This window comes from Galeopterus variegatus, unplaced genomic scaffold (assembly GCF_000696425.1).
Source record: "Galeopterus variegatus unplaced genomic scaffold, G_variegatus-3.0.2 Scaffold5866, whole genome shotgun sequence".
Classification (NCBI taxonomy): Eukaryota; Metazoa; Chordata; class Mammalia; order Dermoptera; family Cynocephalidae; genus Galeopterus; species Galeopterus variegatus.
Window position 1 is genome coordinate 1 of NW_007731977.1, and position 70218 is coordinate 70218.

Consider the following 70218-nt stretch of genomic DNA (forward strand, 5'->3'; position numbering starts at 1 on the left):
CGACACCACTGGATGAAGTTGGAGACATTGTCCCTGGCCTGGAAGGTACCTGGCTGGGCGGTCCCATTGCAGGAAACCCCAGCCTGGGGCATGGGAATCCTTTGGGCTCGGGTAGGCGCCTCAGCCAGGAAGGCCAGAGCAGCCTCTGTGATAGAATTGGCATGCTGGCACAGCACCAGGCCTGTCTCCAGCACCTGCAGGAAGTTGGCTGCGTCAATGTCCAGCCCGTAGAGATCCCGAAGCCACTCGGCCAGGTCTTCCTTCATGGCCTCCAGGTACTGCTCGCTGGACTTGAAGGGCCGGATGCTGCGCACAGGAGGCCCCAGGGTCCCAGGCCTCCTCCTGGATGCCCCAGGCTGGGACATGGCTGGATCCTCAGCAGGGGAAGAGGTGGGCACCTCCTCTCTCCCACTGCTGCCTCTTCACACCTGCCACCTGCAGGGCCTCGGGGTTCTCCCGGATTCAGGAGTTCCCCTTCTACCCTCCAAGACCCCAGGACTTCCGGCTCTGCTACTTGTCGCTGGCATCAGCTGCCAAGCTGGGCCTGGTCCCTGTCCCCCCACATTCCTCAGTCTCTGCCAGAACCTTCCCTGTCTGGTGGCCCTGCAGCGACCTCACTCCACTGCCCAGTCCGTTCAGAGTTCAGCACCTCCCAGGACACTCTTCTCTTCCACCGGGGCTGGACAGGTCAAGCAACCGCCTCCCACCCTCCACCAGCCGCTGCGGGGAGCCTGGCATGGCGTCGGCCTCCCCACTCTGCTTTCCTCTCCTCTCNGTCGGGCGGGGGCAGGGCCAGCTCCTGCCGCAGCTCCTCGTCGATTTCCTCCTCCAGCTGCACCAGGGTGGGCGCTGCAACGCCGAAGCGCCAGGCTCGGCGGCCCAGCTCCAGCAAACACAGCACCACGTTCTTCACGTTCTTGCGCAGCACCAAGTCTTCCGTCTCAAACATCAGCACCTCTGGCGTGGGGGGCGGGGGGAGAGGGGACACAGGCAGCGTCAGCCCCCTGCTGATGGGGGGAAGGGAGGGCAGGTGGGAAAGTCTGGGGACCATCCCGGCTAGGGGGTGGCAGACATGGGGGTGGTTTGGGGGTCTCAGGTTCTTGGGATCAATTCAGCCCCCTAGGAGTGGTGTGGGCAGAACTGCTCAGATGCTGGGTACATACAAGGTGGCCCATCTCACAGGAGAGGCTGAGGGTGGGAAGAGGTGATGCAGCAAAACAAAGGATCCTGGAGTCTGGCTGTAGGCCCTGGTGAGAGAAGGGTTAACTGCACCTCGCCCCTCTCCCTCCTCAGCTAGCCAGGGTGGGGCCAGGAGCAGGAAGCAGCTGCAGGAAGCAGCTGGCCCTAACTTCCCACCCAAGCCTCTCACCTCCAATATCCACCAGGCATCTCAGACTCAACCCCCAGCCCAGCTACAGCCGCTAAGGTTGGAGTCGTTACTCTCCCACCTACCAGCTGGGTAATCTTGGGCTAGTCCCTGAGCCTCAGTTTCCTCTTCTGTAAAATGGGGATGTAGTCTATTTTATGGGGTTGCTGCGAGGATTGCATAAGCTAATAGTCGTTAAGCATTTGCAGACAAAGTCTGGCACATGGTCAGTGCTCCAAGAAACACTAGCTTGTATTCACTCTCCGATCCTGCTCCTCACTGCCTTGTCATCACAGCCCAGGCCTGACCCTTCCCCGATCTCACCCAAACCACCTTTGCCCTGGAAGATGGAGCAACACCCATTCTCATCCCACTTCTGGGTCCAAGGCCAACGAGATGAAGGATCCTGACATGTCACTCCCCTGAGTCCTACAAGCCCCAGCATGACTGGGTTCCTCCCAGGCTCCTCCCCCACACCCGCCCACCATGCCCTTTCCCCCAGCTTTTCCCAGTCATCCAGACATAGCACTTTGCTGTGCCTTTGCCCCTGCCATCCCCCTGCTAAGAATTCCCTTTCCCCCAAATTTCTATTTATTCCTCAAGACTCATCCCGAATCTCTTTTCTGAGCCCCCACTTTTACCTCATCAGGTCACTGTTTCCTCCTTGGCTCCCGGGCACCCATACCTCTACTCTGAGCATTTGTCACCATGGGCTGTAATTTACATATCTGCTCATCATTCTCTCCTGCTAGCCCATAAATTCCTTGGGGACAGGGTCTCATTCCTCTTGGTCCCTGGCACCCAGCATGGTGCTCAACACAGAAGAGGTGTTCGGTATATGTTTGTTGAATGCATTAATGAATTAACACATTTATTTATTGAGGGTTTACTATGGGATGGGGAAACTGAGGCATGAGAAGAGAGCTGACTCAAGGCCAATCTGGAAGGAGGACTCAGGCTCCTGACCCCCAGATCCAGCCTGGACCTCAGATATGAGACAGATACCCCACAAGATAAGGGTCTAGGATGGGGGTGGGGTCCAGGGTGTTTACCTTGGATGCCCATCTCCTTGCGACACCACTGGATGAAGTTGGAGACATTGTCCCTGGCCTGGAAGGTACCTGGCTGGGCGGTCCCATTGCAGGAAACCCCAGCCTGGGGCATGGGAGTCCTTTGGGCTCGGGTAGGCGCCTCAGCCAGAAAGGACAGAGCAGCCTCTGTGATAGAATTGGCATGCTGGCACAGCACCAGGCCTGTCTCCAGCACCTGCAGGAAGTTGGCCGCGTCAATGTCCAGCCCGTAGAGATCCCGAAGCCACTCGGCCAGGTCTTCCTTCATGGCCTCCAGGTACTGCTCGCTGGACTTGAAGGGCCGGATGCTGCGCACAGGAGGCCCCAGGGTCCCAGGCCTCCTCCTGGATGCCCCAGGCTGGGACATGGCTGGATCCTCAGCAGGGGAAGAGGTGGGCACCTCCTCTCTCCCACTGCTGCCTCTTCACACCTGCCACCTGCAGGGCCTCAGGGTTCTCCCGGATTCAGGAGTTCCCCTTCTACCCTCCAAGACCCCAGGACTTCCGGCTCTGCTACTTGTCGCTGGCATCAGCTGCCAAGCTGGGCCTGGTCCCTGCCCCCCCACATTCCTCAGTTTCTGCCAGAACCTTCCCTGTCTGGTGGCCCTGCAGCGACCTCACTCCACGGCCCAGTCCGTTCAGAGTTCAGCACCTCCCAGGACACTCTTCTCTTCCACCGGGCTGGACAGGTCAAACAGCCGCCTCCCACCCTCCACCAGCCGCTGCCGGGAGCCTGGCATGGCGTTGGCCTCCCCACTCTGCTTTTCTCTCCTCTCCTTGGAGACAGCGGCTGCTACAAACACTCCTTGTTAACCCTCCCTGACAGGCAAGGCCTGCCCTGCTGAGCCCGCCCCGGAGCCCGGGCAGCAGAGGGAAGAGGCTGGGGCTGGCTTCTCTCACTGGACTGACCAGGTCGGGGCTTCTGGGGAATGGGGGAAGAAGCAGGGGCAGGGGTGCCATGCTCCTCAGTGTTCAGTGAGCACTGGAGGACGGGGATGAAGGAGACATAGCAGTGGAGGCCACAACATGGGTTCAGCCCTAGATCCCTATGTGACTCTCCTATACTACCCCAGCCTCTCTGTGCCTTAGTTTCTTAACTGTAAAATGGGAATTGTAATGTCTACCTGTCTGGGGTGTTGTGAAGAATAAAGGGATAACATGTGAAAGTAGCAGATCATTAGAACACACACACACACACACACACACACACACACACAGAACTGAGCAGGTCCCAGTTCTCAGTGGCTGTCTCGGGAACCCTGTCTATGTGCCACGATCCCCATTTTCTCTGGAGAACCTGCTCCATCCTTCACTCTAACCATGTGATTCTTCTAAAGCAGGCTGTCGATCAAACGACTTCACCCCCATGGCTACAGAAATTCATTCCACAAACAGTTCTTGAGCACCTACTATGTGTCAGGCACTATCGTAGATCTGAGGATACAGAAATAAACAAAAAACACCAGGTCTCTGACTTCATGGAGGCTACTCACCTGTTACTGGGTGTTGGATGACTGATAATGAATCTAGTAAATCAGATGGTGATAAATTCCATGGAGAAAAATTTAAGAGTAAAGGAGATGAGGGTGCGTGTGTTATTTTACATAAGGTGATCAGGGAAGGCCTCACTGATAAGGTGATACTTGAGTGGAGATGTGAAAGAATTGACGAAGTGAGCCCTGCAGTATCTGGGGGAAGAGTAGAGAGGAAACAGCCCGTGCAAGGAGCATGCTTGGCATAGTCTAAAAATAGCAAAGAGAGGTAGGATAAGAGGCAAAGAAGAAATGGGGTCCCAGATCATGCAGGGCCTGGTAGGTGACGCTAAAGACTTTGGCTTTTTCTCTGAGTGAAATGAAAAATGCACTGGAGTGTTTCAAGCAGAGGAGGGACGTGCTCTAATTCAGGCTGCTGCATAGAGAAAGACTGCAGGGGCAAGGGTGGGATTGGGGAGGGCAGTTAGGCTATTGCAGTCATCCAGGGAACAGCAATGGTGGCTTAGACCAGGTGGCGCTAATGGAGGAGAGACAGTGACCACAGTCCATATAACTCTTAAAGAGTTAATAGGCCCTGAACTGATCAGCAAAAAAAAAAAAGAGTTAATAGAATAGTTCAAAACAGGATTTCTCAGCCTTGGCACTATTATTTTGGGCCAGATAATTCTTTGTTGTGGGGGGCTGTCCTATGCATTGTAGGGTGTTTAACAGCATCCCTGGCCTCTGCTCACCAAATGCCAGTAGCAACCCCCCTCTCCTATTAGGACAACCAAAAATGTCTCCAGGCATTGCCAAATGTCCTCTGGGGGACAAACCTCCCCCACCCGCAAAGACTGAGAGCCACTGATCTAGGAGGTGAGTATGTGACTCAAGCTAGTCCAAACAGAGCCCTTCCCTGGGTTTTCTGAATTGGAGCTATAGGGACAGGTTCTTTCCCCAGATGGTTAGGATTTTAAGAATGTGGATCTGCAGCCACGTTCCCGCCACACAGAGAAAGCCCTTCTGCAACAGGCAAGAAAGAAGCTGGCACACAAAGAGCACAGAGATGGAAGGTGAGAGGCGCCTGAGGATGCTGGGACCCTTGTTTTGCTGTCTTTGGGCCAGCCGTGTGTCTGCCTCTGTTAGTTAGGGCCAGGCTAAGCTGCTGTATATAACAGAGACCTCCTTAAACAGTGGCTCACACAAGAGAAAGGTGTATTTCTCTGTCTCAGAGGTAGACAGATGATCCGAAGTAGGCAGATGGGGTCCTGGGTTCAATCCCTGTACCAACCAGCTGCCAAAAGAAAGTTTTTGGCCCTGCCCATGAGGTTGTCCAGGGACCCAGGTTCTTTCCATCATGTTGCTCCGTAGGCTGTGGTTGTTACCTATGTGGTCTATGCTGGCTTTCTAGACTTTTTCTCTTTTCCCAGATTACAGGAAAGGGTGACAGAGAGAGCAGGATCAACCAGTTTTCTTTTTAAGGATGCAATGTGCAAGTTACATACATTAACTCCGCTCACAGCTGTTTGGCCAGAGTTTAGTCATTTGACCACATCTAGCTTCAGGAGAAGCTGAAACAGGCGGACTTCAGCTGGTGGTCATGCGCCCCGAGACTGCACAGTGATAATTCTTTTACCAAAAGGAAGAAGGGTAGAATGGAGACAGGGGAACAATCAATAGTTCCAACCATACTGCCCTTCTCAGACTTTGCTTTATAGTTTCTGTAAAGAGCCAGATAGTAAATATTTTAGGCTTTTGAGGACCACTTACTGTCTGTGTCACATGTTATTCTTTGTTTTGTTTTCTTTTTTACAATGCTTTTATAATATACGAACCATTCTTAGCCTAAGGGTCATATAAAAACAGGCTGTGTGCAGATTTGGGCTTTTGCCAACCCTTGGATAACATGGATCGAAATTCCTTTTCTATCTTTTTTCAGTTGAGCACATCTTTATTTTTTGACCACTCTGGATAGGAAAAGAATTTAAATATGCATGTTAAATGGAATAGAACTGTGATAGGCATCCAGTTAATTCTGAAGGTGAGTTGGGCGAAGATGCATCCCATTTGGAAGATTTAATGAAATAAATAAGATTTGAGCTGGGATTTAAAAAATGAAATAAAAAAAATTAAAATTAAAAAATGAAAAATTGTGTGTTCACACTTTTACTGGGTCAGAGAACATCTTAATTAATGGAAAGACACAGATGGAGCAGTGACAGAGAAAGGGTCCACCCACCCTTTTATTCTAAAGCTAGTTTGAGTTGGTTTGCTGTCAGTTACAGCCAAAATGAATTTGGAAGAAAAAAATACAGTGAAAAAGGTTCAGTTCTTCTCCCCTCCAGCCTGTACAGGTCCTGCCTGTAACCTATAAAGGACATAGACGTTATGGCATAGATTCTGAGCCCTCATGCTTGTCTGGGGAGTCCCCCACCTGGAAGGAGTCTGGTTCTGCCTTTGGAAGCACAACAAGCCCCATCCCTGTTGTCTAGAACATGGACAGGTGACCTGGGTTCATCCAATGAGGCCCACCCACTTGAGGCCATGACAGGGGGCCAATGGGACCCAGAAGCAGTGAAGAATTCATTCTGGGGGCAGCCAGGGTGACATACACGCCTGGTTTCCAGAACCATGGAACAGGGGACAGGAGTTTAATGTCTAATGTTTAATTCATGCTCTGTGGTAGAATTTCAGCTATGGTGCTGGGTCCCCAGATTACTCTCACCCTGCCTGTTTGGGGAGCCTAGTTCTTTAAACTTCTTGGCAATTCTGTGTGCTATCCAATATCCTTTCCTTTTCTATTCAATATAGTCAGGATTGTTTTCTCTTGCTGACAACTAAAACCTCCACTGACATACACACACATCCTTTAGGGCCCAGGAAACTGAACTTGCTCCTGAGCCCTTTACTGGTCCTCCACCCAGGGTCCACATGAGCCTCTTCCTTTCTTCTCTCCTGCTGTCGAATGTATTAGTCTGTTTCCTGTTGCTTATAACAGAATACCTGAAACTGGGTAATTTATAAAGAAATAGAATTTATTTCTTACAGTCTGGAGGCTGGGAAGTCCAAAGTCCTGGGAACACATCTGGTGGGAGCCTTTTTCTTGATGGTGACTCTACAGCGATACAGAGTGTCACATGGCAAATGGCTGAGCAAGAGTGAGCTAACCTCCTCACTTGCTCTCCTTTTAAAGCCATCACAACCACGCCCATGACCACCCATTAAACCATCAATGGATTAATCCATTCACAAGGATAGAGCCCTCACAATCCAATCACCTCTCAAGGGCTTCACCTTTCAATTACCATAACAGGATTTTCCACCCACTTAACACTATCACAGTGGAGATTAAGTTTCCAATACATGAATTTTGGGGGCCACATTTAGCCCATAGCAGTAACTTTAGTACTGGGGGTTTGGAGCTGGGGTTTGGGGAGGGGAACATAAAGCTGCTTGTTTCTTCTTCCAGCTAGACCAGTTGGGGCACATGAAGTGAGGAACTGAGAATCAGGGTATAGCAAGCAAGATCTTTAACTTTCCCAGCCTCAGTTTTCTTGTGTCCTCATCCATAAAATGGGTACAATAACTGTAGTCTTGATACCTCTAGAAGAAAATAGAAAGAACATAATAAAAAGTGCTTTGCAAATTATAAAAAAAAAAAAGACAGCCAGGTTAATATAGGAGCAACTTAGAACTGACTGTTGCATGCAAATAGTACAGTGGAAAAGAGTGTGCTTTAGAGTCAGACAAGGTAAGACAGACCTGGATTTGAAATGTGACTTTACTCCTTAGAAAGTGAGACTTTGGGTAAGTCACATCTCTTTTCTAAGTTTCAGTTTGCTTCACTGTAAAGTGGGGGTAATCATCCCACAGGGCTGCTACAAGGAATCAGGATAAAATTCATGCTCAGTGCCTTTATACATAGTCAGTGCTGGTATTAGTCTGCTTCTGTTGCTTTTGACAGAATACCTGAAACTGGGTAATTTACAAGAACATGAAATTTATTTCTTACAGTTCAGAGGCTGGGAAGTCCAAAGTCCAGGGAACACATCTGGTGAGGACCTTCCTCTCCACGGCAATGCAAGGAATCACATGGTGAGAATGGGCAAAGCAAGAATGAGGTAACGTTCTCACTCAGTCTTCTTGTAAAACCATCAGAACCACACTCCCGTGACGACCCGTTAAACTATCAATAGATTGATCCATTCATGAAGGTATAGTCCTCACAACCCAGTCACCTTTTAAAGGCCCCACCTTTCAAATACCATAATTGGATTTCTTACCCTCTTAACAGTGTTGCAGTGGGGGTCAAGTTTCTAGATATGAACTTTAGGGGAGACACATTTGACCTATAGAAGTGCTTTTGAAAGATATTGTTGGTCCTATACCTGTATCAGTTATCTATCACTGCATAATAAATTACTCCAAAGCGTAGCAGCTTAAAACAGTAAACAGGTAGTAAATATGTAGTTTTCTCAGTTTCTGTGGGTCAGGAATTCAGCAGCAGTTTAAGTGGGTGGTTCTTGTTTGTAGTCTTCCATGACGGGGCAGTAAAATATCAGCCAGGTCTCCATTCATCTGAAGGCTTCGCTGGGGTTTTCAGGATGGAGCACTCACACGGCTGGCAAGTTGGTCTGTCTGTTAGCAGGAGGCCTCAGTTCCTCACCTCATGGGCTTCTCTGTACAGTCGATTGAATATCCTCATGACATGGCAGCTTTCTCCAGAGTGAGTGATCCAAGAGAGAGCAAAAGACAGAAGCCACAATGTCCTTTATTACTTAGTCTCAAAAGTCACACGCCATCATGTCCACAATATCCTATGTGGATATTGCTATGGTTTGAATGTGTTCCCCCAAATTCACATATTGGAAACTTAATCCCAATGCAATAGTATTGGGAGGTGGGACATAACAAGAGGTGATTGGGTCATGAGGGTAGAGTCTTCGTTAATGGATTAATGTTATTATCGAGGGAGCAGGTTAGTTATCAAGAGAGAGGGTTGTTATAAAGCAAGTCCGGCCCCTGGCGCCTCTGTCTCATGCTAGCTTTCACATTCTGCCATGGCATCACCCTCACCAGGTGCTGGTGCCACGCTCTTGGACTTTCCAGTTTGCAGAACCATGAGCCAAATCAATGTCTATTTTTTATAAATTACCAGTCTGTAGTATTCTGTTATAGCAGCACAAAACAGACTAAGACAGTTACCCAGGCCAACCTTAGTTCAAGTGGTAGGGGACTACACAAGAGCAAGAAAACCAGAAACAAGGATTATTGGGAGACATCTTGAAGGAGGCTGGCTACCCAAATACAGAAGAGCCATTTCTTTTTCTTTCTTGCTAATAGAACCCTATTTGTATTCAGGTGTCAGGTAAAGCTTCCTCAAAATTAGGGGACGTGGGCCCAGCCCCAGAGGGAGAACCATGATAGGTCCAAATCAATCATGGTAAAGTTAAAAATCAAAGTTTTTGCCAATGCTCCAAGATACCATATATGCAGCAAGCCAGAAAAGGAGTAAGACCATATGCAGAATTTATTTAGGAAGTATTCAAAAACAGGTCATTTGACTCTCAGACCTCCCACCTAGAGTATACAAAGAGTTGGGCTGTTGCAGTTGAGGAGAGGACTAGTAAAGAAGATTTATTTAGAGAACATTATAGCTGTGTTATGTGTCTTGTGGTAGGCTGAATCATGGCTTCCAAAGAGAGCCACTTCCTATCCCCAGACCTGTGAATGTTGCCTTATATGGCAAAAGGGATTTTGCGGATGTGATTAGGTTAAGGATCTTGAGGTGGGGAGATTATCTAGATTGTCTGGATGGGCCGTAAATGTAATCACAAGTGTGAGGCAGGGGGAGACTTGACTACAGAAGCAGGAGATGTGGCAACCAAAGCAGAGATTGGAGTGATGGAGCCAGAAGCCAGGAATGCGAAGTCTCTAGAAGTTGGAAGAGCAAGAAATAGATTCTCTTCTGGAGTCTCCAGAAAGAACCAGCCCTGCTAACACCTTGATTTTGGCCCCAAACACTCATTCTGGATTTCGGACCTGCAGAACTGCAAAAGAATCACTTTGTGTTGTTTTAGGCCACTAAGTTTGTGGTAATTTTTTACAGCAGCAATAGAAAATCAAGACATGTCATTTTCTTCCACTCCTAATCTGCACACCCTTCAACAAGGGGTGAAGCAAAAAGACGGACTTCAATGGGACCAACCAAAGAACTTGACACGTATTCCCTGAGATTAGGGGAACTCAATGGACCGAGGTCTGACGTGGAAAATTGGAAATGTGAAATATGCGCTGGTTAGCTGTTCCGTGCCAGGAAAAAAGGAGAATGGGTACACTGAAATCAGCAGGTCCTCCCGTAGTCTGAACAAAGAATTCACGAGTGTTTTCTGTGGGCCACTCGTTAGAGAGAGAATAGAGAGAGGCTGTCTGAGATCTTGTTCAGTGGGCCTCCTGGAAGGTAAACAGGCCTCAGTAGAGAGGAAGTGGGAAGTGGACCATCCGATTCCTAGGGACTGTGGAGGGAACAAGTGATCCCCAGAATTCAGAGTATCCTGGATTCAAGGAACTACCTGGATTGGGACAGGGAAGGACAGAGACCAGTGGTTGGCCAGCTGAGGAGGAAGGAGAGGAAGGGAAAGAGAGAGGAAGGACCACGTCGTCTGCCCCCTCCACATCATCCTATTTGCAGGAGAAGATGTAGCATATTATCAACTTTCAGTGATCACAAGGTTTTCTATTTCCTAAGAGTTATCAGAACAAGTCACTCAAGTGCCTGAGTTGTCCTCCAAAGAAAAGCAAAGAAATGTTCTCTTCCCTCCAGCATGTTTAAAAGGACTGTAGGAGGCAAAAATGAAATTGTTTTATAACTATACTCCGGGAGTCCTATTTGATCAGAGATACCAACTACAACTAGTCTAGGCCAGTCTTGGCAACCCCATTCCTTTTTGCCATGAGTTGGCTTAGAAATGGACTTGTGCCCTAGTTCTGGCCAATACGATTCAAAGGAAAGTCTGCTGGAGAGTTCCTGAGAAGTCTCTGCTGTGTGTCCCTTTTCTTCCTGCTTTGGTCATGGTCACTTGAGGCCATGATGCTTGGAGCTGCAGCCATTTTGCAACCAAGAGGAGACAAGGAAGGCAGAGAGGAAACATGAGAATAGCCAGGGCCCTTCAGAACCTCGTCGAGACACTGAACCAGTCCTGGAGTCCCCGACCTTCAGTCTTATTAAGTGAACTAATACATTTTATAAAGTTTGAGGCATTGTTAGTTGGGCATTCCGATGATGACCAGCCCATCCTAATTGGCATATGCTCAAAGTTTAAAAGGCCCCATTGCCTTTCACTACACAAATGTAAGATGTTGTAACATTCCCAATTGAATGGCATACTACTTTATTGGATAGATTTTTTATCTTTATTGCTTAACTAAAATTAATATTGCATCTCTGTGTTATGCCTCACCATTAGAAGTTAATCAGCTATTTATACTCTTAGTTTAAAAATTAAAAGTTTAGTATTAAAAAATTGTAGCTGTAGTTTTGATAACTGACCTCATCTTGTTCTCTAGGTATGATTTCTATGAATGGCAGAAAATAATTCTTGAGCTTGCCAATAAAATATCGCTAAATCTCTCCTGATTTTAAACAGTCTCTTTTGGGTAGCGATCCAGTCAATTCTGAAGTTGCACTCATTATCAGTGTGGTTTCTGTCAAGGGGTCTCCCAAGGTGATGTCCAAGTGCAGGAGACATGTACAGGTTCCCAGTGCTAGTGGGATTACCTGCTTGCTCTCATGTTTTCACTGAAGACTATATTACTACTCTGTGAGATCAATTTCCAATGTGCTTTTATTTATTTATTTATTTATTATTTATTTATTTATTTATTTTTGTCCTTTTTTGAGACCGGCCGCACCGCGCTCAGCCAGGGAGTGCTGTGAGCGCACCGGCCATCCCTATATAGGATCCGAACCCATGGCGGGAGCACTGCTGCGCTCCCAGTGCCACACTCTCCCGAGTGCGCCATGGGCTCGGCCCCCAATGTGCTTTTATGCTGATGTTTTCTGTTATGACAACCCAACTTTTTATGAAGGTCTCATAAAACCCAAAATAGCCCTGAGAAGAGGAAATGCCTGCCTTAAGGATGGCAAAGGGCTGCTGGAGTTGGGGAGGCAGGACAAGATGAATGACTGGGCCAAGGGGGCATCCCGTTTTGGTGTCTCAGTGGCATGCTTCCTAAAAGCCACAGCACAGCCTCATCAGTTTGGATGTGCCTGCCAGGGGTATTAAATCTTAGGGAGTAACTCAAGGAGATTGTTCATGGTGCCAGTGTTCGAGGTAGCCCCCAAAAGTGGCCTCCTGAATTGTTCCTGCTATGTGATTTTGGCTGTGTTCACAGTCAACAGCCTTTCTTGGTTCTTGTTCAATTCTTAAGCCTTCTGGCCATTATGTGAGCTCTCATTATGCTTTCTCTTTAAATTAGCAGGAGTGAGCTTTTGAATTTTGCAAACAAGAGCCATGATGGCTATAAGCTCTTTCAGTAAATTTATTGAGAGACAATTTCCATGGGTCTTTTGTGTTTCTGCATGTATTGCTAGCAGAGGCACTGACTTTTCAAGAATGTTTACATAGCAAATAACCTTGGAACATAGAGATCATGTCCCCTTCTGGAGCAAAGAGCAGGTTTGCTTACTGCCTGTTAGAAAAGATTTGGATTCCCTAAGCTCAGCGTTCCTCTTGTAATGCAGTTCACTGCATATACAAGTAGCCATCTGTGTCACTCATGGGACACTGAAGCAAGGGGAGCTGACACAAATATGCTGGTGCTGCTGAGTAATAAAGTCCTTTGTCTCTGACTCAGGAGTCTCATGTTTTCTGGCATCACCCATGAAACTACAGCATGCTAACTTGGCAGCTTGCAAGTAGGGAAAAATTTCAGATCCTTCACAGTTCTTGACAGGGTTGTTCCCATGTGACTAGAAGATTCCTGGGGGCTGGTTCTGCTCTTTTTCTTCTCCATCCCACCAAACTTCCTCCACCAAACTGGAATATGTCCTCCACCTTCAGACTTGGATAGGAGACCCTATCATTTTTCCCTATCAGCCTGGGATCTCTTTGAGGTCAGCAACCGCATCCCATCAGACTGAGGGCTTCCCAGAGCCTGTGTTCACTGCCCACCTGCACACTCCTGTCTGCCAACATGGCTCACTGTAAGGCCCAGGAAAGGAAGAAATTTTCCTGAAGCTCCATGATTTTATTCCCTCTCCCACCCCCCATTCACATGCACAGACACAATAAATACAATATCCAGGAGCCACACTTGCTTCTTCCCCAAGCCCTGCTTCCTGCTGAACTTGGCACTATTTCCTTCTGCTCCTTGGAGCTAGAGAAATAGGAGGAGTGGGGAAGTAGGAGGAATGAAGAGCCTGCGGTGAGGAAGGACAGGGATAGGACAGAAAGGGGAGGAAAGAATATGATGACACAAATAAACACAATGCTTTGAGTGCTTTCTGTGGGCCAGGTAAAGTCTGGTACCGTACTTCTATCTCTGACTTACAGATGAAGAGACCGAGGGTCAGGGAGATAACATGTTAAGAATAAGATAGCTTTTATATTTATGTAGTAGAGCTGGGACTTGAACCCAGTCTATTGAGGGCCAAAACCACCCAATACTCCCCTTTAATGCCTTCCCACGGTGGAAGGTAGGGGACACCTGGGTTTTGAGTGCTATTACTGATTGAATTGTGTCCTCCCAAAGTTTGATGTGTTGGAGGCTTGGTCCCTACTGTGGCAGTGTTACGACAGTGGGAAATCCTATTGTGCTATTTGAAAGGTGGGGCCTTGGAGAGGTTATTGGATTGTAAGGACTGTACCCTTATGAATGGATTGATCCATTCTTGGAGTAATGGGAGTGGTTCTGGCGACTTTAAGAAGAGAGTGAATGAGGAGGTTAGTGTCTCTCTGTTCCACCATTCTGCCATGAGATACCCCTGTGTCACTGTTGCCACCAACAAGGCCTTCACCAGATATGTTCCCTGGACTTTGGACTTCCCAGCCTCTGAAACTGTAAGCAATAAATTTTTTTCTTACAAATTACCCAGTTCCAGATATTTTGTTATAAGCAGCAGAAATGGACTAATAGAAATGCTTCTGGACACTCTGGGAAAGGCAGTTATTCCTGGGTGGAACCCTATGGGCAGGTGACATTCTAGCCCCACCGCTTGTGATCCAATAGAGGCTCTAGAGACCAGACCAAGTTCTATGGATCCTGGGGGCCCCTTCACATCCTAGTCCCTGATCAGGGGAAGTGAGCAGCACAGTCTTGGGAAGAATGGATAAGTACGGTGAGTGGGGTTGAAGGCAGGGTGGGGCTGGAGGACAGAGCCTCTTGACTCTAGCTTGGATTAACTGACCCATTACTACGGCATCCCCAGAGTACAAGTGCAGCCTTTTCTCAATTGCCAATCCATGTAGCTACAAGCCCTCTCCTTTCTCCTTTCTGAATATTCTTGACATTTGCTCCCTCATCTCACCTGCTCCTGTTCAGACCTTTATCTTCTCTGGCCTGGATCACTGTAGTGACTCCTAAGTGGGTCTCCCTCTGTACTGTCAGAGGGAACATTTAAAACACAGCTCTGAGCAGATCCCTCTAAACACTCAGTGGCTCCCACTGCTGAGGGACTAAGTCCAAACTCCATAGCCCAACACTCAAAGTCCCAGCCTTCCTTTTCAACCCCATTTCCCTTCTCCTGAAATGTCCCCAGCACCCCTTTCTGGCTGGGTACTAGGCCTGGCCGTTCACCACCTGAAGGCTCCTTAGTGTGTTTTCCTAAGTAAAATTGCGATGGACCCTGGTTCTCCACTTACCAAGAACTGGCAGAATCTTTGAAACAATTTATTTTTAGAGGTTTTTAAAGTTCTGGATCAAATTCAGAGGCCCCTCCCTCTAATATCCAAGAAGGTTGTGAAGATTGAGGTGCATGATGAGCCAAGCGAGTTTAGCACGGAGATTACATGCAGTTGGTGCTCGATACTCATGGACAAGAATACAAATTATTATCATTACCCTTTGCACCCAACCTCTTTAAACAGGATGGACGGGGATCCATAGAAAGCTTTCTTAACCTTTCCAGAGCAGACCCCTCCTCCCCCTTCTTTTTACCAGTCTAGCCATCCAGGTGCTGCAGACAGCAGGTCCCACGGTGCTGGTTGCATGTTTGCTGAAGGGGTGGTGGACGGCTCCTGCAGGAACCTAGCTTAGTTTCCCTGTCAGCCCAGGAACTTCCTGCCCGGCGAGGCTACTGCTTGGAGTTGTGGAGTCTGTGTCCTGAACAAAGACACCAGCAAGGGAGGACAGTGGTGGCTGAAGTCCACTGGCAATTGGGGTCAAGCCTGGATGAAGAAGAGGCACCTTTTCCTCAGTGGTTCACCCCAAGGACATAAGAGGCACCCTTTCTAATCATACAGAGCCGCTGTACGCCCACCTGCGGCCCACCCTGCCACTGGTGATGCTGAGGGAGAAAATCCCATTCAAAAAAACAAACTATAAACAACCACCTATTAAAATGACAATCGGTGCAATTAATGTTTATTGACAGGCTAAGGAGAGATAAGGTACCCCCCCACAAGGTGGTGAGGACCCATCATCGTGTCCTCCCGGTTGGCAGTCCTCGTTGCTAGCGTCCGTAGATCGCAGCCTCACAGCAACCCTTGAGATGCGCACTCTTTTTTCCCATTTTACAGCTGAGGAAACGGAGCTAGACAAGAGCGAGGTGACTTGCCCCAATCCTCAGCTAGGAAGTGCGGGCGCCTCCCCGGACATCCTGCACTCTCTGTAACCCCCTCAGGGAGGTCTGCTGGCCCGGCGCATCTCGCGCACACGGCCAGGGTACCCGAGCCCTTCACCGGGGCCAGCGGGACTGCACTGACCTCCTCCCCGCCCGCAGGCGTGAAGACCCCCTTGTGGAAGAAGGAACTAGAGGAGCCCCGGGCCAGGGAGGCGGGGCAGGAGGAAGCAGAGGACGGGTCGGAGGACGAGGAGGAGGAGAGGCCATTGGAGGAGAGCGCGGCCGAGGGCGAGGAGGAGCCCCGGGCGACGGCCGAGGGCGAGGGCCGCGAGCGTCGCTCGGTGTCCTACTGCCCGCTGCGCCAGGAGTGCAGCAGCCAGCAGGTGGCGCTGCTGCGGATCGCCGACGGCGGCTTCTGGAGCTGGCTCAGCCCCTTCGCGCTGCTCGGCGGCCTGGCGGCTCCCGCCGACAGGTGAGCGCGCGCCCCTCGGCGGGGTCCCCAGGGCGGAGGGACGGCGGCGGGCACTGAGCGCTCGGGTCCCCGCCCGCAGGAAGCGGGGTCTCCGGGAGGAGCCGTGCGTGCTGGAGACGCGGCGGAGGCCGCCGCGCCGCGGGGTCTGTGCGCGCTGTGAGATCCTTTTCTGCAAGAAGTGCAGGAGTCTGCACAGCCACCCGGCCTACGTGGCGCACTGCGTTCTGGATCACCCGGATCTGGGTAAGGCGGGGGCCGCCGAAGGCTCCTGAACGCCACACTCCCGCCCCCCGCCAGCCTTTGTGCCCCCCATCCTCGCCTGACCTGAAACTGCCCGCAACCTTCTCCTCTCCCCTGTGCGGAGCCGACTCCAGCACGTGCCACACGGCCGTCATCCGGGGCGCCCCCCTCGGGCGAGAAGGCCCACTGCTAATGCGGGGTGCCCACCTGTCATCGAGCGCTCCCAACCCAGAGCCCAGCAACACCCGGAGCCCCGCTACTTGCGACTCCTCGCCCGCGGCAGCACCCAGTGCCTCCTGCGCACCTGACTCGCGTCCCCTGACAGACACATTCATCTCTTGGGTATTTCAGATCCTCTGGCCAGGTGGGCAGAGGCATCGCCTAGAGAAAATCATCTCCGAGTTCCCTCATCTCTCTGAGAAACCTGCCCCTTTCCTTCCAATCATTCAATAAAGCCTCTAATCAAAGTGTCAGTGTCTCGAGATGGGGGTGAGATGAGGTGGCTCGGGGGGGTGGGGGGGGGTGAAGATGGGCCCTTCCTCCCCTCTCCTGGGGTTCAAGCCAGAGGGAAGAGTGTGGGCAAAGAGGCTTCTTCCTCGCGCCTCCCCAGGACAGGGCGGTACAAGGCACTTGCATCCAAGGGCAGTCAAAGGCCATCCTCCCCACTGCGCAAAGAAGAAAATGAAGGCGTAGGGCCAGGAATGCCCGTGGGGAGCTGAGGGCTGAGCCCTTGCCAGACCATTCTCTCCTCCCCTGGAAGCCCCGGCTTGCTGAGGTCGGTGTGTGTGCAAGATGAGGCACTGGCAGGTGTGGAGGGGCGGGGACGGACTAGAGAACCAGATGCTAAAATAAATGCTGAGACTGGCTGAGGCAGAAGACAGGGAGGCTGGGGAGCTGGTTTTCTCCAGGAATCCCAGCTATTCTTGGCCAGACAGCAGGAGCTTTGGGAATGCTGCGTGTGTGGCCTGGAGAATGGAGCCATTGTGAGCACAAGGCCTCCCCCAACCATCCCCAGTGCCTGCAGCAATGCTGACCCCAGGGAGGCTCCTGACCTCTCTGCTGCATGTCCTCCATCTGGCCTGGGGGGCAGGAGGGGATGCAAGGACATTTTGCTTTTTGAGGAGAGGCAGGCCCCTTTCCCCCATCATGACTATGCACACGCAGCTGGCTGGCCCTGGTTTGGATAGAAGAGCACGGTCCTGGCCCCCCAATATCAGTGCCCACCTGTTCTGCTGGAAGAGATGGAAGAACTGTCACAAGGAAGGCTGTGTCCCACCTCTAGGCCCACTAGGTGGAGGCATCTCTTTATTCCAGCCCCAGACAATAAGCCAGGACCCAGCAGGCCTGCACAGTGTCCCTCCTGCTATGTCCTGTCCCCCCAAAGGGGCTCTGAGGTTGGAGACCCCTGTGCCTTCACCCTTATCCAAGCATCCTGGGGGTGAAGCGTCCTGGGAGTGAGGCCTCTGATTAAATAAGACATAATTTTCCAAGAACTGAGCCAGGGGAAGGGACAGTCTTACAAAATAGTCTCCAACCTCTCCGTTGAGTATTGTATCCTCCCTGGTGGATCGCAGGGCTGTGGCCTTATGGATGAAAGTGCACCGTCAGAAAAAACAAAATCCCCAAGGCTTGGGGAGGAAAGAGGTCCTTGGGGGAAAGGGTCGTGGAATCTGGGATCCTTTCGTGCTTCTCCTTGGATTGATCCCATCCCTACCTCCATGTGGTAGGGACAACACAAAGACAGTGCCACCTTCTTCAGGGAGCAAATTCAGGCAAACTTCCTGGTGGGGGCGCTGCTGCCTGCTCTTCTGCAGGGAGGCTCAGAGGCTTCCAAGACAGGTCCTGCCCCAGGGCAGGGAAAACTGAGGGCACCAACATTTCATTAGGCGGTGAGGTGGTTAGGTGCCTTCAGAACAGGGCGCCCCCTGAATTGGCATGCCAGCAGCCCATCCAGGGCAGCTCAGTGGCCCACTGGCCCGAGGAAGTCACCTGCAGTTTGGCCTGGTCGAGGTGCCAGTAGCGGTCATCTCTGAAGAAGATGATGGAGCCGTCAGGCCTTGGCAGGGCACCGCTGACCTCCTCAGGGACACCACCCCAGTCCTGCAGGCCACGGGGATAGTAGGGTTCTACCTGTAGTCCCCCTTGGGCCAGCATGTAGTAGCGGGCTCCCTTGAAGAGGACGAGGCGGCGTAGAGGAGGGAAGAAAAGGGCCGCATCGGGATGGCGGGGCAGGCCCCCTGCCCGGCACAACTGTGGGGAACCCCACACTGGCTTGGGGCCCTGGAACCTCCAGCATCGACTCCCTAGGAGGCATTGGGAGAGCCAGGGTGAGCTAGATGATCTCACCCACTGGCCCCCCACCCCACCTCTGTCCCCTACACCCCCTACTTCCCCTCAAGTTGAAGCTCACAGTTGTTAGTATTTGTGACAGTCCAAATGAATTAACTACTAGTTATAGTAACTTAAAACGGTCGGGGAGGTAGTAAGAGAGGGACTATTATGGTCTAGACTTCCACCAGGTGTCAGCAGAGAGCAGACAGCACTGAATGAACCTATCATCTATTGGGGAGGGGGCAGGGCCCCTCCCTGGGTGAGGAAAGTAAAACCAGGTAGGCCTACAAGCTTTCTTCACTATCTTTAGTACTAATAATTTTATGAGGGCAGAGATCTTTGTTTTGTTCTGTTCTGTATCCCCAACACCTCCAACTGTGTCTCATGCACAGAAAGCACTCGGTATTTGTTGAATGAATGAATGAATGAATACAATTTACTGAAGCATTACATGTATCTAGTTATATACTGCACACTCTTTGGTCATTTTTCTCTTTTCATCCTCCTTCCCCAGCAAACCTGTTATTATTTCCCCCATTCAAGAAATACAAGCTCCAAAGATTAAGTGACATGCCCAACCTCACCCAGCCAGGATTTCAAGGAAGATCCGACTTTTTCCGTTGTATTACAGGGCTCAAGAGCAGTTCTTGGCTTCCCTCTAGACTCTTCTCTGAAACTCTCCCTGGGACAACCTTGACACCTCCTGCTCCCCACTCCATCACTGAAAAAAATCTCCTGGTAGAGTCTTCCCTGGGGCCACAGGTTCCAGCTAGAATAGAGACTCCACCATGGACTTGCTGAACTAGACACCTCCTCTCTTTTGTCCTCTTTTGACTTTGGGCAGGACACCTCCCCTCTCTAGACCTTAATTTTCCCAGCTGCTCTAGGGCTGGTACCTTTGAAGAAGTAGAAGTCTCCATCCTCCAGTGACACTGCGGCGGCCTCAATGTTGGGGGGCAGCCCGGCCCACCTTTCCTGTAGTGGGTGTGGCTCTGAGACATTGCCATCAGCTGCCACCTCCCAGAAGTGGCTCCCTTTAAAAATGTACAGTCGCTGTTGCCCATCTGCCCAGAGACAAGAGAGAATTGAGGAATGACCATCAGCCTTCTGTTGCTTTCCAGGGAATGTGCTATCCTAGAAAGCAGTGCTGGGGCCCAGAAAGTGACATCCCAAAGTGAAGGCCTCAGAGCACAGCAGCCTCAAAAATAAAGTTGTCCTCTGACTTTCTCCTGCCCTCCTGTCTCTCAGCCTCATTCTCTCGCGAGGCAAGCCATAGAGACCAGAATCCCTCCTCCCCAAGGCGGGCCACAGATATACTCTAATCCTCCTCCCCACCCCCAACCCCAGCCTCTCTGTCTTGGAGCTAACCACAAAGAAATTCTCTGATCTACCTTGTCTGACTGTAGGTCATAAGACCCCCATTCCAGAAAGGGTCCTGCCCCATACCCTGGAGAACTGAATGCTACACAGAGAGGGCAAGAAGCATCTGAACAGACAGGCCTTGCCGACTTTCCCCACTCAGTCTGTTAGCATCAGAGCACACTTTTCTTGTCCAATCATCACATTTCTACACAGCTGTGCCTGCTTCATAGCCCCTAAGCATAAAGAATATGGACAATTTTCCCTCTATCTTTGGGTCTTTATTCTGCAGGCTCGCATGTCATGTATAACTACGATATAATAAAATTTGTTATGCCTTTTCTTCATATTAATCTATGTTTATCAGGTGATTTTTCAAAGAACCTTCAGGGGATTGAAGGGGATGTCTTCTACACCAGCTTCCCAAACTGACAAGCAGAGAATGTGGCATGCAAAGGTGGGCGGGAGGGAGCAGTGTTTTGCTTGGGTGTGGGCTGAATCCTGCAGAATGTATGTGGCTTGGAATTTCTAGATTTTATACTCACCCCTCCCGCCTTGTACTCCCAGCTCTGGAGACCCCAGGAGATGTGGGGGAGGAAGGAAGAAGGAAGCAAGGCATGGGTGGGACCATCTTACCTACAGTGATGGCATCGAAGGAAGAGTGGCAGTATTTGGAACCTCGGGTTTCAGGGCGCCTGCCCTGGGGACTTTGGGGGTCCCAGGCCTCAAAGTCAGTGAACAGCTTTCCTGGGAGCTGGATGGCCATTGAGCCCCCTAGGGGCTTCCCTTTATGGGAAGGAGAGAAGAGGAGAATACACATGGGTTGGGGTATGTTGTGTGCTCACGACCTCCCCTTTGGTTCCTTTCATAATTATATAATATGAGGAGCAGGGAAGCAGAGTGACAGTGGAAGTTAAGAATTGTCCCTGGTTGTTGGTGGTAACCATAATTGCACTAAACCCATGAATTTTCTCTCTTACCCGACAGCCTGGGAAAGAGGGACCTACTGAGACAAAATTGGAGTGGGGGACCAAGCAAGGGTTTGGAAGGAAAAAGGGCAGAGGGTCCTCTTCCCTGAGTCCTGGGCAACACAGGTGGCATGAGGACAGAGTTCAGGGACACAAGGTGTGATAACTACAGCAATTATATATATGTATAAAACATATATAAACAAAAAACCCCAAAGTAGCCATAAAGTTGAAAGATAGTTTAAAAAAAAAACCCCAAACCGGAAGTAGCAATTATAATAATTACATCAATCTCCTTCACTTATGAGAGGAATGAAGCAGAGTCCATCTGCTACTTCCTGTGTGACCTTGGGCAAGTTACCTAACCTCTCTGAGCCCCATTCTCCTGAACAAAAAGATACTTACCTCGTGGGTGTATTGTATGTGAAGTGCCTGTCTATGGTAGACACTCATGAGATAGCAGTGGTTACTATTACACTGTGGAGGTTTTTCAGGCTACAAAGCATGTTTGTCCCCACTAGCACAACAGCCCTGTGAGATTAGCAGGGCCTTAATCATCCCTTTTCACAGAAGGTAAAACGGAGGGGTCTCAGAGGGGACAAGCTTTGCACAAGAGCACCTGCTAATCAGGGATGAACTTGAACTCAGGCCTCCTGGCTCGGCACCACACACCGCTTTAGGACAGGAATCCTGTTTGAGGAGCCGGCGTCCAAGGGCTGGAGACCTGGGGACAGGGGTGGCGCCAGGAGCGGGGCATGGCTGGGGGGCTCACCATACAGGCTCTGCACGGCCAGCACGTCGTCCCAGCTGAGTAGCGCGTCGCGGCCCAGCTTTTTGTAGTAGGGCGCCATGAGCGCGCGCGGCGCCGGCGAGTGGGTGAGGCCGAGCGTGTGGCCGATCTCGTGCGCCAGCACCACGAACAGGTTGCGCCCGCGGCGGCCGCTCAGGGACCAGCGCTCGTCTTGGTCGAAGTGCGCTTCGCCGCGACGGGGCAGGAAGGCGTGCGCCAGGGCGCCCCCTGCAGGCGGCGCAGAGGGTCAGGGGGAGCCGCGGCCCGCGGCGTCCCCACGTCCCCACGTCCCGGCTCAAATGCCACTGGAATAGGTGTGGCTGTTTTCTACTGCATAATTTCCCTCCTAGTTAAGTCTGGCAGAAGCTGAACTGTGGAGAGGCGTGCAGATGACCAGGCCATGAGGCGTGGATACCTAATAGGCAGTGTGGTACAGATAGAGCACGGGGGGAAACTGCCTGGGTTCTAATCCTAGCTTTACCATTTACTAGCTGTGTGACCTTGAACAGGTAGCCTAACCCCTCCGTGTCTTAGCTTCCAGATCAGAAAATGGGAATGATTATAATAAGCTTTTTTTTCCCCAGGGTTGTTTTGAGGAATAAATATGTTTGTGTGTGTACATGTATGTTACGTATGGTATTTAGAACAGTGCCTAGCACATAAGTGCTGCATAAGGATTATTTTCAAAAAGATCTAGGAGTAGGTATAGTGGTTATCCCTAGAGGGGGATATGATGAGACCTTCTGTTCTATTTTTTGAGCTTGGTGCTGGGTGTGTTTGGTGTGTGAAACTTCACCAAACTGCAAACATATGATATGGTGCACATTAATGTGTCTATATATTTTACTTAATAAATACACACATATATGTATATATGCTTGTGTTCTTGCCCTCTCTGTGCCAGGGCACCTCTGTGGGCCTCTATTTCCCTGCTTGTAACAGTAGTGAGCAGAGGGAGTTGGCCTGGATCAGTGATCCCCAAACTTTTAGTATGACAAAGACGGATCTTATCAGACCTGCAGATTCCAGGGCCCCACCCCTCACAATTCACTTTCTGCAGGGGCAGGTGACCCTGACACAGGAGTGAGCAAACTGCTGTGATAATGTGGGCCTAGAAGCTTGTTGAGGATCCTTCCAGCTTTGCCTTCTCAGAGCCCAGGCCAACAGGGACTGACAAAGGTCAGGAGGCTGACATTAAAGGGAGAGCCTCCTGGGGCATGGAGAGTCGGCCATGTGAAGGAATACATGCCTCGTATTCTGAACATACCTCCAGCTGTTTCAAGCACTGTTTGCACTGTTTAGCTCTCACAGGGAGACAGATGGGCAGGTTTCAGAGGGGAGCAGATCAAAACTTAAAAGACAAAGCATCTGTCCCAAATCAGAGAGGTGCTTGGGGAGCACAAGGTCCTGACTCCTAGTACGGTGCTGTCTTAGCTAGCAAACGCTGTCTGGGTATGCATGTAGGTATCATGGGTGAAGTGAGTTACATGCAAGCATGTGTGTGTGCTACATGTTGATTCTTGCAAGGCCTAGATTTCTCCCAGTCCTAACCCGGGTCCCAGCAGCAGAGCCTGGAAATGGACCTTGCCATAGGTGGGCTTGATGGAAAATAGGGTAGTGCAAGGAAGATGGGGGCCCAAGTTCCCAGGCCACACAAGGGCTTAAATCACCACCCTGAAGGGGTCCCATCAGGTTTCCTTTCCCCATTGGGAGAGAGGAAATATGGGCAAATAGCCCATATGTAGGTTCTGAAGGCCAGTGTTGGGCAGAATGGGAGGGGAGCAGTTTAAATGACATCTAGAAGCCTTCAGGTTGGGGACAAATATAACTACCTGTGGCTGTGGGTGTGTAAAGCACTTCCATAGCTGTCAGGGGGTAGAATGCCTCTTGCCCTGTGGTATTTGGGTGGGGGGTATTTGATGGAGAGGGGAAGCAGTGGTGGGGCAGTGGATGTTTTTTAAGGCTCTGGTCTGGAGAACATCCGCTCCTGGAGAACAAGAGAAGTACGGGCCTGTCTAGAGGCAGGAGATGGATGATGGGACCTTAGAAGATGCTCCCAGAATAAATAATATCTTTAGAGTTCATAAAATATGTCCCATACAGAACATTATCTGACCGTCCCTTCAGATGTGGTACATAATAGGGCAGGGACCACTGTTCCCATTTCACAGAGGAGGAGACTGGGGGTCCATTGGAGGGGGATGTGGCTTGGCCATGGCCACAGGGAGAGTGAATGCTCCATTGCCACCCCCAGCCTGCCTGTCCTAGTTGGATTCCCCTCCTGCTATGTGGAAAGAGGCTTTGCATCATCAGCACCTGGGCCATCGAAGGCGTTGCCCAGCCCGTCGTTGTGGTCCCCCTGGAAGAAGGTGAGTCGGATGTCAGCGGGGCCCGTGGCCGGGGCCTCCCAGAACTCCAGTGCCGAGACGTTGCTCCACAACTGGAAGGCGGCACGCACGGCTCCCCGAACTGCAGGCTCGGGCAGGTGCTCAGGCCAGTTCACCAGGCGGTAGGAGAGGTGTTGCTTGTACCATTTGTTGCCTGCCACCCAGAAAGGCATGTCATTCCTGCTGCAGAGCCTGAGTCTGGTCCCCACAGACCCAGAATGATGGGGAGGTAGGCCCTTCCCCAGGGAGCCCAGGAACTGATGGGGAAGACACAGCCCTTGCCCTGGGCAGCCCCCATTTGGCTGGGGAGATACTGCCTCTGCTGAGGGGAGCCCTCAGACTAAGAGGACTGCCCCTGCCATGGACAGTCCCCAGGCTGGGGGCTTAGCCTGGGGAGGTCCCAGTCTGAGGCAGGGGATGCAGCTTCTGCCCAGAAAAAGTCTCAGCCTGAAGGAGTCTGTCTGCACCCCCCAGTCTGGGGTCTTATTCTTCCCCACTGCCTGGGCTGAGGCTGAAAACAGTTCTGTGCCTCTTGCTGCCAGCATATCCCTGCCCCTGCCTGCAGTGTCAGGTGGAGGAGAGGTGGGGCTGTGGAGGCCACAGCTGTGACTGCCCCCGCCACACCGTCCTGCCATCTCCTGGAGGCTTCACCCTGCCCTTTCCAGTGCCTCAGGCCTGTGCTGGCCAGCAATCACAGGAGCCATTTATATGAGGTCCTTTCCTGCCCCTTGCTCTCCTCCTCCCTTCCTCAGGGACTCCAGAGAGCTCTGAGGTGAAAACAAGTAAGAACTAAGGGTGCGTTTTGTCACTGACTGAGAGAACATTTTCCATCTCAGCTTTGCTAAGAGTTTCTCTCCTTTTGCCCCAAACTGCAATTCCTCCCTGAGGGCCAAGACTCTGGCCTCTTGCCCCAGCCCCAGGCCAGCTGAATCTGGGTCCATCTGCAGTTCAGTATGCACCCAGGAACAGGGTGGCTAGAAGGTCCGGATCCCCAGTTTCTTATGGGCTACTTTTGAGGCCTGCAAACTCAAGGGCTGAGACTGTGAGCTCAAGTGGAAGACTTGCAGCTTGGACTCCTGGGCCCAGGGTGGGGGAACTGAAATCCAGGGGAAGGGTCCCACCCAGGGTCACAGAATGAGCAGCTGAGCTAGGCCCTGACCCCTAATCCAGAGCTCTTTCCATTATACCACATAGACAAGCAGACATATTTGCTGAGACTCCAGGCTTCTAACTCTGTCTAAACATCACTATTCTGGGGCAAAGCAGAGCTAAATTCTACAGATGGATAGGAAGGTCTCAGAGCAGAGGGGCTGGACTCCCTTCCCCTCCCTACCCCTGGAAGTGGGGGAGGGGTATGTCCCTTCTCCCGCCCCTGAGCCAAGCTCCATTCAAGGCAATGCTGCCTCCCTGGGCCTGTTTGGCCTGGCAGCCACCCAACCTCTGCCTCCCAGCCAGTGACCAACCCTCTGAGAGGGAAGAAGGAATGATTTTAAAGAAGGGAGGGAGATAAAGAAGGTGGGGGAAGGCCTGGGGTCCAGAGGCGCTGGCTGAGAGTTCATTACGCACCAATAGCACTTCTGCTAGTCACGCTGTAAGTCTTCACTGGGCACCAGACCAGCTGGCGCTGGGCTCTTTCACACCCTGCTGTGGGTGACTGATGCCCCTGACAAACCTTTAATCCTCTAGCAAAGTGTGAGGGAGCTCCTTCTGCCTCTTTGCAGCTGGGGGATGCCCCTCACTCCACAGGCAGGGAAGGTGGGAGGGTGGGCAATTCTCTCATTCCAAGTAGCTTATGAAGGTGTCAGGCGTGACAGGTCTCAGGAGAAAAATCCTCTGCAAAACTTGTGTGTGTGGGTGTGGGTGTGTGTGTATGCGTGCGTGTGTGTTTGAGGAAAGGACAGAGAGGATGAATGAATAGGAACAGGATTTGAGAGAAAATAACTGTTTCCCTTGGGAGGGAGCAGGGTGGGGGGTTGCTGGTGTGCCTGCTCGGAAGGAAGGGGCCAGCAGCCTGAGTCCTGTCCCCGTCTGCCTCCAGATTTGCTCCCTTGAGGAAGGCCAACTGTTTCAGGCCCCATCCCAGATTCCTGGCTGAGCAGGGCTGGTTTTCATGGCAACCCCCGGGCCCCAGTAGCACCCGGCACTGCACCTCTCACACCCTTGCTCCAAAGTCCAAAAAGGAAGAGGGAAGGAAAAGGAGCTGGGGAGGGGGAGGAGAGCTAGCTTTGCCTGGGAAGGACCTTGGAGTCCTGACTCCTAGCAGGCAACTGATACTGTGGAAAGAATGTGGGCTGGAATCCCAGTACTTCCATTTGCAAACTTACATAACAAATTATGGAATCTCTCCAAGCCTCAGTTTCCTTACTTGCAAAGTGGGGTTATAAGACTTCCCTCATGGTAGGATGTGAGGCTGAAATAGACTGCAACTCAAAGCTGCCTGGCAGGCTGCAGGTGCTCAGTAACTACCCACTCCTTTCTGCTGCCTTTTCCACCCCAGGGACACCCCCATGCCCTCCACTTGCACCAGCTCTGTGACGGAAGAGGAAGGATTAAAAATCAGACCTGCAGGTGTAGAAAGGAGCAGATTCCTGGAACAAGGTTGCCAGATTTAGCAAATAATACAGGATGCCCAGTTAAATCTGAATTTCAGATGAACAACAAGTAATTTTAAAAAATAAAAATAAAACAATTATTTGTTGTTCATCTGAGACTCAGATTTAACTCTGCATCCTGTATTTTATCTGGCAACTAAGTGCCGCTATCTTCTATCCAAAAGGGATGCCCCAAATTGCAGAGTGAAAAACGGACTCCATTAGACCTTCCTTAGGGCATGAGAAGTGAGATACAAGCAGAAGGAAGCATCTCTAGAGCTCAGGTTCCAAGTGAACTGCTGAGATTGTTTCTGGTGCTGCCCCACTTTCCACTGTATTCTCACAAGCTCCTGCCACGTGGTAATCAGGGACCATCTCTCCTGAGGGAACAGAGTCTCAGTGAGCAAGGTGACATGGACTGGGTCACAGAGCTGAGACTTGCACCCAGGACCTCTGGGTCCAGGGATGCAGCTCTCTCTGTTCCACCAGCACCTCCTGAGCTCCTGTCTCTCCTTTCTTCTACTTCACTTTTCCCCTCTGCTGCCTAGAAACACAGTGGAATGCAGAACATGTTGACACCAGGGACATCTTGAGCCCAAAGCCTGGCCCCCATCGCCGATTCCTTGCTTTACCAGCTCGGTCAGTCAGTACTGGAGATGCAGAGTGGCTAGATGTGTAGACGCAGCAGAATTAGATTGGCAAACACCTCGAAGCAGCACCTTCAAACAATGGAAGGGACATGCCCACAATTTCCTTACAGATTAGTTAAATGAAAACGAACCGTGGGCCTTCTGTCTTGCTCATAATGACTATTACTGGTAAAAGTAGTTAACACAAATGAAAACTGCAATGGCCCAAAATGCTCACAGTAAAATTAATTATTGACGAAAATCTGACCGAAAAACTCCATCGTATTAGAAATCTCGAAAAATGCAAAAATTGATCAGAGAAAACTAGACTTAGTAAAAGCAATCAAGATGCTAAAATTAGACCTAATAAAACTTGTTTGTGAAAAATTGACAGAAGAATCAAATCTTCATAAATCTTAGATCTGTACCATTTGACCCTGGAATATTGAATTCAGCAAAGAAAAAAAAAAGAGGTAAAGAAACAAAATAAAGCTATAAAAGGAACATCACAAGAGCAGAAAATGTAATGTGTAAAATGTACCATGATAAAATGTTCAGAATAGGCAAATTCATAAAGACAAAAAGTAAATGAGTGGTTGCCAGAGGCTTGGGGGAGGGAGAACAAGGATAACTGCTAATAGGCATGGAATTTGTTTTTGGGGTGATAAAAATGTTCTGGAATTAGATTGTGGTAATAGTTGCACAATTCTGCAAAAACAGTAAAAACCACTGAATTGTACACTTTAAATGGATAAATTATATAGTATATGAATTGTATCTCAGTAAAGCTATTAAAAATGTGCTATGCACAAAATAAAACTGATAGATGGATCACATCTTTGTTGATAATTGTAACAAAGAAGAATTGACTCTGATGACAATAACTTCAGTAAAATGTACATTAAAATGTTGGAAACAATTTAACTGCCCTGTGTAGAAAATTGATCAAGGAATTAAGTGGGCTTGATGGGGTTTGATCTGGAAAATACTCATATGATGACAATTCATCAATTTAGGAATAATTCTGATTTAAATGTCTGTATTCACAATCATGGTCCTCAAGTCAAGAGGTCCTATTTGCCCACCCCTCCTGCCCTAAGGAAGAGAGGTTACTGACAAAGCCCAGTCCCAGGCTGAGCCCTTTTTCTCCAGGGGCTTCAGGATGTTGGGGAATCCTAGCCTAGCTGGATTTTAACAGTGCTCACCTTGCTTTGCGAAGCGTTTTTTCCGCCTCATTTTAGTCCTGCGTCCAGCAAACAGGGCACCGATTCTCTCGGTCCAAGCTGCATGACTGTCAGTATCTGCAACCCCGCAGCGGGGTCGAGTCATCTGGCGCAGGGTGGCACGGTCCAGCAGGCCACTGACGGGCAGCTGGGACACCCACTGGAACTCTCTGTCAGGAGGAATTGAGATACAGGACCGCAAAGGGAGGTAGGTGGTAGGGGTGAGGGCAGGGAGGCCTGCCTTCTTGGGGCTTGGCCAGCCAGCCTTCCAGAAGGAGGAGGGAGACAACTGGAACTTTGCACCCTAACACTCCCAGTCCCCCACATCCCTGCATCCTACCTGATGGCATTGCTGAATTGAGTGGAGGTGGGAGCTTTGGGGACCTGTTCATTGAGGTATCCATACTTCTCCAGGAATGCCTAGGGAAAGAGGAACATCAGATTCTCCTACCACGCAGCATCCTCTCCCCTTCCTTGGTCTCCAAGGGTCCACAGCACACACTTCCTGCCCAATTTCACCTCTTGTTCCAAGAAGGTCTGTAAACCATAGCAGAAGTGTCCTGGGATTAAAGTCAAAAGGACCGGGATTCAATTCCAGGCCACCACTGACTAGGTGGATGATCTCAGGCAAGTCGCTCAATGTCTCTCAACCTTAGCTTCCTTACCTCTAAAACTGGGCTAGCAATACCTGCCCTGCATATCTCCTGGCATTGTTAGAAATGTAGCAGGACATGCTGGATAATACAGTTACCGGCTCTGGAGTTGGGCTGGCCTGGGTTGAATACCAGCTAGCAAGGTACTTCTCTAAACCACAAGTTTCTCAACTGTGAAATGGGCTTAGTAATAGTACTTTCCTACAGTTGTTTTCTTTTTTGTGTGTGATGAGGATTAATCCTCATAGTGTTTCTAAAGCACTTAACACAGCACCTGTTATATAGGAGGGACTCCATACAGAGTAGCTATTATAATATGTGTCATATAGATATACACTATTCATGTGCATCAGATTTGCTCCTGAAACATCTAACCTCTCTAGAAAAATCTTCCCATATCAGGAGATGATCAAGTGCTGTCTCTTCCATGCCTGGATTGGGAATTATCTCTCTAACTCTGGCTTCTTCCTAAACAACTCTCCTCCCCCCAAATTTAGATATATTTAAGGCTCTATGAAAAACATATGTACTTACCCTCAACTTTATAATTGATATAAAAACTTGACACTTTAGGGATGTATTTTTTTTTTCCTTTTTGTCTTTTTTACTGACCGCTAACGGGATCGCAACCCTCGGTGTCGCGCCCGTACCGGGGACCGGCAACGGGATCGCAACCCTCGGTGTTGCGCCCACACCGCGCTCAGCCAGTGAGCGGGAACCGGTCTCCACATGGGATCCGAACCCTCGGCGGGAGCGCCACCACGCTCCCACGCGGCGCACTCTCCAGTGCGCCACCGGACCGGCCCAGGGATGTATTTTTTGAATTAGAAAACTGCACCTTCCTTCTTTCATTCATTCATTTGTTATCATGCACCTGCTAGGTGCAATGGTAAATAAGATATTCTTAAGGAGCTTATCCATGAGTGGATAGAGACAGACAATAAAAACAGAGGTAACATGTAAATAAAGGAGATAAATTGGTGCTATGAAGAAAAGAAACCAAGTGATGTGATCGAGAATAATTTAGATAAACTTTACACCAGTAGGTCAGGGAAAGACTCTCTAAGGAGCTGATATTTGATCCAAGTCCTAAAGAATGAGAAGTAGCCAGCCATGCAACGAGGTAGGAAAGGTTGTTCCAGGGAGAGGGAACAGCAAATGCAAAAGCCCTGAGCTAGGAATGACATTGACATGTTTGAGGGACAGAGGAAGGCTGAGCACCGTGAATGTGAAGAAGCCGGGGTGGGATGAAGTCAGAGAGGCAGGGCTGTCAGCCGCAGTAAGAAGCGCAGGTTTGTTTTTAGTCTTGCCAATGGACTCACTGTGGGAAATGAAAGAAAGACAGGAGTGCAGGATGGCTCCAAAGTTTTTGGCTTGGAAGGTGGTACCATTTACTACATGAGGAAGCCTGAGGGAGGAATGGACGGGGGGCGGGTGGAATAAGATTAATGTGATGATGTAAAAGTGGCACTGGCTGTGTGATCCCAGAGCTCAGAGAAGCAGCCAGAATCTTTCAGCATGTAGACGATGTAAAGCCGTGGCCCTGGATGACGTCTTCTGGGGAAATCAGTACAATTAGAGAACATCTCACGCTCCAGATGCCTTTTACTCCCTGCTTGCCCTCACATGCGTGAAAGCTGCTCTCCCAGTGACCAAGTTCTTTAAGGCCAGTCGACAGCTGTGTGTGACTCATTCTCACCTATCACCAGTCCTACCTTTGGAGGGATGATGCACATAGGTCCCTGCTTGCCCTTCTCACTGATAAAGTCCCATAAATGTCACCTAGTATTAAAAAAGTCACCTCAGCTGCTTAATTCTTACACAGACACAGTCTCTTAATTTTTACCCCTCCTTGTTGCGTTACCTATATAGAAATCATTTTCTGTCTTCCTTGTTCTTACACTCACTTTTCTTTGCTGGTTTTTTTTTTTTTTTTTAATTTTTTTGGCAGCTGGCTGGTATAGGGATCAAACCCTGGACCTTGGTGTTATCAGCACCACACTCTAAGCAACTTCGCTAACCAGCCAGCCCCTTTGCTGTGTTTCTTAACTCAAAATAATTCCAACCATAGCTGCTGCCTCAAGGAAAAGGCACAAGTTGGGAATGAAACTAGACAATAAGAGCCAAGATCAGCATGTCCCTGAGTCTTTGCAAGTATCCAGCCTCCTCTTTGTGGATTTCATTTACATTCTTCTTCGGTGACCTCCACATCCTCTTAAGAAAGCCACTTTCCATAAGGAACCCTCATTCTAGACAACAGAACACCCTCCAAGTCTGTTTTATTGTTTTTCTGCATTAATTTATTAGTATTTTGGCACTATTGTTTTCTTTTTTCTCTTTACAAATGTAAACTAGTTTTGGATGCATAATGGATTAAAGGGGTTCTAGTGACTTAATCTGGAAAACTATTTACTGCTCAACATAATGTGGTGTCATGGAATAGCCACCAGGTTTGGGATTGAGAATCTGTTCCCAACCCTGACTCTGCTGAGTGGCCAGGGACAAATTACTTAACCTCTCTGAGCCTCTGTTTCTTTACTCACAGTGTGAGAATAAGATTCACCTCACAGTTTCCCAGAAGGATTAAAATAAAGCAATGTACATCTAGCATAGTGCCTGATACATAGTAAATGCTCAACGAACAGTTCATCTGGTTGATTTCCCTTAGAGGGAATTAACAACAGACTTTTGGAATGCGCCCAATGGCTGTAGTTACACCTCTGTTTTCAATTCAGGTGCTTCTACGTCAGACTGCCTCACCTCACCCAGGTGTCTGGTTCTCTTCCTTGCCTCCTCCCTTTCCCCTGGTGAGGATGGACAGAGGGCTAAACGAAGCCAGGGAGGTAATGTCTCCTTAGGAGCAGTTTTGCTAGGCAAGTGACTTGGGAGAGACTGGGTCACAGGTCAATGTGGCTGGCACTTCCTTATGCCTCTCTGCACGAACCCGCCCAGACCTTATCAGGGAGTTGGCTCCAGTTCTGGAACTATGAAGCCTTGGACAGAGGGGATGGAGGGAGGGAAAATTGACTGGCGGCGTCTCCTGTTTCCTGGCTGGGCTGCCGTGCCTGGTACTCTGGCAGGCAAGGTGGAGTGGAGGGCAGGATGGGGTGGAGGCCTTTCTCAGGGGTCCATCAGAGGGGAAGTCCTGGGCCTTTCTTCCTGCCTGTCCCTGGGACCCTGTAGGTTGCAATGCAGAGTTGAATTTCCAGTAAGTAGAATAAGCACGTGCCCAGGACACCAGCCAAGTAGAGGCACCAAAAGAACAAGAAATTTTAAGAATTTGACATTTTATATTTCCATAAAAGCATTGATGTATTATAATGGAGATTATGAGGGTTTATGGACTCTCTTATACTGATTTTATGCTTAATAGGCATATACTTAAACATTTTAAAGTTACATATGGGAAGGGGCCCCTTAATACTGTCAGTGCCGAGTGCTCTAAAGCGCTGTTGAGTGGAAGCAGATACACATCCTTGTGTGAGAAGGTGGCAGAGTCGAGACTCCCTCTGCTCCTGGAGCTGTCCGGAGAAAGAGCTGGGGTATGGGGTCGGGAAGGAGGGGTGGTAGCATGGCAAAGTAACCTCAGGAGAAGATGCAGGACTGGGAGGTATAGCTCCAGTTTTTATCCCAGCTCTACCACTGACCCCCTTGGGGGATTCATTTCCCTTCTAGACTTCCATCTTCCTGCAGGCTTCTCCTGTGTTGTCTTAGGGATTCTCTGAGCTCTACCTGGGGGCATCCCTGCCCCACTTCATAAAGGCAGTGTCCAGGCCCCTCTTCCCTGCCTTGAAGTTCAAGCTCCAGGTTTTTCTTTTTTCCCTGTTCTCCACCCATCCTCCCTCCTGGGGAGCCCAAGGCTTGAGCTGAATGGAGAGGAAGTTGGAGGGCTGTGCCCCTTTAGGTGACTCACCCTGCACTGGCCTAAAAGCTTGTGCCAACATGCCTCACTCACTTGGTTAGGGCTGGGGCCACCTTCCTGGAGAGTGGCTGTGGTGTCTGGGTAAAGTGAGAATGGTTCTCCCAGGACCCAGCCAGCTGGGTGGGATCACAACTCTGGGGGTTCTAGTGCTGCCTCTGTCCTGACTTGTTGTGGGAGGGTGTGTAGAGCCCAGCCCACTTAGTGCCTCAGGGAAGGGGACATTCTGGTCATTTCTGAGCAGGGCAAGACTAGCAATGAGGTGCAGCAAAATGAATCCTAGCCCTGAGTCAAGAATCTGAGTCATTGGACTGGCAGGGCAAGAGCATTGGACTAAGAGTCTTCAGTTTTATTTCTGGTACTAGTGCTGTGTGTTCTTAGGCAAATGCTGTACCTCTCTGGGCCTCAGGGTCCTCTTCTATAAAATGAGGGGGTTGGATTGGGGCTCTAAGACATATACCAGTTCTGTTAGTGCAGGCTTGCTTCTGCAACTGACTAGCTGTGTGAACTATAACAAAGTTACTTAACCTTTCCATGCCCCAAAATATAAAATGGGGGAAAGAATACTGCTTTATCTTTCTCACAGGAGTGTTGTGAGAAGCCAATAAGAAGATGCTTTGGGAAAAGTTTATGACAGTTGTCCTGTCAAAAATGTTATTTCTACCTCTATAGTCACAGAGCTTTATTGCTGGAAGGGACCTTTGGTAAATGAGTCTAGGACTCAGCTTCCTAGACATCCTCCACATCAAAGAATTTCAGCAGCAGATATGAAACCAAGAATTTAAAAATTGCAAAATGGCAAACTCATTCAGAAACCATATTGCTTTACCTATGATATAGTACATCTCATATTGGGTTTCATTATGATGTTGGTTTTTCCATAGTGACTCCGTGAGATCATGCTTATCATTCAAGTACATCTTTATCATTATTAGCAAAGGTAAGAGGCAAGGGATGATAGTTGGCATTCTGCCCTGACATGTTCTATAAATAAAAATGTTTTCTAGTAATCAGGAGCACAGTAAGCCCTTGACAACTGTAAAGCTTTTAAAGGTGTTGCACCTTCTTTGAACCTCACAGTCACCTTGCAAGAACATAGACAGGACAGGTATTGCTATTCCCATTTTTAAAGATGAGGCAATTAAGTCACAGGGGAGTGCAGTGTCTTGCTAAAGTGTCCTAGTGAGTGACAGAACCAATACTTGAACCCCAATCCTCTGACATCTATCCTAGGATGTTTTATCTCACATTTAAACAGGTGACTCAGAGGCTTTAAAACTGAAGGAGCAGGAGCCAAGCTGCTCTCTCCACTGGGGAGCTGACCCTCAACTAGGAAAAAGGTAAAACTGGGGTGTTTCTAGCTGGATTTCTCCTGTGTTCTCTGCAAAGAGGCCCAAGGACAGAGCTAGGGAAGAAGTTGCTCAGGCCGTGAACTCCAGCTTTCAAATACAGGCTGGGATCACAACTCTTCCCATCACACCCTAAACAGGTCGTCTGACAAGCCACAGATGTTCAACAGAACTGAATCATGTTCCTTCAAAAAGACAAACATCTGCTTCCAGGATGCTTTGCTTTCACCCTCTGGCTCCTGTGGGCTAGGAAAGGCCTCAGGACAGTGGGATCAGCTCAACTCCTTTCCTTTATGTTGGGCAAAGGCTTTTCCCTCCCTTCTGAGTCCCTTTCTCTTCTCCTTCTTTCCCTTGTCCCTCGTCTCATATTCATAAAGCTCTATGTGGGTATAACCTAGATGCTCTTTGCTGTAATCCGTGCTTTCTTTCATTTTCTGTCCTTAAGGAAGATGGAAAACATTAGCTGGCCAGTCTCCACTGAGACCCATCTAGTACTTTTTCTAATGCCAAATAACCACACTGCATGGACTCACTGTCCTCACTAGGCTTGTGGGGCTAAGTGTAGGGAACAAAATAATGCCCTCACCAGGGCTGAGTTTAGGGAGAAGTTGTCTAACTGTCTCTCTCTGCTGTGTTCCTGCTTCTATTACGCAGCTCTTGCTAGATTCCTTCATTTTCAGACTGGCTTAACAAATGCTTTTCTACCAACTTGTGATCCTCTGGGACCCTTCAGAGCCTCTTCAGCACTTCTATTCACCCTGTACCCATGAGTCACTGAGCTAAGCTCCTGGGAACGGCTTCCATGCCTGGGCTTCTGGGTTTCTGACTCACAAAAAGTCAAATGAATGGCTCTGGGGTATGAGAAACAGACACTGCATCTGGGGTGGATACTCCACAGAAGCTCCAATGTCTGTCTGGGGAAGCAAACTATCCAGCTCCTTGTACTGGCACACTAGGAGTAGCCGCACACATATGGACAGACCACCGATTGGAAGACAGGTCCGGGAACTGCTGCCCGATTGTTCTAGAGAAGATCCAAGCAAAGAAAATGTCAGATAGATCCCTTGGGACAGTCTCTGTCACCCAAGCACAGGACAGGGCCTGGCTGGGAATGGGAGGGGGGCCAGGGCAATGATGTAATTCATTAACTCTCAATCTTGCAACTCAGCAGTGGAGGCTCTTCCTACATACTAGTGTTGTGAGCAGCTCTAATTTTCCTAAGTGGGCAACAATGAACTTGTTCATAACACAGCTTTGTAAGCAGTAAGTCTCCTCCGTGGCAAGCCCACTCCGGAAAGGCTTCAACTTAATTACTTTGTGTGCACACAGGGGACACATAGAGCCATGCACACAGGGGTATAGGGATACACACACATACTTGGAAACACAGACACTTCCAGACAAATATGAACACACAAGTTGGTGATATGTATAGATATATATATGCACACACACACAGACACACAAACACACCAAAGCCAAACAATGTTAGAGCTAGAGAGAATCTTAGAAGTCATCTAAGAAAGTTAGCCCCTTTATTTTACAGAGGAGGAAACTGCAGCTCAGAGAAGTAAAGGGACTAGTCTATGATCACACGGCTTGTTTTTATTATTTCTTTCCTTCTATGCCCTTTGGGTCTAATTAGTTCTTTTTCTAGCTTCTTAAAGTAGATCATTGATCTAAAACCTTTCTTCTTTTCTACTATAGGCATTTAAAGCTGTAAATTTCATCCCAAGCACTGCTTTAGCTGCATTCCACAAACGCTGATACTAAATGCACTTTCATTATTATTCAGTTATAAATATTTTCTAACTTCCCTATGATTTCTTCATTGACTTGTCAGTAATTTAAAATTGTATTGTTTAGTTTCCAAATATTTGGGGCTTTGCTGGATATCTTATTGTCACTGATTTTTTATTTAGTTCCATTTTGGTAAGAGAACATAATCTGCAAGATTTCAGTTTTTGAAATATTTTGAGACTTATTTTACGGCCCAGCTTATGGTCTATCTTGGTAAATGAGTCCCATGTACTTAAAAAGAATGTATTTTCTGGAGTTCTTGGTGTAGTTTTCTATTAATATAAATTAGGTCAAGATCGTTGATGGGGTTGTTCATGTCTTCTATATTCTTACTGATTTTTTTTTTTTTTTGGTCTACTTGTTCTATTCATTACTGGGAGTAGGGTATTAAAATCTCCAACTATCCGGTCACGAAAGACCACATATTATATGATTCTATTTATATGGAATGTCCAGGATATACAAATATAGAGAGATAGAAATTAGTCTGCAGATCTCATCAAGGCTTGGTTTTAAGTTTGGTGTGTGTGTGTGTGTGTGTGTGTGTGTGTGTGTGTGTGTGTGTGTGTGTGAGACTTCCTTTCTCTAAGTGCATCTTAATCTGGTTTAGTCCACTTTGAGTGAATATTGTACCGATACCATAACACTTTACACTTCCCACTTGACACATCCCATTTCCTACTTCACACCTGACACTTCCAACTCACAAATGTATTATTCTTACAACAGTAGAATTCCATTCACCTACCCCCATCCCTTAGGCTATTGTCATAACTTTTACTTTTTAATGTGTTATCAAGTCCAACTTATAATGTTATTTTGCTTTAAGCAGTCAGTTATTTTTTAAGGAAATTATGAAAAGGGAAAAATGTATTTTATGTTTACCCACTTTTAAGCTTTGTTAGAGTAGCTTTTACTCTAGGTCATGGTCCTTACTCCTAAAGCCCAGCATCACTGCTGTTTCAGATGGATGCCCAGGGCGTTTAAGAGTATTTTCCCATTTCAGCTTGGCCAGACCTCCATCTTCCAGAACTGCTCAACTTCTAGACTCTTTTTTCTGTTCTCAAACACGAAGAGCTATTCTCTGGTGAGGCTTGCATACTCTCAACCTACACAAGCCAGCACAGCTTTCAGGCAAGGATTTCCAGCAAACCTCTGTACAGACTTATGGGAACCCCTTTCAGTGTAGCTCCCTCCTCTGTAATGCACTGCTCCATGGATTCCAGCTGTTTCAGAGGCCCTGAACTCTGACCTTTGCCACCTCAGCTCAGCAGGACTGCTATGCTCTGCTTAGGGTCTAGCTCCTGGCACCGCAATCAGGGAACTATCCCCAAGCCAAGAGCTGGGGTGACTGTGGGGCTCACTCTATAAGTTTCCCTTCTGTGGATGATTGTATTTTCCTAAATGACCACAACAATATCTCCCATTCCCACACTCTTGTTACAATGTGACTTCAACACTCCTCCCACCAATTGCGGGGTCTATGTTCCCTCCCCTTGAACCTGGGTGGGGGCTTGTGACTACTCTAGCCAATGAAGTACAGCAGAAGTGATGCTGCGCAACTTCTGATTCTGGGTTATAAAAAGGACACACTCCACCACCACCCATCCTTCTCTCTCATTCTCTCAGAAGATTCATCCTCGGGATCTAACTGCCATGTTGTGAGGAAGTTCAAACTAGCCAACACAGAGAGATCATATGGATAGGCCTATGTGGAGAGGATATGAGGCCCCCAGCTGACAGCCAGCATCGACCACCACATATGTGAGTGAGCAGCCTTCAGATGATTCCAGCCCCAGACACTGCACATTGGAGGCAAGCTGCCCTGATGTGAGACAGGCTACCCTGATGTGCCCTATTTGAAATTCTGACCCACAGTATCTGTGAACTTAATACATGGTTGTTTTACTTCACTAAGTTGTGGGGTAACTTGTAACGCAGCCGTAGTAACTACAACGCTGTCTCTTAGGAATTGCAGCCCTGTGCTGCCTATTATAAATGCTGAAAATAGTTGCCTAACATTTTTTGTCTGTGTAATTGTTGTGGGAGAGCTAGTTTCCAAGCCAGGACTTTAGTCTGAAGTTCTGTTCTCTAAAATAATCATAAAGATGATAACTTCAACGACAGCATTGAGAGCAACTTCCTTTTCTAGATTGCTTTGTGTGTACTAGGTACTACGCTGAGCATTTTACATACATTATCTCAATGAAACTACACACAACTGTACAAAGAAGAAAACTGAGGTTCATAGAGGTTAAATGATTTACCCACGGTTGGCATATGGTCCTGTCTGGCACCGAAGCCCATGCAATTAGCCACATACAGAAACACGTATAGGTGCACAGACACAAGAACACACCCAACTGAATACACACACACACACATATACACACACACACACGTATGTACATGCATAGGCATAGAGACTCATACAAATCCATTATACATTTCTAGAGTTTTTATGCTTTTAAAACATTTCTTTTTTTTTTTTTTTTTTTTTTCCCTTTTTGTTTTTTTTTCGGTTGGCATATGGTCCTGTCTGGCACCGAAGCCCATGCAATTAGCCACATACAGAAACACGTATAGGTGCACAGACACAAGAACACACCCAACTGCATACACACACACACACACACATATACACACACACACACGTATGTACATGCATAGGCATAGAGACTCATACACATCCATTATACATTTCTAGAGTTTTTATGCTTTTAAAACATTTCTTTTTTTTTTTTTTTTCCCTTTTTGTCTTTTTTTCGTGACCGGCAACGGATCGCAAACCTCAGTGTCGCGCCCGTACCGGACCGGGACCGGCCACGGGATCGCAACCCTCGGTGTTGCTCCCGCCCCTCGCTCAGCCAGTGAGCGGCTGGTCTGTATGTGGGATCCGAACCCTCGGCGGGAGCGCCACCGCGCTTCCCAAGCGGCGCGCTATAGCAGTGCGCCACCGGGCCGGCCCTTTTAAAACATTTCTTGTTCTCAGCGTTAAAAAATCCCTTCCCCTACTTTATGTTAAATAGACTGAAAGAGAGCCAATCTGCTACATATTGTTTCCCAAGCACAACCCAAAGTGAAATTCACTCCATCTGGGGCCACCACAGGCATGGGCAGCAGAGATATTGTCTCTGTTCCCTTGCCAAGGATTGCCTGGGACCTGAACTTGGTGGGGTGGGGTGGAATGGGACTATTACTAAGACTTGACTTCACAGACAGAAGCTTTCTCCTTGGGCCAGAGGACTCTGCACTTGATGTTGTAAGAGTCTAAATTCAGAGAAATAAAGTGATTCTCTGAATCCTTGAATGTGCAAAAAAAAAAAAAAAAAAAAAAAAAAAAAAAAAAAAAAAAAACCAGGCCCGCGGGGATGCGCCAGCTCTCGGAAGGTCCCGGGGCCTCGCCAGTGCGCCCCGCTCCGCTTTCTGGGCCGCTCCTCCCTGGCGCTTCGCTGGGAGCCGGCCCGAGGTCGTCCAGCCCGGGCAGTGCCTGCCCACGGGTCCACCAGCCCGGCACCGAGGGAGGGAGGAAGCAAGGGAGGAAGGAGGGTCCGGAGCCCGGCACTCCCGCCCCACCCACTCCGCTCCGCCGCCGGAACGCGCCGCGGACCTGGAGCCTCTTCCGCCGGCTGTAGAGTGGCTCCGTGCCGAACTGGAGTAAGGGGTTCCCTCTCAGCTCTTGCCCGTCTATCGGCTCTTGTCGCTGTCCCCACCCCCTCCCCAGTCCCGGACAATCAATGCGGATCCGCGTGCCCGTGTGGTCTCAGCCCTGGCACGGGCGAGAATGCTACCCCGGCTGTTTGTGTGCAGGTGTGAAGGGGAGGAGGGCAGGGGGAGGGTAGTGCAGATTGCCCGCTTAGGGGGGACGGCCAGGTGGCCCGACTGTAAGGTTCTGGCGGGTCTCAAGCACGCGGACCTCTCTCGGCCGGGCACACACACCGTACCTCCACCTCCTTGCGCAGCTCCTGGCCTGTGCGCTCCGCGGGCTCGGCGTGCAGGCCGCCCCACAGCAGCAGCGGCAGCGCGCGTAGCAGGACGCCGGCTCGCGCCACCATCTCGCCACCGCGCCTGCCGCGGGGCGCCTGGCACCCCACTGCGTTCAGCCGTAACCAGGCCCGCGGGGATGCGCCAGCTCTCGGAAGGTCCCGGGGCCTCGCCAGTGCGCCCCGCTCCGCTTTCTGGGCCGCTCCTCCCTGGCGCTTCGCTGGGAGCCGGCCCGAGGTCGTCCAGCCCGGGCAGTGCCTGCCCACGGGTCCACCAGCCCGGCACCGAGGGAGGGAGGAAGCAAGGGAGGAAGGAGGGTCCGGAGCCCGGCACTCCCGCCCCACCCACTCCGCTCCGCCGCCGGAACGCGCCGCGGACCTGGAGCCTCTTCCGCCGGCTGTACTGCCTGCCATGCGCCCGCCGCCGCCCTGCGGACCCTTTCCCTCGCCCGCCACCTCCAGTTGATCCGGATCTCTCCAGGGAAGGCCGGGGAAGAAACGTCTTCTCCCAGCAGCTGTGGCTACCTAGGACTTCTATGAAGAGCGGTCCCAGCCTACCTGAGGGTCGTTGATTGTTTCAGTCAAGGGGGCAGTGAGGCACTGGGTTGTAAGAGAAGGACCCTTGGTCTGGCGTCAGTTACAGACCTGCTTCTGTTGCAGTGACCGATTTGCCTTTTGGAACCTGTCTCAGTCACCTGCTGGCTGTGTGGTCTTGGACCAGTCACTCGCCTTCTCCGAACTCACTTTTCTCATTGGTAAATGGGGTTAATAAGAATACCGATATCATGTGATTGTTGGGAGAATTTAATGAGACAATAATACTTGTAAATAACAGCACGGTGCCCGGCATCATGCAGTACACACTTAATAAATGGTAGGCTGCAGCTGTGTGACCTTTGGCAAAGGATTTAACTGCTTCGACCGTCAGTTTCCTCATCAGTAAAATGAGAGCATATGGTATTTAGTTCCCAGAGCTGCATGAAAATGAAAAGAGAACATGAATGTGAAGTGTCTGGCTTTGTATATACCATACAGTCTTTATAAGGATATAGTGCGACGAGTTACGTGAAAGCCTTTGCTAAACTCGTTCTGAGCGAAGGTAAACTGTTTTCATTATCTGCCTTCGTAACTGAGAGCAGGTTGTTGTCTCTCTTATAGCCTCAATTCACTGATCTGTAAAGTGCAAGTGGAATAATGATACCGACCTCTGGGGGTCGTTGAGGGGTTAGATGAGTTAAAGTGTGTAGAAATACCAATTTGAAATCTATAAAATACTAAACAAGCAATGCAGTGTTCTAATCCTCAGGCTTAGGGCGTCAGTAGCATACAGTGTTTTTGTGCTATTTAGAAAAAGACGCCACTTGAGTGGAGGAATGGAAAAAAGTTCTTTGAATACGTATCTTAGAAACAGGCATTCCTGTGGGGGTGACAAATTGGAAACAGGCCACGCCCTCCTTCCAACCAACCAATGAAAAGGGGACATCCTTCCTGGAAGTACCAATTAGAAACAGACGCTCCTCTGGGCAAACCAAAGAGAAAAAGGCGTGTGTGTGTGCAGGGCAAGGGCAGAGAGGTCTGAGAAGCATCAGTTGGTAAGGACGTCGTGGGGTAAGCTGGAGTCAGACCCAGATTTGCCAATTCTTTCTCCAGGCAGAATCTCTCCATTCCTTCTTCTAACACATCCCACGGGTTCTCCATTTCAGTTATACCAGGAAGCAAGAGGAAGAGGGGAAGCTGTGGTTCTCTGGAGGGCTGAGTGTCTGGAAGGAGACAGGCCTGGACACTCAGAAAGCTGATCCTGCCTTTCTCTGCATCCCAGGTTCCCCTGATCCCTGGACTCCAAAAAGTGAAGCATCAGTTGGTAAGGACGTCGTGGGGTAAGCTGGAGTCAGACCCAGATTTGCCGATTCTTTCTCCAGGCAGAATCTCTCCATTCCTTCTTCTAACACATCCCACGGGTTCTCCATTTCAGTTATACCAGGAAGCAAGAGGAAGAGGGGAAGCTGTGGTTCTCTGGAGGGCTGAGTGTCTGGAAGGAGACAGGCCTGGACACTCAGAAAGCTGATCCTGCCTTTCTCTGCATCCCAGGTTCCCCTGATCCCTGGACTCCAAAAATTAGCACCACTGCTGAATTTGAAAGTTGACTTTCCCTGTTTTCCTTTTGTGTCCTAGGTTGGGACCCTGGAGGCCTTTTGTGTTGTTTCAAATTATTTTGGAGAAGCAGTGGAGACTGACAGTTGGGGGTGGAGGGAATATCTTCCAGATGCTGGAAAAGCTGTATATTCACACAGCAGGAAATTTTTTATCCCATTCTCACCTCTCCACACTCCACCTCTGCTTGTGGTTACCTTGAGGTGCCATCCAGACTTAGAAACGCCTGCAACAATTAATGCAGAACAGAGCTTCCTCCACCCACACACTCATCCTGGGCTTCAACTATGCCTTTGCATTGGATGTCTCTGTTTCCCAGGAAGACAGCATGTTTCCATGGTTAGAAACCGGTAGCAGGAGGCTTTGCTTCTCTTCCAACGCTGAAGATTAGTCATAAAACTCAGAGTACTAAATTCTGTGATCTTCAAGAATGCAGGGGTCTATGAAGCTCCACAACTGACTTGCTGTATGTTTTCACTTTCTAGGACACATCCTGAGCTGAATCAATTTGGATGGGGTGGGGGGAAAAGGCAGCTTGCTGTGTGCCCACTGGGGAGATGGGAGGAGTATCCAAGGAAAGGAAGATGAGAAATGCAGAGTAGATTTTTGGAAACAGCCTCGGTCCATAGAGAGGGTATCTGGAGAGTAAATAGAGAATGGCTTTGGAGCAGGGATTCCCAAAACATGTTCCAAAGATTACCCACATCCAAAACAATACTGTGGTGACAAGTCCTATGTTAATACAATACCATTATTTCTTCCTCTTGTGGGAGTGGGTAGGGGAAATGAGGAGTTGGAACAAATAATAATGATTAATACTTGTTGGGAAACTAATATACACCATGTATGTGCTATATGATTAATCAGATCACTGAGTCTTTGCAACTTCTTTTAGAGAAAGCTGCTATTATAAGCATCCTTATTTTAAAGATGAGGAAACTGAGGCAGAGAGATTACATCACTTGTCCAAGGTCACAAATCTAATAACGGAGCCAGTAATTCCAACCTAGATGACATAACTCCAGATTTTAGGCTCGTAAACACTGCACCATCTTGCCTCGTCAAATTTATACAATGTGATTCTTGGGTCATCTGCATTGAATCACCTGGAGGTGCTTGTTGAAAATTCATATTGCTGAGCCCTACTCCAGACTTTCTGAGTCGCTAAATACTAAATACCAATGTCCAAAGAAGAAGATAGGTCTAGGTTTTCCAAGGCTGGTTCTTTCTCCTTCTCTCCCTTCCCATCTTGGCTGAGTAGATTCCTGACCCAGCTTGGCTGGCAGTCCTCTCCACCCTTCCTCTTTAAAGAGAGCTGCTTCTCCTCCCTCCCTCTCTCTGCACTGGGGCTTGGCTCAGATCCACAGTGCCTTCCAGCCCTCCCGGAGTGGACAGTACTCTGTGGAACTCATGCCAGGGCCTGGGCACATTGCCCGCCCATGGGAATATCTGGCAGCTGCCACTCTCAGGCCATTCCTCCTGCAACAGGAGCAGGACTCCTTGAATCAGGCAGATGTGTGAACCTGGACAATGCTCCTCTGGGCCTCAGTTTCTCTCTTCACAATATGAGGAACAATCAGATTTGTCTCTGTCCCTTCCTCCTCCACAGGAAGTAGGCAGAACACAAGATTTTATCAGAAAGAATTCTGGGCTCCAGAGAAAGGTGCTCATGGGATGACCAACCTCAAAAATAAACAAACAAAAAACCCCACAATAATAGCAATAGTAAGATGAATAATGAGGACACGAGATCAGTTTGAGAGGTGAAGAGGGACTTTCCTCAGAGTTGTGAGGACTTTAGCTGTGATAATTCGGATTCATTATTGACAAGAGTCTCTGCATTTTTAGCTGTGATTCAATTCCAGAAGCCCTGACTTTCTAGCAACTGTCTCTGCCTCTGGAAGAGAAATTTCCTCTCTGTAGCACACAAGGATGTGGTCTCAGCAAGTCTGGGTCACATTCACAAGTTTATCTACCTATCTACCTCCCTGTACATACACACACATGCACATGCTCACACAGAGCTGGAAAAAGCAAGAAATTTGGAACAAGACAGATCTGGGTTTGAATCTTGACTTTCTCACACTCTGTGTGACCTTTGCAAGTCAACTAACCTCTCCGAGTTTCTGCAAATTTTAAAATGAGAGAAAAATAATTCCTGCCTTTTCTACTACCTCTATGTGCTATGGGGAACAAGCTAGACAATTAGAAACTGTTAAGTCCTGTAAAGTGCTGGGTGGTGGGTGCACAGACACAGCATACACTCATGTATTCTTTGTACAGGTTCATACTCAAGCATGCTCACTTCCAGACAACAAACACAAGCCTGTCCCAGGACAATCACATGAGCACCTCCTCTCCAAGCAATGCTCTCTGGCTCAGAGCTGCTCCATCTCCCCTCTCATTACAGTTTAGCAGGGCGTCAGCCTCTTCTGGTTTGTTTTTTACTCAGACCAGGACCCAGGGGACTTTCAAGGAGTACAATAAAAGCCTGGCCAATCTGGCGCTGTGCCCCACTTCCCTTCCACATAAAGGCTGTCTAATCACCAGGCATCTGGCCTGAAAGGCTGGGCCAGGACCTGCTCAGCATCTGCTGCTTTGCTTAAAAGACCTGCTTAACAGGAAAGTGTCTGGTTCCTTTCTACCCCAAACAGGAAGCGCCTGCCAGTGTTGGGAGGACAGCATAGCTAGGTCATTTACAAGCAGCCTCCCTCTGTGGCACTGGAACCTCTGCATAATCATCCTGGGAGGCCTGCTTTCTAGGAAGGCCAGAGGAGCAGGGCTCCAGGGACACCTCAGCTGGGGTGAAGGTGGGGTGGTGATGATGGCTACACACTGCCTATGGCACTTGGCACAAAGTGGCTGTCATTCTTTCAACAAACGCTCACCGAACACTTACTCTGTGCCCCATGGGAGACATAGGAAAGCCCTAGACAAGGTCTTTGAGCTTGAGGAATTTACAGACAAGCCAGAAAGACAAGTCATGCCTTTTTGTTTGTTTGTTTTTTGCATTTGTTTATTCATTCATCAAATACAAGGGTTTTTGTTTGTTTTGCTTCTTAAATGGCTACTGTTTCAGGCACTGTACTAGGCACTGGAGGTTCAGAGAGGAACTATGCAATCCAACCAGAGAGCAAATTGGCAAGGTGCGCAAGCCTTGAATTATGTGGTACAACTGTGAGTTTCACAGGATTTCAAAAGAGGCAAAAAATCATTGTGGTCTGGTTTTTACTCTGGTCCTGGCAATAACTTCTCCCTAATTCTTCTCTTGCCCTCTATAGTCTGTTCTTTAAACTTTAGCCAGAATAATATCCTGGCAAAACAAGTTAGATCATGTTGGGCTTCTCTGTTCAAATGGCTCCCTCTAATGGCTTCCCCTTTCACTCTAAGTAAATTCACAGTCCTCACAATGTCTTTACAAAGCCCTACACCAGTGGTGGAAAGGTTGGGGGAGCCAAATAGGGGGCGGAGGCAACTCAGAAATTATCAATAGGAAGATGACTCTACAAGCCATAGGTGTAAGGACAAAGGGAGAAGCCAAAGAGCCAGGGTCACCAGTGGAAACTGGCACTCTGAGAAACCCACTGAGGCAGACAGGGATGTGAAGAAATAACCCTTGCTCCTCTCTTTCTTCCTGTCTTCTCCCATCTAATTTCCCTCCAGGTCTCCATTGGCCAATTTTAGCTGGAAGCTACAACCTGAGGAAATTTCTGAAACTGAAACAAGCAACCTTCAGGGGGTTAGCTCCTCATGTGAGGACATGAGGAATGAATCAGGGGCAAACAGGCCTGGTACCAAGAACTTCCCAGATACCTTCTGCTAAAGCTGATGTGTAAAATATACTTGCTGTCTTCCTGAAATATGCAGACCGAAGCCAGGATAGTGAATGTAGAGGTGGCAGGATCATGCAGCATGAAGAATGACTGGGTGATGATTAAAGTTTGTTGTAGACAATCATTTCCAGTGGGATCATTTCCAGGCAAAAGCCTGGAAGGCAGGAGGGCATGAGAGTTGATCTGTGAGTCAGTCTGTTGTAGAGAAGAACTCTTGGGAAGAAGTCCCAGAGCAGTGCAGACCTTGGAGGAATTCTGTTTCAAGTTTAGAAGATCATCGCTTCTCGGCCTTTTGGCTAAGATCAAGTGTAGAATATCAAAGACACTGTGAAAAGAACATTGAGCTTGGTCCAAAGACCTGGGTGTGAGTTCTGCTTCTGACCCTAACTGGCTGTGTGAACTTGCTAAAGAATTTCACCTTCCTGAGCTTCAATGTTCTCATCTACAAAATGTGGACAATGACAACACTAATTTCATAGGCCTGTCTAGAAGATTAAAAGAAATAATGGATATAGAAAACTAAATGTCACACCTTTGATTAATACTCCTCAGAAGATTCCCCATTGTTTTAAATTTAATGTCCAAACTCCTCCGCAAGGCACACAAGGCTCTTCAGGATTGACTTCTACCTACCTCTTTCACTCCATTTATCACCACTCCCCATCCCTGTTAACTCCACACACCAGCCAGGCCAAACTAGGTGCAATTCTCAGAACTTTGTTCTCTCCCAATCTTTGGAAATACAGCCATTTCTGCCTGGAGCATGACGTTCCTGGTGTACCCCCCACTAGCTAATTCCTGTTCTTTCTTTAAAGCTCAGTTTAGGAGACACCTCCTGCAAGACGCCTTCCTTGATACTCCCCACCCTTCATGTGGGCAAGGTGCCCTTCCTCTGTGTTTTCAGAGAAACAGAGCATCCTCCAATCCTAGCACATTCAACATTGATTGGAATCACAGGTTCAGACCATCCCCGTTGAGACTTCAGTTTCTGGAGTGCAGGACCTGTCCTTCCTATTTCTCTATCTCCGGGGCTTTCCAGGGCCTGACACGTGGTAGACCTCCAGAGATGGCAGTTGAGTGAACAGTGAATGAACAAATGAATGAATGATGATACATGCTTAAGGAGTCAATGATAAGCAACACTTTCTGTATTTCCTCCTTTAAAAAAAATTTCTAAAAAAGATGAAAAAGAACAACCTAGAAGATCCCTGCACCCCCATAACTCAATTTTCTCCTGCTACTGCATATGCCCATCTCCTCCTCTAGGTTGTCTTCCTCAATACATACATGACATGCTAAATGGTTAAATGGTTTTTAGTCATGAAATAATTTTTATTCCTTTATTCTTGTTTGTTTAGAGCTGTCTAGAGGGTTTTGTGACCTGTCTATCTAGAGTTGAGGGCACAATTCCCGCTGGTATAATAAGGAGAGATGACCTCATGCTTTTTTTCTGACGTGAAAGTATTATTTCTAAACTTACCCCTCCACCCCCATCCCAACCTGCTCCTCCTCTTGTTCCCTATCCCAGTGAATGATACCACCATCTGGCTGCTTGTCTAAGCAGGAAACCCAGAATTCACCCCAGACTCCCCTCTCTGCTAGCCCTTCCCACCCAAATTAATCACCAGCTCTTATCCAGTCTACCTCTAAGTATCTCCGGGATCTCTCCACTTACCTCCATCTCCACAACTACTACTTAAGTCCAGGGCACTTGATCTCCCACCAGAATTATTGCATTGGCCACCTAATTGGTCTCCCTTCTTTTACAGACCACCCATCTCCATACATTCTACATTCTGCAGCCAGAAAATACAAATTTGATTTTACATCTCTCCTTTAAAATCCTGTGTGTGTGGTTCCCACTCTCTTCAAGAAACTCCAAACTCTAATATACTTTACAAGGCCCCCTACTTTTCTGGCATCATCTCCTAAAGACCACTCTCCCCTCGAGAATACACTCCAAACATATTGAGTTACTTCAACAACTGGTCTGGAAAGCAGTTTTGCCTACTTCTTCAGTGGGTCAACTTCTGCTCATCACCTCGGGTTTGGCTCAGATGTCTTGCTCTCTGGGAAAATGTCCTTGCTGGCTCTCTGAACTTCCCCAGCCCCTTCTCCTATACAGACCCTAGGTCCCTCTAGGCCTTACAGGGTTATGGTTCTGGGTCAACTTCTGCTCATCACCTCGGGTTTGGCTCAGATGTCTTGCTCTCTGGGAAAATGTCCTTGCTGGCTCTCTGAGCTTCCCCAGCCCCTTCTCCTATACAGACCCTAGGTCCCTCTAGGCCTTACAGGGTTATGGTTAAACCCACAGGCAATGATGTCGGGTTACGACGCTTCAAATTCCCATCTTGGCCGTGTACTTGCTGGAGGACCTGGGGCAAGTGAATTGTGTCGTCTCACCTGCAACAAGGCAGAAATATTTCATCAGTCTGTTGTGAGAATTAAATGAGATGATGTAAGGTGCCTGACAATGAACAGTTAGCTGTTATCACAGTATTGAAAACTAAAGCTCGATTCTCCCACCCCGCCAGATTCTCAGGCTCAGGCTTTTTATTTCGTTTTTTATGCACACTTTTGTTCCCGTACCACCTTGTTTTCTAGTCGTCAAGGTAGTTACAACAAACCCAGAGGCGAACAGGTACCGGAGCTGGTCACGACACTCAGTCCGAGAACTCGCCGACCCCGAACGCCCCCAGGTGGCTCAAGCTTGCTGCCGTAAAAGCGAAGTGAACAGGGCATACCATTCAAAATTTTAGGGGAAGGAAGGCCTTTTATAACCAAATAGTCTGTGTTTACAGGTCCTTCCTCTTTATCTTCCAAATGTCGAATTCTATCAGGCCCAATAAGGTGAGAAATTAGGATTATAAATAGGACGGAGCGAGTAGGTTCCGCTTCCCCTCCCCCCATCCCGATAGTGGCATTGGTACTTTCTCTTCTCAGTTCCCTCTCAATAATGGTACCGTCCGCGGAGGGGCGAGCAGACAAGGACTCTGAAGTCCTGAGGGTTCAGAGGCTAGTAACAAAGGTAGTAGTGTAGAACCACCCCTTCTGCCGCTGTGCTGTGGTACTGCCCGCTGTCCGCTGATTGGCTGCCGAGGCCCCGCAGTCGGCCTCAATCCTCCGCGCCGCTCTCAGTACAGCTCCGGCCTCCGTGCCGCCTGGCCGTTGTATCCCTTGTTCTCGGCGGGCTCGGGGGTCTCCGCGCCGCGGCCGTTAGTCATGTCGGGTAGGTGACTCCTTCAGCGAGCAGCGGCAGCGACGAGACGGGGCCTGGCGGGTTGGGCCGTTTTCCCGCCCACCGGAGGGCCCCGAGGGAAAGCCTCCGGCCCTGAGGGAGGCTTGGGGTGGGGGGGCGGCCGCGGCCGCCGCCATGTTGGACTGGAGGCACGCACGCTCCCAACGCTCTCCTGCTGCAAATCACGGCGGGCGCGCCTCGGGCCCCCTGTCTTTTGGCCCTGTCCTTGGAACCTGAGGAGACTTGCCGTTCCCGGGGGTGGGTGTGTGTGATCCGGGGGGCGGAGGCTGTCTACGCCATCATAGGGGCGGGGGGAACCGAGATTAGAGCATCAGCCTGAGAGAATCGGTGCCTCTGGTTCTCCGCTCCGCCTCAGATCTTTCAGCCAGGCCTCGGGCCAATCATCTCGCCGCCTCGTACCTCAGTTTCCCCATCCGTGAAGTGGAGCTGGGCCTTCCTGACTCACCCATTCATCAGGTGGGGGCCTTGACGCTCTGGGAGCCCTTTGAAAGGACGTTACCTTACACGAAATCGTATTTAACTGTCTTTCCCTCTGCAGTAACCACCCGGATTCGAGTTGGGGGTGTTTCCATGTAATTCAGCTTCCTCTTCGTCCTCCTTTGCCATTCCCCCCCCCCAACTTGTTTATCTCCTGAAAGAGCTTGAAAGTGAGTTTTGTCTATCATAAGCTCTTGTAAGGTTTATGAATGGTATTTCCCTTAAAACCTACAGACTAAAGGAAAGGCACTTTCTTCCACGAAGCAGTTAAATTGGCTTGGCCACCCGTTGTGTGGAAGAGAAAAAGAGGCATTGGTCTCTTCAGGACAGCCAATTTCGGTCCTGCCAAACCAGAATGATAAGTCTGGAACATGGATGTCCCCTTGATCTAGCAGTCCTAGCTGATCACACAAGGTCCTCTATTGTTGGGCTACATCACAGGCCACGAAGACTCAGGTATCCACTTGCTAGAAACCATCAAGAGAGTTAGATAACACTTTTCTGGTGAAAAAACAACAATTCCTGAAGCCATATGGGTGGGGTGAAACATATTCCTTCCAGCAGTCTGTTACGTTTTTATTAAGGGCGAACCTTTTAGTATTAAATATCTAGTAACCCGATGTTTCAGAAGGATGGAAATGGGTGACCAAAAGGAAGCAGCAGTCTGATTACAAATTATCAAGAAAGATTGGACAGGAGAATCATATACTTTCCTTAGATTGACGTTGATATTAAGGAGCTAGAATATCTTTTTGAGGAGGGGAGGTCCATCTCCTAATGTAAGAGGCCAGAAGCTGCCTTGAATTTATGTGTTTCTTTCAATTTCTGTTTAATCCTTGCTCAAACATGGAATTTTACCAGGCTTGTAATTGGGGATGAAGTCTGGTAGAGTTCCACAGAAGTACTTAGATGTACACCCTCAGGAGGGTGTATAATCTGCTCATGGTTTAAAACAAATTAAAATTCTACCCTTGTGGAGAAATTCACCAAGTTTCATTGGAGACAGTGCTCAATAAGAACTTTTGCCCTGTCTTGATTTTTATCGTAACTATTGGTATAAAACAATGACTTGTTTTTAATAGGACTAGGTAGTTTTTATGGAAAATTAAGTTTTGGGGAGTTGCCATTTGTAAAACTCAGGCTTTTCGTTGTATCATATTAGTGTGTGAGCTGGTTTATCCATTATTACAGATCTTTTAATTACCAAGACACCAGATATTTGTCACTTTGTAATTCAAGGTTCGTGTGAAAAGGACTACTTAATAGATGATTGTTTCTAAATTAACGTTCAGTTAATTAAAACTAAAATTTTTTTACTTAGTCTTGTTATACTATTTATATATTTTGTAATATGTATACAAAAATAATACTTTGACTTTGTATAAAAATAATGCTTTTGACTTGTTCTTTGATGAATGATTAAGTTAATTAATAAACTTGAGATTAAACTTCCTCTGAACAACTAATGCCATTAATAAGTTTAGTTAACATTCCAGACTATACTTGTAAATTTAATTTATCAGATTGACTCAAGCACTCCAAATGTCTGATAGGGCAGAGTTATAAACTTAATAAAATATAAAGAGTTTTGTAATTAATAAGTAAATCAAAATTGTGAGTGTTATAAATCAGAATCTGACATTCAAATACTGTTAACAAATGTGAATTATCTGACACCTTTGAAATTAAAATCACAAGTATAATAATATCAGTTATACACATAAAAGTTACAAATTCAAGATACTTCTCATTGTGGAAATATGGCAGACCAAGAGAACTTGAAAATCCTGTTTCACAAACACCAAAAAATGCAAAACCTTGTGAAAAAGAAAGGGCAAGCCCCCACTGCCAAAAATGAAGTAGAAGCCAGCATGGTAGGCACAGAGCTAATTTGGCAGCTACCCTGAAGAGGAAGGTATAGATTTCATCAATTAGAGACTTAGGTTTTATTGCCCAAGTAACTATGTAAGGATAGGAGATAAAACCTTGAGAGCATTAGAGCCAGGTAAGGGGAACTGAGACTGTTGGATAAATACTGGATCTTACGTATTATAGGTTTGAAGGACTGTATTTTCAGTGAAGGAATGAACTAGAAAAAAACCTTTCTACCAGCATAAGACTTAACAAGGAAGCCTGGACGCTGAGTGAAAGTCTTTCCTGAGAATTTAACCTGGGACCTGTGCTTCACACAATTTGGGGGTTCATTTAGGCTATAGGTGCTGAGTGAAAGTCCTGAGAATTTAACCTGGGACCTGTGCTTCACACAATTTGGGGGTTCATTTAGGCTATAGGAAACCTTAAGACAACATAAAATTGTTTCTCTAAACGGGAAAAAAAAAGTTGTTTCTCTAAACGGGAAAAAAAAAATTGTTTCTAGGCTGGTAATACTTGTGGTTGGTTCTTTGTTAAAAAAAAAAGAAAAGAAAAAACTTCTGGAAGAAATGTCACAGCTTAGATCACAAGGGATCTCAGAAAAAAGCTAAAATGAGTTCACAGTAAAAAATTGCAGAAGTTTAGGAAAGTTGAAAATGAGATTTAGTGGCAAACAGGATAATCTGAAAGTTATATGTTTAAAATTATTAAAAACCTAAAAGAAAAAAAACCTGAAATCAACCCTAAGACCAAGAAGTTATTAAAAAAGGCCTCAAATTTGAAAAAGAACCAAGTATAACTTGTAGAATTGGAAGAAGTTGAATAGCACACCTAGCAGAAGAAATAATTACAGATATGATAATTGTGATCTGTCTTCCAGGATTCAATTCAGAAGAGTAATGAAATGAAAATGAAGGATTAAGAAGCATGGGAAATAGATTGAGAAATTGTGTCATATGTCTGATATGAGTTTGAGAAGGAGAAAATGGGCAGAGGGGGAATCAATAATTGATAGGTGAGAATTTTCCAAAATAGATGAACATTTTGAATCAAGTGCTAGTCTCAAACATGAGACCTAAAAATAAGTTTATACCCATATACATTGATGTTAAACTGCAGATTATGAAATACCTTCGACAAAGAAACATATCAGAGAAAATAGGAAGCAATGGTAAGGCTGATAACTAACTTCTTAAAAGTTTTAAGAAGCTGGAAAATGAATGATCCTCAAACTTCAGAGGGAAAAAACTATTGACCTTGAATTTTCTATCCAAATAAACTCATGTAGACATGCATCTTGAAAAGACTTATTCTTATACTACCCACAGGCCTTTGCTGAAAGAACTAGTAAATGAAATTAAATCCAGAAGAGTAGTGGTATTTAAAAAACAATGTAGAGGAAGGAAACGGTAAATAAAAAGCAAGTATTGACTATAGAACATTGAAGATTAAAATGATTAAATTTAGAAGCAAAATAATAGATGGAGGCCATGATTGGCATTAGAGTGTTGAGGTCCTTATATTCCAGAGTAGGTTGAAGATAATTTTGAACTTGGTTCAAAATTTTTTTAACTTGGAGTGCAAGTTAAAAATAGAATATAGTCCTAAGAGAAATTATGAATGGTAACATTAAAAGAACAGAAATTGACTAACTTCGAAAGCAGTAGGAGGAAAAAAGGGAGTAAAGAAAATCTGGTAGGAATTAGCAAGGACTTGAAAGGAAAAGGAAAGCCATGGTTAAGTAGAAAGTTCCAATATAAGGGTAGTAATAAATAAAACCCAAAAGTACTAAAACACCAGTTAAAAGACAAAGATATTCACATTGGTAAAAAAAATGATCTATATATATGCTATTCAGAAATGATATACCACTGCCAGCTGCCAAAAAAAAATACCTAAAACAAGAACAAGAAATGTTGAAAGTAAGATGGAAAAAGATTAATTAGGCAAACACCAACCAAAAGGTGATTATTTAGTTATGTTTCTTGTCAAAGTTTGGACATTTTTAGTGCTAGTCTTAATGTTCTGTTAAAAGGAAATTCACCAGGAAGATACGTCTGTGCTTTTATGTGCCTAATAATATAGCCTCAAAATATAGAAAACAAAAAATGACAGCTTTAAGAAATTAATATATACAGTCAAATGGGAAGTTTTTAAAAACATACCTCTCTGTGTAACTAGTATATTAGGTAGTAAGAGTAGACCAAACAGTAAAATATGATACAACTAATGAGCATAATCATGTATCTATAGAATTCTCTCAACATTTAGAAAAATATATATTTCTTTTTAAGCACATAGGGGATATGCACCAAGGGGAAAAAACAAAACAGCAAATCCTGACAAATACCAAGAATGATGAAATACCTTTTCTGGTTGCAGTGGAATATTATTAGAAAAAACACGGTATCAAAACCCTATATACTTGGAAATTTAAAAGCACTTCTAAATAATTTATGGGTCCAGATACAGGCTCATGTCAAGTAATCATAATGAGTAATTATTTGAAATGCCTTAGATGGTGTTTAGAAACTGATTTTCTCTGATAAATATAATACATCTGTACTTGAATCACTCAAGTGTTTATAACAAGGGCCAGATTTATTGGTCAATATGCTTATTTCAGTATCTTCTTGAGATTTTAAAGTCAGCCAGCTAAAGTCAGATTTACAATTTCAGAGGGTTGAAGTAACTGGGTTGAGGTCCTTAATATTTATTTCAGATAGGGTCACATGACCTAGGTGCTGTATACTTCTATAGTTTTGCCTGAGCCAAAAGAAAATAAGCTGTGATTTTAGACTGTCACTGGGAGAACTCATATCCATGCCTTTGGGACACAGTTTAACCTAAAGCTTCATGCATTCCCAAAAATCTTTAGTTATACTCATATGTTCCCTCCCCTCACAGAACCCTTTTCAGTCTGTGACTTGGGTGAAGCTAATCTCTTAATGGCCTAGTTAGATTCTGTATCCTTTTCCTATTTTTCTTATTTGGTTGTTAGCTACGACTTTGGTCCTTTTCTTATAACGGGCAAGGCAATGATGTAAGTTTTCTTTTTCATTTCAGGTAGCCTTATGCCCCTCTCCATATTTATAGAAGTAGTTTGTGTCAAGATTTCATGTAATCTTAAAATTAAGGATTTAAAAAAAATAATCTTCAGTCTGATCGGAGATATTTACAACAAAGTGGCAAATTTGATGTCACCCTCTTATGTAACCAGTGGCAATGTTTTCATATTGTAGCTTTATATAAATCGAATGAAAAGAAAGGTTACTGATTTCATTTGATTTTTGATGGGTTTCAGAACTGTTCGGCAATAATGATTTTGTTTCACATTGGGTGCAGTTGGGCCTAATGGTCAGCAGTTTGAGACTTAGAGCCATTTTTGCAATTGCAAGGGTATAGTGATTTAGTTTCAAATTGGGTGAGGTGGGCCTAATGGTCAGTAGTTTAAGACTTAGAGCCATTTTTTGCAGTTGTAAGAGTATTTCTTATAAAATTGTTCATTTTCATCACAAACTTAGGTCATTCATTTGACTTTGAGTAGAAGCCTAAAGGATAGCTATAGCCTCTTCAGCGATTTTCAATAGGACTGACACTTTGAAGTATTGAGAAAAGCTCATAGTTCAAATTGTTGTTTTTTTTTTTTTCTCTGTATTACTCAATTCATGCCTTCCTTGGTATTTTTTATTGCAAAAATGGAAGCTGGAAGCAGATATTACTGACTTGCTATATCAATAGGCTGAGTTCCTGAAAGCTTGATAAGTCAAAGTTAGCTGAGCTGCTTTTAGCAAGTCTTTGGAGATCCTTTTGGTGCTGACAGCCATAGCAGTTCAGTACGGAGGAATGGCATATATGTTGGGGTGGTGAGGATATACAAGTAAATGTAATGCTGAGGATTTACATTGTCAGAGTGTATGTCTTTCCCCTTTTTGGACCAGATTAGTTTTAACAGATTTTTGGGGGGTGAGGGGGTATATAAAGATAATATAGCTTGAGCTTTTGAGTTTTTGTTTGAAGGATGGATTTTCACTGTTGTATCACATTTGTTCACTTGTTTATGGTGACTGTCAGCACACATGTGTAGAGCAGTAGCTTCCAAAGATGTAGTTATTGTAAAAAGTAAGTACTGTTTGTATGGATTTATCCTGTTTATCTTCTAGTTTTTCTTTCTGCGATTAATTTTTGACACTTTCTCACCACATCTCATCTATATGAACTAAAGTCAGCCTTTGAGGGAAGCATAATTTTAAAATAAGATTTAAAATTCTTTTTATGTGTTTTAGATTCTGGAAGTTACGGTCAGTCTGGGGGTGAGCAGCAAAGGTAAAGTATACATGCATTTTAATATTATGAAAGGGTAGAACTGAGGAAAAAGACTTTAGTCAGGCTTCTCTCTTGAGACTTGGTATGTGGATGTCTTCAGACAAATATTAGTTTGTCACGGGGGAAGAGAGTAATCAGCCTGTGTGAGTAGGTGGTATAAAACATTTCTTCCCTTTTTTCTGAAAGTGTTTGCATCAATAAATATAGATGCCACCTAGAGATTAAAAGAAATCTCCTAGGTATTGTAAAGATTATGTTTTCTTTAGGAAATTTCTTAGAAGAAACATTTACGAAAGGAATTTAAGCAGTTGAACTATAACAGGTTCTTAAAAATAGCATTTCATTTTTTTGATGATGTATTATATGCTAATATGTTTTTTCAGAGCAGTTTTTTTAAGCACTATAATAATGTTTAGAATTCTTTGAGTCCTTATCATGCTCACAATAAAAATAAAGTTCTGGGGTTGTTTTTGTCTTTTTTTTTCGTGACCAGTAAGGGGATCCCAACCCTTGGTGTGGTGTCGCCCACACCGCGCTCAGCCAGTGAGCGCACCGGCCGTTCCTATATAGGATCCGAACCCGCGGTGGGAGCATTGCTGCGCTCCCAGCGCTGCACTCTCCCGAGTCCGCCACGGGGCCGGCCCTAAAGTTCTGTTTTTATGTGAATATGTACATGCAGTAGGCTTCTAGGTGGGAGCATTGCTGCGCTCCCAGCGCTGCACTCTCCCGAGTGCGCCACGGGGCCGGCCCTAAAGTTCTGTTTTTATGTGAATATGTACATGCAGTAGGCTTCTATTGCTTACTAGAAATACATCCTTCAACTTTAAATGTTTTGCAGCTCAGTGTGAAAATGACATCTTGGATATCTTCTGTCATCAAATTTTAAGCTTCCTTAAAAGAAAACTGATTTGACTTTTTTATTCTAAGATAGTGCTAACCAAGTAGACATCTAGCAAATTTATTGAATGAAATATATTTTTAAAAGTTAAGGAATTCTGTGTTAGCACTTGATAGCTCTAAAATAATAAGTTTTTTTTTTTGCAAATGTTTTATTTTTCTTTGCATAGTAGAAGGTCATAGTGTATATTTAGAAAGTTTGTTTTTGACTTGTTAGAGCTTACATGCTATAAAATTAAAGAAAATTGAAATCCTTGGAAGGTACATTTATTCATTCAGTCAGTAAACAAATGTTCATTAAGCTACGTGCCAGGCTCTGCTATTATGCTGGGGTTACAATATAATTTCATTCTATGATAGTAGTCTGGAGATACACGTGCCTGTAATTACTGAGGCATTTAAAATGGACTTTTAGTGCCACACTGTGCCTTTTCTAGGAAGTTAAAGATATTTAACTACACAAATGATAGGAAGAAATTAATCTGTCAAAATGTAGCCAAATTGATTAAAGTGCTAACTTAAAAAGTCATCATTTTTCTGCTTCAGATATTTATTATGAAGTCTTGCTATGTAGTTTTTGTCTTCACTTTCCCGCCAAAGCATAATTCTATTGGGATTTTCTTGCTCTGGTGAAATTTTACTTATTTGCAGGAGATTGTTAAAGTAAAACTTTTGGTATTTGTTTGACATTCAAGAGGTCTGGGAGTGACTTCATTTATGTCTTTAACAGTCTTTGGTCATCATCACCTTTCAACTTAGACTCTGAGAGACAAGCCAACTGACAATTTCTCAGAAAAGAAGGTTGTATTTGAGTTGAAAGTTGAAAATGAAGGCAGGTTTTTTTATTTAAGATTTTAGATTCTAGCACATTTCTTTCAATATTACTTTTTTTTTTTCTTTTATAGTTATTCTTCCTATGGAAATCAAGGCAACCAAGGCTATGGACAAGCACCACAAGTAGGTTGATATGTAAATTGTGTTCTTCATAAATAGTTATTTTTATCTTAAGTAGGTGATGAAACTTGAATATTTACCTAAATTTCAGGGCTATTCTGGCTATGGGCAAACGACTGATTCCTCATATGGACAGAATTATAGTGGTTATTCCAGTTATGGACAAAGCCAATCAGGTTGGACTGGTTTGTTGAATTTGCTATTTTAGAGATTCAGAAATCAGAGCCGTCACTAAATGGTATACTCATCCCATCCTTAGGTTATTCACAGTCCTATGGTGGTTATGAAAATCAAAAGCAGAGCTCGTATGGCCAGCAATCATATAATAACCAGGGACAACAAAACACGGAATCATCAGGAGGGTAAGGAAAGAGTAAGAGTATTGAGATTGTGTTGGGCAGTGTGGGTATTAAACATTTCACTATACAAAATCCTAGCTTTAAGCATTTTTTTATTTTAGAAAAGTTTTGATGGAGTATGGATTTTACAGTTTTGTGTTATGGAAAATGTGGAAATAGGCAGTATTGTTATTTGCTTTTCATGATGTATTATTTGTAAAATCATTGTTTAGCTGTATATGAATGTACATGATTTAAATGTTAGAAAACTTTGGACCTCTGCTTTATACCTGAGATGAAATAAAAACCTACCTGTAGAAGAGACTTCTCGATGCCTACCTCTTATTTCTATTTTATTTTTCATCCATTTAAATATATTACCTTTTCAGGGAGAAAAACAGTGATTTCCAAAAAACTGCCAAAACTTATCCACATATCACATATACTTGAAAATATGTTCTATTTTTTCTATATAGGTAGGTGAATATTTGCCAGCAGGTTTGCAGGTTTTATAAAGTTTTTTTAATTTTTAGTTTTGAGGAGACTATACTTACTAATTTTTGAGAATAGCAACTTTCTAAAAAAAATTTTTATTGAATCATAATTGATTATACATATTTTTGGAGTTCAGCATTAACGTTTGTTGATCAAATCAATATTATTAGCATATTTATTTTTACAAATCGTACTTATTCTTTATGCCCCTTGTCCAGTCTCTCCCCTCTAATTTAGATTTCTTCTCTCCTTCTGAAAGAGTAATGGTTATTCTGTTGATTTGTCGCCTAGATGATCTGTCCAATGCTGAGAGGTGTGTTCAGGTATTATTGTAGAGCAGATACTTCTTCTGTCACTCTGGAATGAGCTTTGTGGAGAGAGACATCCTCTTTTCTTTGGTCTCTGCTGGTGACACTCCTTGTGTCAGTGCACTCCAGTGGCTGGTGGACCATCTGCACAGTGGTTGTGGCATCTAGCGGCTTTTGGGGCAGCCATGGTTATTGGGTGGCTGGTGGTGGTCCACCCACATGGAGGTGATGTTTTTGGAATGCTCCTTACCTAGTTGGTGGTGGCAATGCCTGTGTGCCTGGTTGTGGGAGGGGATCCGGTCCCTGGCTCCATGCCTCAGGACTTCAGGTGAGCCCTGTGGCACTGGCCGTGTGCCTGGTTGTTCCCCCTTTCTGGCTTAGTAGCCCAGGGGACTTCTGGTCCTTCTAGGTGTTATAGGTGTTCTTTGGTGAAATGAGACCTTTACTAGTTAATATCAAACTGTGTCTCTCGTTGTGGATACTGTTTTTTCCTTCAGTTCTGTGTTGGATTATTTGCTGTTCCCACCACTTAAACTCTGCGCTGAAACTAATTTGTTATCCTATGCTTCTAAAGTGGAGGAACTTCCTGTGGGGACCAGTACTTGAGCTCTGTGGTTAAGCTAAATTGCTGCTTTGCTGTTGATTCCCTGGGGAAGGCTTTTTGTACAGCTCAGGTTTTAATGGTTGACTTTATAGGACTTCTGGGTTTAGTGAAATCCAATGCACCTGGTGTGTAGAAACTCTAGTCTGGGCCTGAGTCTTTTCATCAAACTGCACCCCATGCAATTCTGTATTCCTGATCAGTCTTGATCAGTCTTCTTTGAGTGGTCCTACGCTGATTGGGGGAGCAGATCAGCTGTCCTTGCTGTGTCCCAGTGTTCTCCTGGTGGGCCCGTCTCCCCCACTGCCCATGCTGCAAACACTTCCCATGGGATGGGCTGTACGCCAGTCCCTTGCAATGACTCACCGGCCTCTGAGTGGCTCCTTTTTTTCAGTTGTTTTGGCTCCTTACTCCTATGTGGGTCCACGGGAACCCTATTAGTGGTCTTGCTGTCTTGGGGGCCACCAAGACCCTTTTCTTCCCTACCATCTCCATGCAACTTCATCCGAGGGGCCCAGCTGTGGCTTTTGCCGGCTCCTGCTTGATGTGCTCAGCAGCTCCAGCCTGGAAGCAGCTGGGGCTCAAAACAGTTGGAGAGGTTTTATCTTTCTCTCATTCTGGCTTCTCTGGCCTTCCTGCACTCCATAGGTCTCTCCTCCTCTTCCCCTGAGCTCTTGTGGCCCCGGCTTGGCTGTCATTGCTTTTTAATAGTTGTAAATTAGTTGATTTGTGGGAGAGAGTGATGCTGGGGGCTGTCTATTCTGCCATCTTGACCGGAAGTCCCCCTTACTTTTTTTTTTTATAGTGCTTTATGTTTTGTGGAATGCTTTTGCATTCCCTCGTGTAATTAATTGATCCTCAGATACTACTGTTAGATAGTGTTGGTAATTACTCCATTTTACAGAAGTGAAGAAAAGTTGTTAAGATTGTACATCCTGTGAAGTTATACATCTGAAAAATGAGACAGCAACTAAGGTATTTAGTGTTTTCTCTCTGCAGTGAAGAAAATTATTCTAAGTGAAATTCAATTAAAAGCATTGGGGGAAAGATTTGTGAGGTCAAATTGTCAGTCTTACAGATATGAGACTGTTTTGAAAATTAGAAAATAGAGTACCAGTGTAGGGTATAATATCCAGAAGGCATGCTACATTAGGAGCAGTAACTCTTTAAGTTCTGTTGGTTAATTTTAAATTTAAGGAGAATCTTTCTTTAAAGAATGCATTTTTGGAAGCATGACATCTAAATGTAGATCAAAGAGAAATAGGATTGACAACCATTTTAAAGTAAAGAGCTAGGATTTGGACCATTGTTCTCTTGTGATTTAGATACAGAATTGGGGAACATACTGATCTTTATTAGATTGTTCTGATCCTCTGATACAGAATAAGATGTGACTATTAAGTTATAAGATCTCCCCCACCTTTTTTTTTTAAGTAAACCCACTGGAACTCAAATTCAATTGTGTTGCCTTTTAACATTCCCAACCTGAGGGCAGGTAATTAATATAGTCATATTGCTCAGAACAAACTTAGAATTTTCCTTTTGAATTGCCAGAAATAATAGAGCATTCTCATTACTTGATAGTCAAGACTTCTTTTTAGGTGAAAAATGGCCTCACAAAGCAAATTCCTTCTTCTTATTTACCAGACTTAAAATATGAATGATTTATTACTGTTTTCTAAAATTTACTGTCATTGGAGATGTTAGAAGAATGTACTATAGGTTCTAAAGATAATTCTAAGAGATTAGTTCTAAAAATACTTTACAAAATGACACTTGTTAAAAATTAAGTGATAGAGAGCCTTTCAGTGTAACTGTTAGAAGGACTCAGCACTTGTTTGTTAAAGAATCAGACAAATTACTGTACTTTGTAGCATCTTTTATTTTTTATTTTTAATTCAAGGAGATAGTAAAAACCGTAGTTTTTTCTTGGTCTACTAGTTCTTCTCATAATGTAGCACCTCTTCAGTGATAGTGAAATTGTGTTTTGAAGGGTATTCCATTGGTAATAAGGAGACTTTGTAGATAAAAGAGCTAAATGATTACCATGAGAAACTAGTATTAAATATGGTTGAGGTCTAGCTGGTCAGGCCTCTTACAAAAAAGTTTCAGTCAGCTTGTTACAAGTAAACATAATTCTGTAAAATAACTCAAGTTGTTGATTTCTGTTTAGCCAAGGTGGAAGAGCGCCTTCATATGACCAGTCAGACTATGGTCAACAAGATTCGTATGACCAGCAGCCAGGCTATGATCAACATCAAGGCTCGTATGATGAGCAGTCAAATTATGATCAGCAGCATGACTCCTATAATCAAAACCAGCAGTCCTATCATTCACAAAGGGAAAATTACAGCCACCACGCACAAGGTAAGACATACTGACCTCTATTATTTTTCTTTTTCCCTTCACAGAATTACTTGTATATTGAGTTTTGGATTAAAAGACCCACACAGTATTTTACCTGCTTGTAAAAATTTGGGGTGACCTTGAACATGTTTTGTCTCATAACTGGCTTATTAGATTTCTCTTCTCTCATGGCCATCAAAACTAATTTATTAGATTTCTGTTTCTGAACTTTTTGGAGACTCCCAAATGGTCTTATGACTTTTTTATGGTATTACATGAATTTCCTTTGTTGTCTCAGTGAACTCTGATCATTTGACAATGCATCTGCTATCAGTTCTTCTGGCGATGATGGCATACTTGATTTTGGGAAATTGTGTTAGCCTTCACTAATCTCATTTAAGAACCACTTGTTGTTTCCTCTTGTTTTCCTATATCACTTTATACAAACCACTGATGTTTAGGAATCTGTCCATGGCATGAAAATGAATGCTTCAAGGGTAAATGTTCTATCTTACTAATTTTTGTACCTTCTTAGTAAGTGTTCAATAAACAATTGTAGAATAGTTGAATGAATGAATAAATGAATGAGTAAAAGTGGTAGCTCATTCACTGAATATCTTATCTTCTCTCAGTTTGAAAATCCATTTATTCCTTGACCATGCTTGGTTTACATTTAAATGTTTTTGAAGTGAAGATAGTAATAACTTTTAAGATTAGAGGTGTGCTTTTCATCTAAGTTAAGCATTCTTGTATCTAAGGTTGTGTTTTAACTCAGACTCTTCCATATCACCATTTTGCTGTCTGACTTTAGCAGAATGGAATTTGGCACAGATAGAATTCTCAAACACATTTAATTCCAGATGGTTTTATATGACTTGCATTTGAGTTCTGTGCACATGTACCATTTTCCAAAGAACATAACAAATGACCTAAAGAGCCATTTAAGATATGTTACATGAAGGCTTTGTCAGAAATGACAGTGGTTATTTATTTATGTATGTAATGTTTTCCTTTTTGTAGATGACCGTCGTGATGTGAGTAGGTATGGAGAAGATAATAGAGGATATGGCGGGTCACAGGGAGGAGGTAGAGGGCGTGGGGGATATGACAAGGATGGAAGAGGTCCTATGACAGGATCAAGGTAAGTACTTAGATATAGATGCCTACATATCTTTTTTTTTTTTTTGGCTGTTACTTAGCTGGTTTGATGCCAACATTTAATTTAGTTAAAAGGCTTAAAGAAGGGATTCTGTTGTAAAGAAGAGGACAGAGATTCAACATTTGTTTTGAGTCTTAAGATCTCACATAAATTACCTTAGAATAGATTATGTTAGTAGTTACTTAATGTGGAGTATGCTAAACATCAGTAGAGAAAAGTCCCGTGATATGGTGTGGTTAAACCACTTGACTGTGTTTTTTTCTGTCAGAGCTAGAATCTAAACTTCTTTAAGAGATGACTCTGGGAAATCAAAGGGTTTTATATGTAAAAAATAAAAGGTAAGTTAATTCTAAATTGGGGGACAGAGAGGCTATTTCTTAATCTTGACTCCCAGTAGGAAGGGAAAGTATTAGGAGACAATAGCAGAGTAGAAAGGTGGGATTGGCAAATAAGAGAAAGATTTAATGTAATTAAGCTGTTTTGTCCCCTTTCTTAAATAAATACTTACTGAAATAATTAGTGTAATATCATATACCATTGTGTATTTTATCTGGACTAAGCTGTGAGGAAGGGATGACTTTAATTCAGCTTTTTTCCCTCCTGTTGCTAGTGTTATTCGGTTTTGGTATTTACTTATGTAAATAAGTTTATGTCATGAAAGTTGGTTTTAAAATTACTTTTAGGTATATATTTAAGTTTAGCACTTTGGCCCTAAAAGCAGGAATGAAAAAGTAGTTGACATCTGTCCTTAAGTGAGGTTTGCAGTTGCAAATTTGTGTGTAAAACACATAGGCTAAAAAATAATTTATGTCTTTGGGAATTGAAATTGTCAGTGGCCCGTAACTGATACTAGTTACTAATATATCAGTACCAGTTCACTCCCCTGAGATGACCTGAGAAACAAAACTGGTTACTTACAAACTGTTATTTCTTCAAGTGAGCCAGGAATTTGATTTCACTGACTTGTATTTCTCTACTTTTAGTGCTTTGATATTATTGAAAGACCAAAGTCTAAAAATATTTGAAAAGTTTCATAAGACTTCTTTCGATTGATAGCCAAAGTCAGCTACCAAAGTAAAGCAAATGTATTGTATGCCTCTTCATTATCAAAGAGAGCAGTCTGCCATCATGCATATATACATGAACAATTTAAAGTGATTTAAATGGTGTTTACTCTATACCTAATAGCCTCCCTCCTACCTAAAACAGAATCTCAATCAAGATAACAGGTGTATTAATTTAATTTTCTAGTTAATGTTTTAAATAATTGGCTGCCATGGAATGTGATATGTTTTATAGTACATCATAGATTTAATTTTCTTCATAAGGAAGTTATAATTATATCCTAATAGATTATCTATTAAACTATGCCTGTGTCTGACTGATAATGGTGGAATCCTGCTTTCCAGGAGGAAGAGGATAGGGAATGGGTAGGAAAGTCTTTATATTTTCTCATCTGTGAGATATGATTCATCTTACAACCATAGGGTTAAAAGGACCTTGAATGATCCTTCTGATAAAGAAAGGGAAGGAGTACCTTAACCAAACCAGGGGTCCAATTTTTAAGCACTTTTACAATTCCTTGGCAGTGTGTTTCATTATGAAATTTGTGGCCCAAATACTGATTCATGAACTAGGTTTTTGATTTTCTGTTAGAACCCCTTCATACAAAATGTTATGTAGAAGGCCAATATATATTTGGTCAAAATGATGCTAATCTGGTTTAAGTGGGGGTAAGATTGGGGGAGGGAAGGGTCTTCAGTCTTGCCCTACCCACCACCCTTGCCAGTGCACCCTACCAACCCTCCCCCTCCCTCCTCACCAATCCTTCCCCTCTCTCTTCACCAACACTCCCACTCCCTCTCCAACCCTCCGAGGTCAATAAATAGGATATTCACAAAAGACCTTTTCTAGAAATCCATATGGATAGTGATTATTCTCTACGTTGGGTTGGCAAACTTTTTATATTAAAGACCAGATAGTAAATGTTTTAGTGCTTGCAGGCCTCATGGTTTCTGTTGAAAGTATTCAGCCCTGCCCTTGGAGCACGAAAGCAGCCGTAAATAATATATAAATGAATAAACATGGTTGTGTTTCAATAAAGCTTCATTTACGGATACTGAAATTGGAAGTTCATATAATTTTCATGTGTCACAACATCTTGTTCAAGATATGCTTTTTAGCTTATTTATTGGGGTGTAAAGCATTTTGAATTTGAGTATAAATGCCCAGTTTGAAAACTTTTCTCACACTTGGTTTTGCATTTAAGTACCAAAAATACCCAGACGTTTTTCATTAGTCTTCATCAACCATTTGTGTTTCTATTTATCTTATGTAAAAATAGCAAGGTTGAAAATATTACCTTTTGGGGGCTGTTTGAAGACTATCTGGCATTAGTTGGGATTATATTTAAAGAAGGGACGTAGTTCGTGGGTGAGAGATATATGGTCAAGGATGGAATGTTCTTAGACTTATAGATTGTATGATTGCTTGGCTGTAGGAAGAATTCTGACCCAAAGGAAGCCAACAGCTTTCTAAATATGGAAGAGAGAAGGATGAATATTATAGGGACTACAGGGAACTTAATCTTTTTCTTTTAAAAAGCAATTGTAGCAAAAAAGATTGAACTTCTTATTGTCATCTAAATTTTTTTTTTAAAGATGACTGGTAAGGGGATCTTAACCCTTGATTTGGTGTTGTCAGCACCACGCTCACCCAGTGAGCAAACCGGCCATCCCTATATGGTATCTGAACCTGTGGCCTTGGTGTTATCAGCACCGCACTCTCCCGAGTGAGCCACAGGCCAGCCCTTTTCATCTAAAATTGACATTGACATCTTAGTGGACAAGAAGCTAAGGCTATAAATTCTCCTAGTGTTTTTAAAATTTTAGCTTTGTGATTAATACCTTGCAAAATTACCAGAACTGCGTAGATAATTGTTTTTCATTATTAGAATGTCACCAGGTTAAATAGTTGTTTCAGGCTTTACTAGGTAAAGCCTTAAATTATCCTGAATTTTGAGTGTCTTCTCCCCCTTACAGGAATGTTTAATTAGCTCCTTTAAAAATGTGTATATGTTCTGGTGACAGTCTAGAATAGCATTGACCAACAAATATAATGTGGGTCATAAAATGTAAGCCATATATTCTTATGTAATTTAAAATTTTCCAGTATCCATATTAAAAGGAAAACAACAGAAATACCAACAGGTGAAATTAGTTTTAATAATGTAATTTACTTAACCCAATATATCTAAAATATTTCATCATGTAATTAGTGTAAAAATTCTTAATGAGTTATAGTGAACATTCTTTTTTTTGTACTAAAACTTAGAAATTCATTATGTATTTTACATTTAGAGCATATCTGAATTTGGATAGCCACATTTCAAATGCTCAACAGCAATGTAGCTAGTGGACGCTGTGTTGAACAGTGCAGCTCTGGAGTGTTAGATTGGCTTGGTTCCTGAAAGTTGATAAATGCTGAATCCAGAAAGCCTTTTGCCACACATAAGACGTGGGAGGAAATAAAATGTAAATATAGCTACTGTTGAAAATGTTATTTAAATCCAGTGAGTCATTTACTCTTGGAATTAATGTTGGTCTTTACTTCACACCAAAAAATAGTGTTCTGGATTCACTAGCATGAAAACTCGAGCACAGCACAGGTTTTTAAACTAATATTTTCAATTTTTAGCTCAGCCCCTTTTTCTCTCTAGATACTGAATTTTTTAGGAATAAAGATTCCTGCACTGTCCTTTAACTTCTTGATGGTTTTAGTCCTTGAATGGATGCATTTGGATTTTTTTTTTTTAATTAAAGATTGGGAATAGAGATTCTGTCAAAGAACTTTTTCTCTTGACAAGAATCTGAGATTGAATCTGTCGTCTTCTCTAAGTAATACTGCAATGGTGAAAGAACCCTCAGTCTACCCCTAGGGTAGGCTGCTCATTGTGGTTTTGAACTTGGGAGAACCACCTCCATAGTTGAGTCAAGAATATGTAGCTAGTTTTCTTATGCAGGGAGCACTCAGCCAGTAAAGTTGATTATGCTTATATTATGTCTCTGCTAAGTGTCTACTACTTCATAAAATGTCCTTCAGGAATTCTTCATGTGTACATGTTTGGTGCTTTTTATGAGAATGGAAACAGATTTGTTGTGGCAACATTTCGAATCATAGATGTTCAGGCACCTTTGTGTCTTAATTTGCTGGTAAGGGCTTAGTATGTAGGAAAGGGACTTATAACTTGACTACAGGTTTGAAAGAAAGATTCTTAAACACAGGCACATCTTGTGTTACTATTTAATAGGGAGTACTACTTGAAGTTTATTTACTGTATTTAATATAATATAATAAATTTCCTAATAAGGGATTGTAATGTGACTAATACAGACTTTCCTAATAAGGAGAGAGAAATGGTTGAAACATTTGAACTTGAAAGAAAGCATCTCATAAAATTATAGCTTATATAGACTAGTGCTTCTCAGACTTTAATATGCATATGGATTACTTGGGGATCTTATTAAAAAGCAGATTCTGATTAAGTAGGCCTGGGTTGGGGCCTGATATCCTCCTCTTCTGAGAAGCTTACAGGCTGTGCTTACGTTGCTATTCCATGGGTCGCCCTTTGAGTAGTAAGGATGTAGACCCTTATTTTGTAAAGGAGAAAACTGAAGCCTAGGGAGAATAATTGAGTTGTCCAAATTTTTAATATCGATTAAAGATAATTAAGACTATACCCTGTGGTATTTCCATATTTATGGCCACTATGTTGAAATCTTCAGTTGTCTTATTTTCAAAGGAAATGCTCACTAAAGATACCAAGTTAACGTGTCATTATATGGAGGAATAGGAAGTTATAATATATATTATATTATATATATTTATTTATATCCCTTTCTTTTTGCAGAGGTGTTTTTGGTTTTTTGTTTTGTTTTGTTTTGTTTTGTTTTTTACTGTTCAAAGTTATGTTGCTGGCCAGAATGGAACTAGCTGATATATGAAATTGCATATTTTCGTTCCATTGTGACCAGATAAATAATTTGGTATTCCATTAAGATGACAGCAAGGCAATCTCTTCTAGCACTTAACTTGTGAAAACAGTGACCTCCAATTTCCTGTTTTTAATGTCTGCTTTATCCTCCTGACATGCAAATGTGAGGTTAAAATTGTCGCTAGTTCTTTTCTCATCACTTTTTGGAGTTCTAATGATCATCTTTGAAGAAATCTGAGGTATCTAGTAATAAGATTTTCAGCAGTTAACCTCAAGAACCCTGTCGACTTCCCTTTCTTAAAAAGTTAAGCAGTGATATACGTATCATTTAGAAGTGTAGGGAGGGCTTGGGTACTGTTCTGAAGTAGGGGTTTTAGAGACTTCAGTAGCAAACTATGTATATGTAGGACCTGGGTTCCATATTGTTGACATAGTCTTAAAGTAGCCTTTATTCTCTTGCTTTAAAAGGCTACCTGGAAATCATATACAAATTAAATTAAAATGCATGTGTTTGTACCCAAGTCGGTTGGAAGGGGAAATATTTTTACATCAAGATAGTGGAATAGTTTTATTATAAAGGGAGAATGCGTTTTCATTTAGTCAGAGTGGTTTTTCTCAGGATGGCTTAGAAAAGCCATCTAGAGGATAGGATAATCATTAAAGCAGAGGTTTTTAAGCAGTGAAAGACAGTAGTATACTGAATTAACTTCTTGGGTTATAGAATAAGATTATTAGTAGTAGATCAGTTATGACCATCTGAAAGCTTTGGGTCTTTTTATTTCAATGTCAGCACATGGATTTCAGAGGATTATGTAATTCAGTCAAGAGAAACAAGCTTTTATTGGGTGGGTATTTAAAGATTTTTTTGGTGAGAGAGACCTTAGATTTCTTACATAGAGCTATGCACACAAGAATCATTGACTTATCTGGCAGTGGACTTTATTTGCCAAGTCAAGTCATCACCTTGTGGGCACCTGCAGTATTGTAGTATGCTGCATTCTGTTTCTAATATGTGCTACTGATTGGTGTATGGAGCATTTGGCAGCATGAACCTCAGTAGTTCTGATGTGATGAGATCTACTCTATTATAGTGGGTATGGAATAGGAAAGCATTTTTAATTTATGCTTCTTTTAGTCCTTATTTAATCAGATTTTTGAATGATTTGAAGTTTTAAGACTACTTTCAGGCTTACTTTTGTGTATATTCGTACCTCACTTTCTTTAATTCATCTCATAAAACCCACTATTTTGTATCACAGCAGAACCTAATATTCAGGTTTTTACCTCTCCCATTCTGCTATCAAAATCTTAACCTTTCTTTATATTCTTCTAGTCTTTTTCCCTTTACTCATATTTTAAAACTTTCCCTCAGGGAGGAATACTTGATCTATTTTAGCATTCTTCATGCTATGTGTCCAGCTTTAAGTTATGGTTTGAATGGTATCCCTTTGGCTTGGGGTTGGGAAGATTTTAAAATAATATATTAGATATGTTATGTAATAAGCTTGAAAAGGCTTCTTGTGGAAATAGAGCCTTGGGAAAACACTTAGATGGAAACGACATTTTGAAGTCTATAAAATGGAATTTACTGGAAAGTTAGAGGTGCTACTGTTTTCCTAGGCACTCTACTTGTGAGAGTTAAGTGTAGATTGAGCCCAGGGCTCAGCACATTAGAGACTTAAGGAAGAAATCATTTCTTCAATTTTTCCTCTGCAGTGGTGGTGACCGCGGTGGCTTCAAAAATTTTGGTGGTAAGTGCTGAGTATCCCAAAATGTTTCAGTGGAAATGCTATATAAATCTAAAAGCCACCAGTATTCCACAGATG

At 45.2% G+C, this 70218-nt stretch overlaps 5 protein-coding genes across 6 annotated transcripts in view; 2 read left to right on the forward strand and 3 right to left on the reverse strand.

The window, feature by feature from the left end:
* Positions 1-6: 6 nt before the first annotated feature.
* Positions 7-365, reverse strand: LOC103605526 (GAS2-like protein 2; the record flags this gene model as incomplete). The annotated part of the gene is made up of 1 exon (XM_008590133.1): positions 7-365. A coding segment is annotated over exon 1 (359 nt), but the record flags the coding sequence as incomplete, so codon positions are not given.
* A 323-nt stretch (positions 366-688) lies between these two features.
* On the reverse strand, positions 689-2803 carry LOC103605527 (GAS2-like protein 2). Its single transcript, XM_008590134.1, has 2 exons — positions 2419-2803; positions 689-957 (listed from the first exon to the last, which is right to left on the reverse strand). The coding sequence occupies exons 1-2, from the start codon at positions 2801-2803 to the stop codon at positions 689-691; spliced, it is 654 nt and encodes a 217-aa protein (XP_008588356.1).
* Positions 2804-14233: 11430 nt separating this feature from the next.
* On the forward strand, positions 14234-16869 carry LOC103605521 (chromosome unknown open reading frame, human C17orf50). The gene is made up of 3 exons (XM_008590125.1): positions 14234-14246; positions 15849-16161; positions 16241-16869. The coding sequence occupies exons 1-3, from the start codon at positions 14234-14236 to the stop codon at positions 16431-16433; spliced, it is 519 nt and encodes a 172-aa protein (XP_008588347.1). The 3' UTR covers positions 16434-16869.
* Positions 16870-17662: 793 nt separating this feature from the next.
* On the reverse strand, positions 17663-40458 carry MMP28 (matrix metallopeptidase 28). Its single transcript, XM_008590126.1, has 8 exons — positions 40345-40458; positions 29020-29099; positions 28662-28849; positions 24166-24390; positions 21832-22077; positions 20728-20877; positions 19629-19796; positions 17663-18704 (listed from the first exon to the last, which is right to left on the reverse strand). Exons 1-8 carry the CDS (start codon positions 40453-40455, stop codon positions 18310-18312), a joined length of 1563 nt encoding a protein of 520 aa, XP_008588348.1. The 5' UTR covers positions 40456-40458; the 3' UTR covers positions 17663-18309.
* Positions 40459-49490: 9032 nt separating this feature from the next.
* The window catches only part of TAF15 (TAF15 RNA polymerase II, TATA box binding protein (TBP)-associated factor, 68kDa), a 29714-nt gene continuing 8986 nt past the window's right edge, over positions 49491-70218 (forward strand). Inside the window, exons 1-8 of one of the 2 annotated variants that reach the window (XM_008590127.1) lie at positions 49491-49596; positions 56262-56301; positions 58104-58155; positions 58244-58328; positions 58412-58514; positions 62068-62261; positions 63261-63381; positions 70109-70143. In XM_008590127.1, the coding sequence (XP_008588349.1) occupies positions 49590-49596; positions 56262-56301; positions 58104-58155; positions 58244-58328; positions 58412-58514; positions 62068-62261; positions 63261-63381; positions 70109-70143 (637 nt within the window). In that variant the 5' untranslated portion in view covers positions 49491-49589. The remainder of the gene's footprint in view (positions 49597-56261; positions 56302-58103; positions 58156-58243; positions 58329-58411; positions 58515-62067; positions 62262-63260; positions 63382-70108; positions 70144-70218) is intronic. The other variant, XM_008590129.1, reaches the window with a different exon arrangement.

Coding starts and splice junctions, on each gene's coding strand:
- MMP28 (XM_008590126.1), bottom strand. CDS start 40,455: ATGGTGGCGCGAGCCGGCGTCCTGCTACGCGCGCTGCCGCTGCTGCTG. Junction 29,100..40,344: donor AGCTGCGCAAGGAGGTGGAG/GTACGGTGTGTG, acceptor CTCTTTCCCTAG/GCATTCCTGGAGAAGTATGG. Junction 22,078..24,165: donor CAACGCCTTCGATGGCCCAG/GTGCTGATGATG, acceptor CGCCGCCTGCAG/GGGGCGCCCTGGCGCACGCC.
- LOC103605521 (XM_008590125.1), top strand. Junction 16,162..16,240: donor CTGGCGGCTCCCGCCGACAG/GTGAGCGCGCGC, acceptor CCCCGCCCGCAG/GAAGCGGGGTCTCCGGGAGG.